This window comes from Amia ocellicauda, chromosome 10 (assembly GCF_036373705.1).
Source record: "Amia ocellicauda isolate fAmiCal2 chromosome 10, fAmiCal2.hap1, whole genome shotgun sequence".
In the NCBI taxonomy this organism is placed as follows: domain Eukaryota; kingdom Metazoa; phylum Chordata; class Actinopteri; order Amiiformes; family Amiidae; genus Amia; species Amia ocellicauda.
In genome coordinates, this window is record NC_089859.1 from 38015672 (window position 1) to 38087760 (window position 72089).

A 72089-nucleotide genomic window follows, 5' to 3' on the forward strand; every position below is an offset into this window, starting at 1 on the left:
GCCCAGGGAGCGAGTGTAGAGAGGAGGAGGGGACCCAGGATGGAGCCTTGGGGTACACCCGTAAGGAGAGGTTGGGGGGTGGCTGAGGAACCTCGCCATGTCACTTGATAGGTCTGGTCGTTGAGATAGGAGGAGAACCAGGTGAGAGCAGACCCAGAGATTCCAAGGTCAGCGAGGCAGGAGAGGAGGATGGAGCGATCGACAGTGTCAAATGCTGTGTAGAGATCAAGGAGGATGAGGACTGAGGAGAGGGAGGCCGCCCGAGCACAGTCAGTGACTGCCAGGAGAGCAGTCTCAGTGGAGTGAGCTGTGCGGAAGCCGGATTGCAGAGGATCCAGGAGTGAGTGATAGAAAAGAAATGCAGAGAGCTGACGGTGGACAGCACGCTCGAGGGTCTTTGAGAGGAAGGGGAGTAGGGGGACAGGGCAGTAGTTCTGCAGAGAGGTGGGGTGGGATGACAGCAGCTTGTTTAAATGCAGAGGGGAAACAGCTAGTGAGTAGTGAGGAGTTGAGGAGGGAGGAGATGAAGGGGAGTAGATCGGGAGCAGTTGTTTGGAGGAGACGAGTGGGGAGAGGGTCCAGGGCACCCGTAGTAGGTTTGTGACCTAGGAGGAGAGAGGACACTTCAGAGTATGAGAGAGGTTAGAATGAAGAAAAGTAAGCTTGGTCGGTGGGAGACTTGGGTGTGGTGGGAGAGGAGGGGGGACTGTTGAAGTGCGGAGAATGGAAGAGCTCCAAGGCTGAGGAGGGGAGGGACGGGCAGGACGAGATGTGAGAGGGCAGCGAGAATCAAGGGAGGAGGTGAGGGAGGAGAACAAAGAGGAGGTAGCACAGTTAACAGACAGATTTAAAAAACAGTTAATAGAAGGTAAGAGAGTGAGGGCAGTGGAGGCAAGGGTGGAGGGGGAGATGGAGCGGAGATTACGGTGACAGAGGGTGTGGGTGTGGTGGGGAGGGAGGGAGGGCTGAGAAAGGGAGAAGGAGATGAAGTGGTGGTCTGAGATGTTCAGGGGTGTTACAGAGAGTGATGAAGGCAAGCAGCCTCTAGAGAAAATGAGCGGGCGGCCTGCCCTGTGAGTGGGGGGAGATGGGGAGAAAGAGAAGTTAAAGGAGTGAAGGAGAAGAAGAAATCCATTGGAGGTGGAAGGTGAAGTCTCCCAGGAGGATGGTAGGTGAGGACAGCGAGGGGAGGGAGGAGAGAAGAAAGTTGAGTTCGTCCAGGAAGGAGGCGAGTGGACCGGGAGGACGGTAGAGAACTAGAAGGAAGAGGTGAGAGGGGGAGGTGAGTTCCACTGCGTGGAATTCAAAGCTGTTGGTCGTGATAGAGGAGAGAAAGGGGGGGACAGAGAAGAAGAGAGAAGGGGAGAGCAGGAGCCCTATTCCTCCTCCCTGCCTAGTAAGATGGGGGGAGTGGGACAGGACAAACAGAGAGGATAGGGCAGCAGGGGTGGTTGAGTTCTCAGCGGAGATCCATGTCTTGGTGAGAGCGAGGAAATCCAGAGAGTGGTGGGAGGCGAAGGCGGAGATGAAGTCGGCCTTGTTGGAAGCTGAGTGGCAGTTCCACAGGCCTCCTGAGAGTGGAGTAGAGTAGTGATGTGCAGTTCGCGAACGATTCGTTCTTTTTGAACTAATCATTTTGGTGAACAATGGGAATCGGATCAGTGTCCACATTGAATCGGTTCTTTTGATTCACCCTGTAAATGAGCAGCACGGCGCTCAGGAGTCAGTTACCAGCCTCGACAGAATTCAATGACTTACTGACTCAGTCTGGCTGATTCGTTCGTCCTAACAACTCGTTGAGGGTTATGAAGCTGAAGACCGTATGTGCCATGTTGGTTCCAAATACCCTCTTGCTTAGTGCATAAGAAATAACTCTGTATGAGCCAAAATGGCATCGAGACCGAGTATAGAGTGCCACTGATTATGCTGTCAGAAAATTAGATTAGACGTTTATGCAATATTATATACTGTACATAATGTGTGTGTGTGTGTGTGTATTACAGTTTGTATTCTTTGGGTACGTCTGCCAGACAAATACAAATTACAATAAATCACTATGAGGTCTGTTTTTGTAATGTTTTATACACATAAAACATTTGGCACAAATGATTATTAATACTTGCAAGTCATCTTGCAAGATCTTAAATCAACAAAATGACCAAAACATTTTATTATAATTAATAAGAACATAAGAAAGTTTACAAACGAGAGGAGGCCATTCGACCCATTGTGCTCATTTGGTGTCCATTAATAACTAAGTGATCCAAGGATCCTATCCAGTCTATTTTTGAATGTTCCCAAATTTTCAGCATCTACCACATTGCTGGGGAGTTCGTTCCAGATTGTGACTACTCTCTGTGTAAAGAAGCGTCTCCTGTTTTCTGTTTTGCCTTGTAGCCCAATTTCAATTTGTGTCCCCGGGTGTGTGTTTCCCTGCTGATCTGGAAAAGCTCCTCTGGTTTGATGTGGTCCATGCCCTTCATGATTTTGAAGACTTGGATCAAGTCCCCACGTAGTCTCCTCTGTTCCAGGGTGAAAAGGTTCAGTTCCCTCAGTCTCTCCTAGTAGGACATTCCCTTCAGTCCTGAAAGTCTGGTTGCTCTCCTCTGAACTGCTTCTAGAGCAGCAATATCCTTCTTGGAGTGTGGTGCCCAGAACTGTACACAGTATTCCAGATGTGGTCTAACTAGCGCATTGTACAGTCTTAACATTACTTCCCTTGTTTTAAATTCTACACTTTTGACAATATACCCTAGCATTCTGTTTGCCTTTTTGATTGCTTCCCCACACTGTTTGGATGGAGAAAGTGAGGAGTCAACATAGACTCCTAGGTTATTTAACGATATTATTAAAACAATATATTACATTTTATTAGATTAATTGTGTAGGCTAAATAATGTTAATGCTTCAAACTGTTGTTATCTACAGGACTTTAAATATATATTTGTCAGAACTGTATTGAATTTACACCCAAATTTAGACTTTTCCTAGCTTTTGTGGTGTGCAGTTTGTGAATGACTTGTTCTTTCAAGTCTATCTAGCCAATCCTGACTCTGCATTGGTTCGAGTCACTGAATCAGTGAACGAAATGAATTGATTCACCAAACTGAACTGAATCAAATGAATCGAGTCACTAAAAGAATTGAACTGCCCATCACTAGAGTAGAGGGGAGGGAAGAGGAGGGGAGAGGCAGGGAGATGAGATTAGAGGGATCAGGGAAGCAATGGCATGCAGGTGCACGCCGAGTGGAAGGAGAGAGCTGGACAAAATACTCATTATGTGCACGAAATGGACATTTCATGGGACAAAATGTGAATTATGTGCATAAAATGTGAATAAGATGCAAGAAATGTGCATGACACAAATGGCCCCCCATAGTTTTGAGAGACTTCTGCACATGTCCAGGCCAGATGAGGGGGAGTACAGTCTGTGTGACAAATGCGTTTCGTGGATGAGTTTTACTTGGAATACTTTTGTATGTCACCACATTGTTTTTCTGACCTGCTGCAGCGCCTACTGCCATAAGCTGCACACCAGTCAACCAACCACTCACCAATAAGCACAGCTGAGTGATTGGCCATGACTCTCAGAATCTCCCTGCTCAACCAATCAGCATTTGTTTGACGCACAGGAATGCAAATACGCGCACATACGCATAGATGAGATTTTGGAGTTGTGCGCATCGGCTCCTCTGCAAGCCTCAGCAAGCTACGTTTACCCAGAAACCATTGTTCTGTCACTACACAGAGACATTTACGTGTCAAATTCTGTTGGATATATTATTAGGATTGTTTTAATGGGCTGTGTTTTCTTACATGCTGCCTAGTCCTTGTAAATGTCTCATTGTTTTTCTTTAATATTATTTGAAGGAATCTCGTGTTCAGGATGCATTCCTCTGCTTGTTAAACAATTGAAAATAACATCAGCATAGCTGCATAATTGTCCTGTTTTTACACCAAAACACCAAGAGCTAGAAAAAAGATGCTTACTTATAATATTCTCTGAGTTTGGAAGTTTTGAAATTCAGTTAATACTTCATTAATACATAATATGAATTAGAAGGTGTGTAGTTGATCTTTTGTTTTTAAAGTGATATTGTTTATCCTTGTAATATTGTGTCTTTGTAAATATTGTCATTGATTTTAAAACCATTTAAGATACTTGGATTAAGGTGCCAGTTAAGTAATAATAATAATAAGAGTTCAGTATGTTAGTCTTCTAAAGCCTTGAGTGCTCTGAAAATCAAGAAGAAATCTTAACTCAGTCTTCCATGTTGAAACTGATAATCACTTGTGATAACTCGACAGGTAAACATATGTCTAAGGTCTGATTGGTTTTAATCTTGACCATGCAACACTATTATCCTTTTTTTTTTTTAATTTCACTCTGAAGACGAAGTTCTTAAGTTACATATAGTCTTGTGTTTATTAAGAGTCACAAATCTCTGATGTTTAGCATGTGAGCCATTCCAAAAAACGATGAACAAAAGAAAGACACAGATTGCCTCATCACATAGCATACAAACATTTTAGTGCATTTTAAATGTCTGTCTGCAGATAAATTTGGAAGCAATTACCAAAATGGTAGCTGTGGTTGCTTTGAATTAAGAGTTTCAATTGCGATCAAAAAGGAACAACATGGGCACATTCACTACATAGTTACTGACTGTAGAACTGAGTTGACCTGAAGATAAATATGATCCCAGGTATATTCTCTGTATGTGTTTGTGTAAGTGTTTTTGGTAAAAGGAAAAAAATGGTATGGAGTATGCTGTTTGTTAATAACTAAAGAAACAAACTGTTTGAAGGGAGCTGTGTAAAATATTGACTTGTTTTCAGACTAATTGGTTTGTTTGCTGTGTATTTGTATTAAGGAAAAAGTGCTGCATGCATTGTTAGAAAAAAGCTTAATGCTTTCTTTTGCTGACTTTCCTGAGCTTTTCTACAATTAAAACCCCTGATATTTGAATGAACAGAAACATGTTTCTCTTATGGATGAATAAATATAGATTATTTTAATTTAAAAATGTACACAGTGTTAAGGTTTTAACTTTGTAAAATGTGGGGTTGATGTTTAAATCCCACATTTTAGAATACCCTTTTAGAAATTCTAAAATAACTAAGTAAAACAAACTGATGACTATGTGTATACCGATCTGACCAACAACAATACTAACAGAAAATGCATCTGATTAAAATACTTACTTTACCTCAGGCTGCATTTATGACAAATTGATATTTCAATAGAATACACAGCTACATTTAAGATATTTACTGCACTGTTTTGCTGGTGTAGGTTATACTTATACATAATAATGTGAGCATTTTAAAGAACCATGTTAATTATGAAAAAGCAGTCAACGTCCTCCCCCCCTTCCCTCCTCTTGAAATAAAATACTTTTCTTGTTATACTTTTTCATTAAACAAACCTACTGAAAAATTCCAAACCCTTTGTTGTATTATTACATCCTGGATTTTATTTATTTCCATATGACAAAAATAGTAACCTAGACTAAGACATCCATTTCAATCAGTAGATGTGTCAAGCCAACAAGGTATACTAATAAAAAATATTGGATCTAGGTATCAATTCCCAGCTGGTTCGAGGTGGTCTTCCAGCCCTACATGGTATCACAGTATAAAAATAGTGTCTTTCTTTACCATGCAGAGAGGAACAGCCAATTCCTCGAATACAAAATGGGTTCAGTCTTGACTTTACCTTCAGCAACCATCCTATTTACAGTAACTTAATCACTTTTTTATTTTATTCTGGAGGAGAGGAGATTAACACTACATGGTACCAAGTAACTAACAAAAACAAACAAATAAAACACACACACAAGGAAAAAAATAAATTAAAAAACATTCAGCTGCTGAAATAGAGCAATATTAAGCCACCTTGATATTTTTTGTCCATTAAGTTATAAATCTCTCCAACACGTGGTGCCAAAAAGAAACAGAAATGTGTGTAAATACACCAGGATGACACATGGTAATTGCTGAAAACAATCTGTTTATAGTCCTTTACACCCAGTAAGAATATACAGCTGTAAAAGTCTTCAATCGTTTTGTTTTTATATATCTATATCTGCTTTTCATTTAATCATATGAAGGCTGAAGCAAGTCAGCCCCTTACAGTAAAATGGTGAGATATGCAAGAACAATCTTCCATACCAAATACATTTTCATGTCCCAGCCAGAGGGGGAAAAAAGTGTCTTTCTTGTTTTTTTCATTTTAAAGAGACAAGGAGCATTTAACTACTCTTTGATGTTGCACAATATCATGGTTCAGTTGTACAGTTTGTAACAAAGGAAGTTACCATGATCTTTAAATTCCACCATGCTTTCATGAAAAATAAAAATTAAAAATTAAAATTAAATGAGGTAGTACACAAAATATACACTGTTAGTTCAAGTTTAAAAAAACCTCACACCCCAACCTCACATCATAGCTTTGAGATAAAACTATCCATATTATTGTGATTATTTTAAAACAACCACCACACCTAATATGTTGTTTTTTATGATCAAAGAGCACTGTGCTTTACAGCAATACAAATAATAATATTAAAAAATAAAAAGCAGCAATGAGTAGGGAATGAAATCTTATATTCATAAATTGATTAACGGCAAATGTTTTTCTTTGCATTTCTGTCATAAACAACATCTATGTAAATAGAAAACATCCCTTTTTTTGTATGGAAAGCAAAGCTCCAGCATATCAACACTCTTCTCCTACATTGAACTAAAGGAACAAATTTACGAAAGACGTCAAATGTTAGTTTCTCTTTATTTTTGTTTTGTAGAGGACAGAAATGTCTCCCCAGGAGGTGTATAGCTGTCACATTCAGAGTGACATAAAAGTCTGCATCTGGAAGATTAATTTGATGGTGTGAAGCATGGATTTTGTTTCCAAAAGCACAAACTATGAAGCAATTTAAAACAAAATTGTGTAGTTCTCTCAAGGAATAACATAAATTACAGACAAACCTTTGTATTTTAAAAAGTGCAGACACATAACCATAACAGTTCCCCTCAAATTATAAAATCAACTTTATGTTTAAACTCTATATTTCATAAAAAATATGCATACATTTGTTTATTTAAGATTTGTCTGTAATTTTTTTCTTTTTCTTTCAGACAACAGTTTAATTTCTGAACAGGTTGTCTAGTAATAGCACAATTTTCAAAATAGCAGCTAAAGGAGTCTCAATTTCTACTATGTACCATAATGGCACAAAATCATCATGCTAGACTTTCAAATAAAACTAAACAATGTTTTTTTGTTTTGTTCAGATAAAATGACTTTTTTGTCTTTATTGAAAGAAACATTTATATTTGTAGTCTGTAGTTTAGAAAAAGGATCAATAAAACATTGGGGCTATTAAATATATTTTCTTTTACCCGCATTTTTTTTCCAATATTATAAATACTAAACACACTGGACATTAATATAAGACAATGTTGGGGCACTAAATGTACAGATTAAAATATTTCAAACATGTTCAAGTTTTTACTTCATGTGAAGAAAAAATATTAGGTGAGCACTAACTTTAATCTCATAAATTCAAGGCCCTTTTCACTTAGAGCATACAGTAACTGCAAAGTGACTAACACTAGATCAAGGCTAGTCTCTTTATACCCACACAAGGAGTAAACCAGTGTGTGTCAGTGTGACAGATCAAATCAGAGGCTTGCTCAACACTGTAAAATGTTATTTTTTCTTTATAATGTTTTGTTCCCCAAAAACAGTCAAATGTACTGATAGAAACCAAATGTACCATGCCAATTTTTGCAAGACTACTGTATCTCAATCAAGAAACAATGTATTCTTGGTATGAGTAAAGTAGCAATAAATCAAAAAGTAAGGTAAGATAGACCAATCTCTAACACTACAGTTGCCAGAAAAAAACAAAGAAAAAATGAATCTGTACATAATATAGTACATAAATGTTATAGTTCCAACTGATCAAACAGTTGCTTTTGCATCAAGAGCAGTCTTTCAGTTGATACCGATTTCTTTGTTGTCTTCAAGAAACCTAGAAAATGCACGATTTGCTCCGACATCTATGCTTGTCTTTTCTAAACCAGTCATGGGTGGGCTGTTTCCTGTGTGGGCCCTGTCCATTCCACTAGACAAGCTGTTTAAAGATGGGATACCACCCCCACCTAGACTGACAGGGAGCTGAGGGATTCCCCCATTTTGTATGACCGAGATCTCATTGTTCTTCATGGCCAGGCCATTGGTGATGGCTGCAGCATATTGGTTCCAGAAACTGGGGTCCACATTCATAGCTCGGGCAGCTAGGTCCTTCTGAAACATCTCGGTGAACTTCATGGCATCGCCCCCCAACAGTGCCATGGGGTTCTCTACTGAAAGACGTCGTCCCCGTCTGGCGGGCGCATTGTTCCACATGTGGGTGCCCATGTGAACCTAGGTAAAACAAAATATGAGAAGAAAGTGTGAGTTAAAAGCTTTCCAAGAGTCTTTATCCACACAGCATGCATTGCTTTTGAAACAAAATCAGAACTTCACAAATTCTGGGAGAAGTACATCCAAGGCTGTTACACCTAAACATTAATTAATTACTTGTTTATTTGGAGTTGTAAATGTGGTTGGGAAGACAGGAATGCTTGGGAGCTACTGTCTTTACTATCAATAAGACATTCAGTACCTTAGGCCTTAATAAAATGAAAACTTCAAACTACATGCCAATTTCTAATTTAAGATAGGTCAATTGGTGGTGTATTTTCTGTTTTGGCAGCAAATCTTGCGCCTACACAATGTAAATCTCCCATCCGGTACTAGGTAAGGATACTGCAGCTGCTGAGCATATTTAATCCAGACATGAATCTACACTGCAGAGAAACAAATAAAAATGACCAAAACCTAAATAAAATCAATCATTTATGTTAATGAAATAGATTAAAAACTAAAAATGTTTACAACAAAATCAAACTAAATATTGACACTAAACTATGTTGTTATAATTTATTTGGTATAATATGTTTATAATTGTATTATAACTTTAAAAAATATGGTTAATATCTAGTTTACTGCACAATTCTACACTACAGCACAACTGTCTAATGTTGTCATCAACTGATCAATGTCAGAGATTTCCCTCAAAAACGTTTACAGTAACTATTTGCAAGTGCTGGTATAATTCAGCTCTCATGACATAGATTACCTACTTAACCATTATGTACTGAACGGGTCAATTGCAACTAACTTGCAGAGTTAGTACGGAGCTCTGTACTAAGTTGCGTACTAGCTAGTACGGTACTATCTCAGGATCAGGATTGCAATTAAAAAAGAGGCGGAGCAAAGTTGGAGACTAGCTGATCCCCATCTTTACTACCGTACTAGGATTGGGTTTGTTGTTATGCTACTAAGCAGGAAATGAAGTCAGTGAAGAGGCCGGGCCTCGCCTCAAACCCGGGGGTAACGTGCTAATGCTGCTGCACTTTGGCAATGCAAATCGAGTTAAAATGCGAATGCCATATAACAGGATATAATGATACATTTATTTTAGTAGCATAATCAATAATACAATTTCTGGAGAAATGTTTTTTTATGTGATGTTACATATATATATATATATATATATATATATATATATATATAGTATTTATGGCACAAAAATATACAGCTAAAGCTAAATTGCATTTCCCATTGCACTGTATTTCCCCAAATGAGACCCCAAAACATTATCTAGACTAAATATTTAATACTTTGGTCTGAATTATTTTAACGAAAATAACAGGTGTAATGGAGAGGCGGAGGTTCGGAGCAGTACCTCCAACACCACCCCGCTATACAGAGCTGCAGCCCCCGAGCTTGAGCTCTCAGCTCTGCCTGGGCACGGTATACTACTATAGTATATTGGCATATACTAATATACGAAGTCGGCTATAGTACACAATTTTATTATAATTTATATAATTTATTAATATAATAGTGCATTGCAATTCTAGCTGGGTAATAATTCCTAGATAGCTTTCAATATATTCTCAGTTATTTCATAGTATTTAATAAAACCTAGACTGACACTTTATACACCGGTTCTTATTTTAATTATGATTTTTGTGACCTGTGGTGTAAATTTCACCAGTGTACACTAGAGCATTATTAATACATTACATTTTCTCAATGCCAAAAACAAAAAAGTAACTATTTGATATGTAAAACAAAACGATTTGTGTTTATGAATCGAGTTATGAATAGTTCAGTCAATACATTGTGATTTGGCACATTTTGGTCCCCTTAGTACGGTACTATCCATAGTTAGTCTGTAGCTGGAGTAGGACTAAGTTAGTCCCGTACTTAATCTCCTCTAGAGGGCAGCAGCATTTATTTTGGGGTTCGTTGCAATGGAGACCCTTTTTTAATCCGCAGCTGGGAACGAATTTCAGCCGCCGAGTTCGTTGCAATAGGTATTAAACTTGTGGACTAGTTTAGTACAGAGGTGTGCACTAACCACGGGATCATCTCCAGTTAGTACACTGCTAGTTAGACCCAATATGTCTTAAAAAACAACAACAATGGAACAGAATGTAATTTTGAAAACAGACAGTATGTGCAAAATAACCAAGGGAGAGGCAACAATTTTCTGAAGTGTCCATCAACTGCTGTGGCATTGTCTCCAGAAGTACAGTATGTGATTTTTCTCTTTAAATCACAATTGTAACAGTATTACATGATTTTTGAGCAGGAGCTCAATTCTGAATCAGCATGTGAAATGTTAAGATGCTAAAACTATACTTCTATAGTCTAGTGACTAACTAACTGAAACTATAATGGAATAATAATTTTAAATACAAATTAAATATAAATAAAACAATGTTTAAGGAAAAAAATCTAATCATGATAGAGCTGAAAAAGCACTAAAGAAAGGCCATAACAATGTAGCATGTTGCTTTTGAGTTAATTGTATACACATGACATGCTCATTACAGGATCATATTTTCTTTAATTCTAAATAACTAAAGGTGTTAATTGATTTATGACACTTAAATTAATACAAATTTAGTACCACAGATGCTTACTTTTATAATTGATGAATTGTGCTTAACAATAAAAAAAAAGAATAATTAGAACAGATTATTTACAAATGTCACATCTTATAATAAAAGCAGAACCTGATATTATGTCATTCAACATAATGTCTCAAGCACTTTTATTCCATTTGATGGTGTTACATAAAGAATACAGTGGTAGCAAATTTAATAGAATAGAATAAATGAGCGCAAATGAAAAGTTCCAAGTTCACAAATTACAAAGGGAACCAGAGAGCAATTTTAAATTTTCTGCAGGTTTCTAGAGAGCAATACATTACTTGTATACATTAAAGGAAATTAAAAAAGCTGTGTGTGTGTGTGGGGGGGGGGGTTAAAGGGAATATATATGTTGAAAAAGGATAGATAAAATAATTAAGTAAAAGGCATAATTATTATTTTATTATAATTTATTTATGTATTTGCCTTGAAACAGTACTAATAATGGTTTATAATAGCTGAATACAAAACCATTATTACTAATCAGCTAGAATAATTTCATAAAATTTGCTATGTCTGGTAAACTGCATTTGTGTTATCCTGTTATAAATGTCATTCGTTAGCACCTAACTGTATATAAAGGAAAGAATCCTGGTGATACACTCTGGCTGTTTCTTCTATAGTATACATGAAAAATATACCACTGATGAGAATGACAACGTAGCATGTACTAAATTATTAAGTCTTTTAATCTCATGCTAAACTGTAGAACCACACAAACTACTTTAAGAAAAGGAAACGCAGGTGCCTTAATCTGCATAGTTTAATGAAGGATTGTAATGCTGAAATAAAATAAAATAAAATAAAAAACATTAGAAATATACATTTTCCAAAAAGCATAGAAGTATACTGTGGAGTACAACAGTAAACTGCTTCAGCATATTAAGGTTAACTACAAAAACAATGCCATAATTCTGTAATAAATGAATAACATCAACAATAAAAACTACCTTGTATAGTTTGGAAAACACTCCTAGCCATGTATTAAAAAAGTAAAAAAGTAACGATAAGAAATGTACAAATATATGGGCTTTTCCATTTGTGTGTGTCTCTCTGTATACATATGATTTAAAGGGATCAAAGGGATCAAAACATTTATAAAACAATTATATTATTATTATCATACTTATTATAATTATAATAAAGTTATCATTTGTTTATTCTTAATGTTTTACATTCAACATTTTGATATTGGTTTCAACATTAAATAAAGGGGTATTACTTTTTTATTTTATTATTATTTTGTAAGACCAATATTCAGGAACACCAAAATATGTGTATTATCTTTCACATTTGATACAATATTTGGTATATTGATCTGATTAAAATAGAATAAATGCATATATATATTTTTTTTTTATAACAATTATAATTTATTTATGCTGTTGACATGTCTTTCTCTTTCTTTATCTGTATATGTTTTATTGTACAAATAGTCATGTTTTATAGAATATTTCATAACCGTACAAAGAACATTCGGCAACTTTGTCTAGGGAGTGCTAAGCTGATCTATACAGATACACACACACTTTCCTTAAGTATTTCAGAACTAATACACAATTTATAGCAGTCTTTTTTTATAGTATATATATATATATATATATATATATATATATATATATATATATATATATATATATATATATATATATAGACAGAATTATAAATATTTGAAAGATCAGCTTCATACCTTCAGATTCCCTTTAGTGGTAAAAGCTCTACCACAGATTGTGCAACCAAAAGGTTTTTCACCCGTGTGAGTGCGTTCATGGATCTGCAGAGCGCTTGCTGAGGAGAAGTTCTTTCCACAGGAGTGGCAGTTGTGTTGCTTGGGCGTCCGGCGAGGTGGTGGCGGTGCCAGCATGGGGGTAATACCTGGACTCATCGCCGTCTGGGGCACAGCAGGAACCTGGATACCAACCGGGAGGTGTGGACCATCGCTTATGGACATCGGCTTGCTGTGCCCGTTCACTTCAATTTTGATCATGCTGGGTGCTGTGCTGGTAACCAGGCTAGTAGTACTTTGGCTCGGACCTAGAGTAGAGTTGGGTTCAAATATCTCAGAAGGTAGCTCTTTCAATTTGTGTGTCAGTAAGTGCTGTTTTAAATTACCCACAGTGGAACAGACTGTGCAAATAAATGGATGCTCTTTAGTATGGCTACAGTAGTGAACTTCCAATGCACTCTTACAAGCAAAAGGTTTGCCACAGATATTACAAACAGTGGTTTTACACTTACCACGTTCTCGGCTGAGGAACAGCATGCTGAAAGGAGATTCCTCTTTGATGATGGGTCTGCCAGGATGGGTCTGGGTGGCTGTCAGATCAAGCGGGCCTCCATTTTCAAGTGCAGGGGATGGAGTTTCCGACTTTTCAGACTTTACTGTTGCTGCTGCATCTTGGGCCTCTTCTGGATTGTTGGCGCTGGGAGACTTGGAACGATGGCTCTCTGTGTTGCTGTGAGCAGGGGACAGGGCCTGCATGGAGTTGGATGATTCTGACATCGCTGGGCTTCCTGCGCTCTGGCTCTCTAGGTCCCCCACAGCTGAGGAAGAGTCATTTGTCAAGTGATCACTCTCCATGCACCCATTCTCAATTGACTTCAGTCCAAAAGAGTGCTGCATGCTGATTGTGGAGTCGATCATTTTCATTTGGTTTTCCAGGGCGGCAATGCTGGATATTACAGAAGGTGGTGAATTTGGGGACAAGCTGGAATAGGACATCAAGGGTTTGGAAGGGTCATTTTCACCTTCCTTGATCTCTGCTTCTTCTTCCATGGAATTTTCATCCATAAGGTCATCATCATAGTTGCTCATGGCATCAATACTCTTTTCATCGAAGGAGAGGTCAGTGTCCATGCTGTCCTGGAAGCCCTCTGGCAAAGGTGTGTTGGGAATCTGCCCTCCCATGTGCATACGAATGTGTTGCTGCAAGACAACAGCGTTAGTAAATTTCTTCTGGCAGATGGGACACGAGTGCTGAACCCGAAGAGGGGGCTTGGCTCTGTGGACTCCAAAGTGTGTCTTCAGATTGCCTTTTGTGGTAAATGCACGCCCACAGATTTTGCATTTGAAGGGCCTCTCCCCCGTATGAATACGATAGTGCATCTTTAGGGCACTCTGACAGCTAAGCACACGGTGACAAATGACGCACTGATTGGGGTCTGTCATTTTCTTGTCAATGTTCTCCACAAGCTGCTGCAGCTTTGAGGTCTCTGAAGTTTGCATAGAGTCTAGTAGGCCACCAAAGGGGAACTTTGCCTTAAATTGATCTGAAATCATTGGAAGTAAGGGGTTGGAGATGCTAGAGGGGGGAGTGCTGGGCTCTGTGACTAATGCCGTTGTAGCATTGATTAAAGCTGAGGGAATAGCTTGGCTCACTGGGATGCAACTGTCTCCAGGCCTTGTTGTGCAGTTTGGGGGCAGGTGAACTCCCTCCGGTTTCAAGACTGGTGGTGCCTCACTGCCAGTATTGGGCTGTGGGGATTCTGAAGCTGCTGGAATACTAATTTCTGTATTGTTAAAATTGGGAGATAAAGATGCACATTCACTGGAAGCAGGAGAAGGTCTTTGTGGTGACCTGCTTAAAGGAGTAATACTTGGAGAATCATTGTAGGTACCCATACTAGGAAGAGTAGGAGGAAGCTGGAGCCCCACAGAGGTGGAAACCGTAGGTAAAACAGGCTTACTGTCCAACCATGTTGTCACTGGCTTTTCAGGAGGCAAAGACATTCCATAGGGGATGCCTGAGCTAGTGGGCACATTGTCGAGGTATTCTGGTACTGGGTATGGGTTCATCTGGATGTGAGGATACTTCTCTTTATGCCTTTGAAAATGAACCTTCAGATTTCCCTTGGTGGAAAAGCGGTTTCCACAAATGTTACATTTGAAGGGCCTCTCTCCAGTATGAGAGCGCAGGTGAATCTGCAGAGCACTGTCGCTCCCAAACACCTTGGCGCAGAACCTACATTTATGCTTAAAAAAGGGGTCTTCTGAGCTGGGTTTAGTGTCAAAGACGGACACGTTGGGTGGCTTCCCTTTACGGTGCTTCATCAGCGCAGACAGTGGATCCAGTGCGTTTGCAGTGGCAGCAATGCTAACTAAGGGGTTGGGGAAGATGACACTACTTGAGGAACTCTGAGGTAGTAGTGGCAAGTTGGAAGATGGGCTGAGGAGACTTCCGTGTCCAATTGATGGAGGGGTTGAAGCATTCCGTGGCTGGGTACAGCTATTGTTCGTGTTTGTGATAGGGCAGGGAGGCAGTAAAGATGTGACCACATTGCAACTGGAAGGGGGAAGGTTGCACTCAGCTGAGACAGAAGTGCTGCTGGGTAGTCCTGGATTGGCTGGCACACAGACAGGTTGGGATATATGTTGCTGAGATCCCTCCAGGGTGGACGGCAGTGCGCCAGAGGCCTGCCCATTTACAGCAGAGGGCACTGTAGCTGGTAGCTGATGAACTGGTGGTACAATGAAGCCCTGGAGCTGCAGCTGGTTGGAGGCTGTAACTGAAGATGGACCTTGGGAAGCAGCAGCAGGGTTGAGTGTTGGTTGCATCGGTTGGCGGTTCATCATTGCCACCTGGCTTCGGATCTGTTCGATTAGCTGCAACTGATGAATCTGCTGCTGCTGTAGGGCCATCAGCTGATCGAGAATCATGGGAATGGCCATGGTGGTCACCCCTGTATTTGCACCTGAGCGGGGGCTCTGTGAGAACTGTGCCACCGCTACCCTTGTGCTATGCAAAGTCTCCAAAGTCACATTAGTGTTTGGCATATTATAGTTCGTCATGGAAGATGGGTTAGGAATCTGAGGTAGAGAAAGAGCTGGTTCTGATGGAACTGGCTCAGGATCAGCTGCTTTTTCAGGAGACTGTTCCATCTCCATGGGTTCGTCCTCCTTCTCTGTGCTAGTTACTACCTCTGAGCTCTCATTTCCATCTGTTGGTGTGCAGCTCTCTTCCGCGTCCTCACTGTCAGCTGGGTCACTGGGGCAGCTTGGTGCTGGGGAAGGCTCAGAAGGATATTCTTGGGAATCAGGTGCTGCTTCGTCCTCATTCACAATCAGCACCATGGGGTTCTTGGTACAGTTTTTCTGGTGTTCCAAGAAGTCTGTCCACTTGAAGAACTCGGCGCAGCACTTTTCACACACATGAGTTTCTTCGCTTCCACTGCGACTCTCATTTCCACTGTCTGCATCATCCACTCCTTCTCCTGGGGTTGCTAGAAAAAACAAAAAACATTTATCAGACAATTAATTCCATACAATGTCCCCACCAAGTTTTAAGTTATTTTGATTTTTTATACATACCTGAAATCAATATATTTCCTTTTACTCTGTACAAATTGCCCTACTTCAACAATTCTCAGGACTCACTTTGTGTTTTCCATTCCCCTTCTACCAAGCTAATAATTTTCTTTGCACAATCCATCAAATTATGAGGCTCTATCAATTGTGGATACTGCATCTTAATGAAATTCCATAGAAGATATTGATTTCCAATATTTTCATACAATTCACAGCTGCCTTGTCAATTGGGTACAAATCAAGTCTTTGATGCACTCATTAGGATTCCCCTTTACTATCAAGCTTCCTCATTTCCACCAGAATTTGAAATGCCTTTGCCAGTTCACTTAACATTGCTAAACTATATGTAACCTTATTTGATTTAAACCACTGCCTGATTAACTGGACCCTTAGTCACTTAATTCAGTTCTTGTTAGAAAATGTGTATGCTGGGTTCATATAATAAAGCTCTGCTTTAAAACAAAATTATTTAGCAAACAAATAAGTCTGACAGTAAAAGTAGAATACAGTCTCTGATCATATTGTGGTTGCCTGAAATTGACTATAAAGATATATCATCTTAGGTCAGTGTCCTAAAAAAAATAGTAAGGCTATTTTAAAACCGTAAAAGAAATGTGCATTTTTTTAAAGGATAATTTCACATTATATATCATTTTTAGTGTCACAACAAAAGTGACAATTTCTATAAATGTATTTCCTTTGCCCTCAACAACATTCATTAGATCTCTTTTTAAAACCAGTAGTATTCAGTTACACTTATTTTGTACCTACTTTCTTCTGTTTTTTCTTTCAAAAAAGGACTCAACAAATTACATGTTAGTACCATAGCAGAAAACCCACTAATTGGTTACACATGTTTAATGACTGTTGCCACTTCCTCTGACTAGTGTTACCATCATGTGCCAAATAGCAAGCATGTTTAACGAACAGAATTCTAATTCACACCTGATCAAATATGTAGCAGCGCACGAATGAGAAAACCAGCGATAGTAACATTTAATTTTGATAAAGTGCTATAAATGTGTGGCTGGAGGGAATGGGACCTAATTATTCTAAGTTTCATGTTGTTCATGTCTGGTCTTTTTAATATTGTTAGCTACATCAGTGTTTTATTTCAATAGCTACTTAACACAAAACTCAGATGACATCAGTGTATGCATTCAGAACAAAATAAGTTAACTTTTGCTGATCCAATTAATGTCTGTACTGTATTAGATACATATACCAGTAGGCTCAGCAAGTGATCAAATTATGAGTAAGATTCATTTAAATAATATAATAGCAGGCAAAATCTTATATCATACATATGCCATATATTTAGAAGGATGTGGGCACTTGGAAAAGCTATGTTTGTGCTGTTTTTTTATGTTCTTTATCATCAATTAAAAAGGAATGGTTCTTTTAGGTAGTTGTATAAAACGGTTTCTATAAATTTAAATAATTAATCATGGACAGTGGACAATTTATTGGTAATGCTAAACAAATTGTCTGTATCGGATGGCAGTATTAACTGTTCTTCCAAACTGCTAGTGTTTAGTGTTCTTTAATAATTAGAAAAACACACGATTTTATAAAAATATATATTTTACAAATGTATATTTTTTCACAATTCATTTAAGCAGTGGAAATGTCAAATTTCCTTGTAGTAGTTTTCTTTCTATGATAAATTATACAGTTTAACTATTTTTGAAAGATCTTATCAAATCTTAAAAGCAGTATCTGAAGGATACATCTTGTTCTGACACTGTATTTATGAGAAACAATCGCCTCAGCCTAGCTACCCATTTCTGTATCTCAGCCTTTAGTCCAGAAACGCAAATGTCGTCACCTGACAAAGTTTTTATAGAGTGTGTCAGCTTTGTAATCCTTCTATATTAAAGACTGACATCGTGCTCAAAGGAAAGTTTGGCTTGTTCCTTCTCCTCTATCGTCATTTGTAGATGAGGCCGGAAGACACATTTCATTGCCTTTGCTGCGGCTTGGTCTTTTTAATTGATTCATTAGCATTGGAATTTATCATCCCTGTTGTAATTTCTTGCCAAAGGGTCGTGTCTACCATCAGGGTTTAGTTTCTTTCACATAATTCCTAATCAACAAGAGACCTAATTCTAATAGCTCCACCTTTTACACCCACAGACATATTAATGCTAATATGTACAATATTAATCTGTAATGCTCCATGATCATAATCAGAGACATAAAAAATGCTTATATATAGATAGATAGACAGATGGGTAGATGTATAAATGTTACAATCAGGTTGCTAAAAGATTAAATAGAAAAACATGTTGTTTCATAAATTACGCCCAATTGTACTACAGCTTTGCTTGTTTATTAATCCCACGACACTGTATTTATATTTCTAGGACCTTAACTGCAAACAGGGCAAAACAGCACACTGCAAATAAGCAAAACAAATGCACATAAACACAAATCTACTTAAATGATCAACTGACAGAACTACACATTTGCATAATTGAGGGTTGAAAGGTCAGTGTAAATTAGTAGGAATGGTTAGGGGTAGATTAATTATTAATTTGCACATTTCTTTCTTGAATATATTTGTGTGTGTGTGTGTGTGTATCTGTCAAAACAGTTGAAAGCATGCCGAGATACTTGCAATTCTGTTCTGTCATTGTGTTGCATAATAATACTTATTGTAAAACATTTATTTTGGGAAGGGTGGTACATGGTAAATACATTAATCTATACTTGTTTTATTAATATTAATAATTGTGTTATTGTTTTGTGTTATGCATATTATTATAAATCTCACATTTATAATACACAGTTTACTTTTGTAATTTATCACAATACTAACTTGTTTTAGCAGTAGTATGTTCACATTACATTTTTGTATTTAATGAGATTTGTTTTTCTTCTATTCAACAGTATAGTTCACTAACTGACTGAAGGGTATATAAGAAAATGCATTTGTTTCTGTCTAGAAAAGAAAGTGCAAAATTACAATTTATTTTATACACTATCCTATCAACATGAAACCAGCATCATTTTTTGACAGACAGAAAATGTAAAATACATATTTAGTAGAGTATATGGAAAGATAAAGTCTCTCTCTCTCTATATATATATATATATATATATATATATATATATATATATATTTTTTTTTTAATAATATCTTAATGATAGCACAAAATCCACTCAATCAAATATTTATTTATTTATTATAATCTTTTCTGCTCTTTGTAATCTAATTCTCAGTTTGTAAAAACTAATTTTGTCACAGAATAGTCTGGAAGTAGTCTAGTCAATCAGTGTTTTTGTTTGTATAAACCAGAAATATTTATATTTTGCATCCAAATGACTCGACACATATATGTATTTGCAGTATAAAATGTTACATTTTTTTATAAGAACGCTTGAAAAAGTATTATTAATTTAAACAATATTAAACAGAGCTATCACAATATCCTATAAATTGTCTTATTAGAAAATTGCTGGAGTTCAATACTGTTTCTGACCAGCACCGGGACCTTTACGGGTTGAGTGGTCTATCCATATCGTCTCTAAACGACACTGCATGAAATGCCACGCTCATGCAGTTTAATCAGCAACTTTTCCCCTATTGGATTTCTTAATTTTACATCTTATTTATTCAATTTACAGTTTCAATTAAAAAATAAACCATAAACTGTTAGTGCAGCTTTATATTTCTCAGTTTATGAATCCATAATAATGTATAATATAAATGAAATGCTCTCCACAAACAAAGACATTTTTTTTACTCTAATTCATTATTTTAGATTCTCAAGAGATTATTGTGGGTGTGACATATAAAGAATGGGTTAACTGGGTTACCAAAGGCACTGCTACAGAGATTTGCAAGGCTAGTTGGAGCATTCTTTCCCCATTATGACAATGTTGCTGTGGTGGTTTCTAAAGCAGTATGTGCCAGAAAAGACTGGCCTAAGGGAACTGAATGATGACAAAAAGGTCACTAATGTATTACAAATTATATATTTTCTATATATTGTTATATTTGTTTGTTCCTGGTTTTGTTTATCACCTGTATGAACTATTTTTTTTGCAGCTGTTTTTGCAATTGTTCAGATGTTTTGTGGCGTCCTGTTTACAGAAAACCCAGCACGGAGGGAATCTTTATATTAATCTCATCAAAATGTTACTTTAATAAAGCACTGACCACTGTATAAGTATTTTAGTGAATAATGCATATCTTAAACTAAATAAAATACAAGTCTGTATTTTTCATCTTTTTTTAAACATTGTTGATTGTGGTCATAATACAGGTCTTTAGAATTATTATTATTATTATTATTATTATTATTATTATTATTATTTTATTTATTTATTTATTTATTTATTTATTTATTTATTTTTGTCTTCAAGACATGTTTTTCCACAATCTTTAAATGATGTCTCTAGCATACAAATTTAAACCACTAATACGACATGTTGTAGCAGATATTGATTAAAAACAAGCTATCAAATCCATGGAAAATGTAACCAAAAAATAACAATTCTTAAACCGTATTCTTAACAATTTATTCAAAACACACACTTGTCACACAAAAGCTAAGAGTTTTAAAAGTATATAATTTTATATAAGAGACAACTTTTTTTAAATTCCTAAAGAAAATAAAAAAAAGGTGTTTTTCATCCTTTAAAATCTGCTGTGGATCATTCCAATTTTTACAAGGTAAGACATTCTTAAAAAAAAAGAACAAAATTATTTTCATTACTCTTTTCCAATGCCTTTTTATAAAAGTAAAAATTACAATAACATAAAAAGACAGTTAAATGTCTACTCTACAGCTTTTGCTGACATAAATCTAATCTAATTTATACGCAGCTGTTTATTTTATACATGCAGTCTCCAATGGCATCACACATTCATGTATTTCCTAGGTTACATACCACAAGATAACAGGCTAGCCAGCAGCTTAACAGAAGTTCTATAAATTAAGGAAGGTGACTGGCAACACCCCATTTATTTTAATAATTTTAAGTATTTAAGAAAACTCTGAATCCTTCAAATAAAAAGTTGAATCGCCAGAGACTAAGCACAAGCTGTGAGACAGAAGGAGGGGAATAAGGATGCCTGCTGTGTTTAACAATGTAGAGAAATTCCTGTATGAATGACACTTTTTTTCCATTGCTCCGCTGTTTTGCAAAGACTGCCAGTTAAGAGGATGAACAGTGGAGGGCACTCTTGATATACAGACAATATCCTTGTCTCCAGCACACTTATTATGATGTATGTGCTGGTCCAAATCTCTGCATTTGTCTCATAACTAACACCTGTGGTACAGTCATCCAAGAGTTCTTGCTTTCATGGCCACTGCCTTTTTAATGAGTACAGTAACTCTATTTGCTCTCAAACAGTGGAGCCTTTGTGTGTGTATGTAGATACTGAGCTGCTAAAACATTAACGATTTGTTTGTATATGCTTATGATACAGTACACAATAATGAAACTTTTGTTTTGGGATCCACATGACATCATAGATTAGTGCTCTCGATTGGGCATCATATTTGTGAGTCTTAAGAATTGAACTGTAATTAAAAGAGACATCTTTGTGTGCTAAGAGGCAGCTCCTTCCAAGCTTTTTGTCACATGGGTGGTCCTAAGATCTCCACCAAAATTAAAAAAAAAAAAAAGCCAAACAAAGCTACACAAAGGAAGTAATCAGCAGCCATGTTGTCACTGCTCTTTCTAGAAGTTACTGAGTTTTTTTAAACCTTATAAAAAACAGGCTGTCTACTGAACTGAGTTTAATTATGCACAACTGTATGCCACACTTATATGATTATTATTTTTTAGTTTTACCGAATTAACCAGACACAGAAGACCAAAAGAGCTAAACAGATTTCATTCAAATTACTACTTTAAAAGAGGTAGAAAACACTTGCAGTTATATAGCACTCAATTAACATCAGTGTACCCTGAAATATCCAAAAAGGCCAAGTCTTTGGTCTGTAATAACATATTGTCACAGTCTAAACTTATACAGAAAAACAAAACAAGGCTCCCCTAATGCCCTGTTTGTAAAATAAGACTATATATATATATTACTGTGAGTGCAGAAATTCAATGGTAAAGGTGTCTGCCGTGTAGCACACTCCCAAGAATCTCAAGTTAACACTCAAAAATCTGTGTTAACACTTTCACGAACACGGGTAAGCTGTGCTGCCAAGGTCAACGGCACAGATGTACTAATTGTATTATGAGCTTGACATCTAGCGGCCACCCCTGGCAGGGCATGGCAGGCAAAGGTTAAGTCAGCAGGCTCTATCAAAGCACTTCTAACTACCCACCCTGAGGGGGAGGCCATCAGAAGCTTGTTGGCACTCCATGCAATCCCACCTTTTCAGGGACATCACACAAAAGGACCCTAATGTGCTACATTTGACAACAATGCAGGCCTAACACAAAAGCAACGCACAAAAAGGTCAAATCAACTCTAGGGTTTAAATAATGAATAAATCCTAATTAAACACTGGTTGTGGAGTGAAAAGAACAGCTGTAGGCTCCTGTTTAATTCTACCCGACAAAAAAAGTCTCTCTACTTCCCCCCAACCCCTCAAACTATAACTTCACCTCTTAGCCTGTACCAAGAATGATTTTCTTTTCTTTTTGTTTTTCTGGGAAATGAACAAAATACTGCTCAGGTTGTGCAACATATGAAGTGGGTTTGACAGAGCAAACACAAGTGCTGAGGGGACAGAGATTTTGGGAGCGACTGTGTGCAGAACAGATTTGTAAAATTTGAATAAAATTGATACAATCTTACAAACTGCTCCAGGTTCATTTATTGCGTTAAAACATTAAATCTGCCATGTGATGTGATTAGCTGTGCAGACATTAGTAGAATCTTGTTATATTTGTCAAACAAAAGCACACAAAAAAAAATGAGATTCCTCGTTTTATATATATAATGAGAAAATATTTAGTCACAAAATACAACAGGGAATATGCTAGACTTCCAAGTGATATAAAAATGTAAATACCAGGTTTCAAATAAATCCAGATTTCACAATGTTGCTCCTCTTAGCACATCAAAATTTTTGTATTACTTTAATAACACAGTGTGGTTGGTCTTATATCTTATTTTAAAAGTGGCAGCAAGTGGAAGATTCCACTGTCATTGAAACCTGGAATACTGTGGTAAAGACACCTAATATCTCTTTATTTTCTCTTTAGAAAAAAAAATATTATATATAAAAATACACACATATGTATAGCCTCTATTTATGTACAGCCCTTATATTTGGGTGTATGAGTGTGAGTACATATTATGTATGCATAAGTACAATTATCTATCTCCCTTTCTTTCTATGAATTCATGCTTTATTATTATTTTAAAGTGAGTAGTTAGTGAAAATAGAATAACAAAGATCTCAAATTCCAAGATTTTGATGCAGAGCATTTTTCTTTTTAAAGGCAATACAATACAATAGGAACCTGAACTGCTTCAGACTTTCAGTCCCACTCACACAGACAACACATAATCAAACTGATTTAGCTATGTGAAATGCATAATTCGTATGATGTCTCTTTTCCAAATTACACAATCAAAAAGGACTAAAACTTATTGCAGTCTCACTATTTTGATTAATTACAGTTTGAGTTTAGGTCTACAGACATTCGATTAGCCCTACTTTAGTAGTCTTGGACTACTTTACCTTAAATAACATTGTGTAGTCCAAGACAATCTGCGCTCTGCATCTATGAAAAGAGCCCCATATGTTATATTCTAAGAATCTAATGAATTTTTCAAGCAGTTACTTCCTTAAACTGTTTGACATTTCTGTTTGATGAACAATTAACATCACCCCTTGTTGGTCTAATTAAAGGGTTCTTCCTTTTCTGTAGTATCTTCTATTGCTTCTCCTGGGTTAATATAGTTAACTCCACATTATTTACAATGCTTTTCACAGTAAAATAACAATGTGATGTAAATGTGAAACAACACTTAAGATATGATTCTTGAACAGTTATTTATTATTATTAATAATTATATTTTAAATGTATAGTTTCTAACAATACAACTTAATAGATAATTAAATTATCCACATAATTCATGTCAGTTTTTATCATGTATTTGTTTTGTATGAAGGCTCCAGTTAACCATATAGCAGGCCTTACTACTGAAATATTAATGAATAAATTTGTTTTTTATAATAATTTAAATATATATATATATATATATATATATATATATATATATATTTCAGAAGGAGGCGACACAATATTAGGTGAAACAATAAGCCAATAATTGGAGCAAAATCCTTGTTTCTGAACTTTCATTCAGCAGGATTGCTTATGATCAAAGATAAAAACACAAAAAAAAAAAAAACTTGTAAATGGGCCTCAATAATATTGACAAGAACATGAACATAACTTGAACATAATACTTATGTGTAATAAGTAGAGAATAATAATAATATTATACACCTTCAAAAGACAGAAAATGAAACTGCTGAGATTTGTTACGAACACCAAAACAGCTCTTAATGTCATCAATTTGAAATGCTGACTTCAATGATACCCTTTCTGTAAACTATCATAAAAAAGGGTATTGGTGTTTAACTCAGCTGTCAGCACATTACAGTGTAAACTGCAAGAAACCCAATCTAAAACTGATTTGCCATTTTCTCTGCACTGATACAACATACCACGGAGGGGAAGTTTTTCCCATTTGGTATAACAAAAATTACTTAAATGTAATACTAAGTGTCATATTTTGCTTTCCATAATACACAGAGGGAACAAATATCACATTCTTACAAGCAAATATGTCCTAATTTAATAAATAAGACATTACATTAAATCGAAATATATCTTACAATGTATTCATAAAGACAATAAGAATGTCTCATTCCATGTCTTTCTAGGCATGAAGAAAGTCCATAATTTTGGTTAGTGTAAACATCTGAATAGCAGCACTCTGATACAATATGTTCTTGTGTAAATTAAAACTACATATGAAGTATATGTCTCATTTTAAAAAGTAAAACATGTTTTCTACATGCTTGATACAACTCATTCTTAGACACAAAGATGCATATGATGAAGTTATATCATGATTGGTAAAAATAATTTGGCATTTATATAATATTACAGTATATATTTACATAAAGACATGGCACCTTCATATTAACATAGAAACATTATATAACAACTTGTATATGTATTAAAAGTAAACAGACTTTGATGATGAAATTAAAATTCAAAGACTACACCCTACACTCACAACTCAATGCTATTTGTTTCCCTTGTTTTTAAATATTGTGTTTAGTTTCTGTATCTGTGTATAGAGAGAGGGGTTAAGTTATTCACATACTTTAATAATAACGTTTAAAATATTCTACACTGAGATGCAGTGAGGTTCTTTAACAGAAAGACTCCCTCTTTCATTCGGCAAAAATGAATCCATTCAAATGATCATGTAGTCATTGAGGGCAATACAAAACAAACCAAGTGTGAGAAATTCTACGTGATGAAGTAAACAAAAAACATTTCCATGACAAAAAGATACTTTGCACTTAATCTACCCCAGCAAATGCAAGTGATTCCTTTAACCTCAACTCCAAATCAACTGTGAAAAAGATGTAAAAGATAAAAAGATCCACTAGAAAGTTTCCTGTTGTCTTTTCTCTTTTCCTTGTAATAATCTGTTAATTCACGTGAAGTTAATATTACCAAAAGCATTATCTACCTTTAACAATAATAACAACATACAGCCTATCCATATAATTTGATGTATTTTATAGAATTAAACAGGTTCCATGTAATTATGATACACAATTTTGATCAAATAAGAACAATATACCATTTATTATGGTATAATTTAACTTATTATATTAAATTCTGTCCAACCTTTATTGAAAATCAACTGAATAATGCAGATATATACATATGGTGGCATCTAATGCCTTAAATCTCATGTTAGATATAGTGAAACACATATACTATAAGAATGTATATATAATGTATACATTAGTAATAATCATAATCATCATAATAGATAGTACAAGGTATATATAATAATAAATGCATACATAGAGCCTGGTAGAGATTTGGAAACCACTCTGAAAATAACACGTTTCTGGGAATAATTTTTTGACTTGTTAATTTTCGTATATATAAAAGCAATTTAAATAATACTAATAATACTAATAATAGACATCTTTTAACAATTAACCTTTAAAGTTTCTTCTAAACTAAACTAGGTATTAGTCTTTCTGATACACCGATAACGCTTACACAGAGCTTTAACTTTTATTTCTTCTTTATCTTTATTTTATCCCATTGAATTATTATATATTTTACTTGAATTATTTTACTATTACGTGTTTAAAATGTTAATATCTGTCTGTCCGTCCATATCAATATTTATTAATTTACATGTTTGAGACTAAATAACACACCTTATAGACTTATATGAGACAACACACACACATGGAACCATTGCAGTTAATTTTCTTACCCAGTCCTTTGATTCATTATCTCCTGCGCTATTCAAGAACGCATCCCTCAACTTTGATGAACTACATTTTAAAACCTAAACTAAAAATACATTTTGAATAAAAAAGACATAAAAATGATAGTCTCTGAATTCCTCGTGTATATTGATGCCACAAAAATGTCGACTTAACAACACTAACGATCACTTACAACACAACAAAAATAAAGCAACAATAAAACGCACAACTTGAGTTGGCAACTGACAGTCCTATAAGGTAAAAAACTCAAAGCATGTTTCGGGAAAGCGTGTACTATCCATCTATCTAGTATCTATCTTATATTATTGATAGCTAGACAGGCAGATATACATATAAAGAGAGATAGATAGATAATGAACACAAACTGTTTAAAAAGTAACAACACTCGTTCAGGGCTATAATCTTAACTACCGAAGACACATACAATTTGAAAAAAAGTATGTTTTTAACAAATATTTGAAAGAGAGGTTTACCTCTTCTCCCCAAAAAATCCACACAAGCCATGACTACCAAGTCAAATTAGATCACTACTAAGTCCATATCTAATCTGTAAAATTACAGCGGATGTCAAAGGCTACGTTTGCATAGAGCGATCTTGATCTAGAAAAAAGTGGCTGCACGTTTTGAGAAATTGTGCAACTTCTGTTGACCTGTTTATTCGTAAAAAAAAACCTCCCACCACCTCTTTTCCGACCCACTACAAGACCTAAAGACAAGACACTTACCATTTTCAGAAACTACCTCAGCTAGTGTTGGCTCCTCGTCCGACTTGAGATGCTGTGGCTTTGCTTGCTTGCGGCGCGACATGCTGCTGGTAAGCTGCGAGTTGTTTCTGCTTTTTGCAGATACATCAGCAGCGAGCAAATAAAAAAAAAATGTTCACAAATAGTCGAGTTGCAAAATTACGGAAATTAGCTGGTGTTGCTGTTGTGTGGATTGCGCATGTCGGTATATAATTATGATAGTGAATAATGCATTGCGATTAATGGTGGTGTGAGAGGGGGATTGGCTGAGGTCCAGCGGACACACACTGGATATGGAAATGAGGGATGGACTCAGCAATTAGCTGTTTCACTCTCCAACTATCTGTCTCTGCTCACTATCCACCTCCTCCAACAACACTGCAAATACCGCTTATTACACCCTGCACTTAGGGGTCTTCACTTATGGAAGGTCAGGTTCTTTCCTTTTTTCTGTGGGGCTTCGCCTTCTAAGTTCTAAAAATTCATCTCAGCTGTTCTCGCTTCCCATCCTTCATTTTTCTTCCCCATTGCCTTTTAATACTTTAAAAGAAAAAAAAAAACTTCAGTTCATATTTTTTCATCTTTTTCTTCTTTGTTTTTGTCCCATGAATGTTATTTTCCTCTCTCTCTCTCTCTCTCTCTCTCTCTCGCTCTCTCTCTCCTTTTTCAAGTGCTTGAAAACTCCCCTTTCGGCTTAATTCTTCTAAATTGCCTCTTGTCTGGTGTGTATTTCTTTTTTACAGTTTCCTTCATTAAAAAAGGTCCTGGCCGATGGTTTGTTATTCCCCCACGACCACCGGTAGACACAGAAAACAAAAGTTTGTAAACATTGTTGCAAATATTTAGTTGTTGTTGTGATATCGAGGATTAGACAACTGTTGGGAGTTCTTGTGTTTTGGCAGCTTAATGTACAGCTGGTTTCGTTAAGTCCGTCGGTAAAATGAACTCCTGGTTATTGTTATCTTAAGTTTGTTTAATCAGTATCGGAGCTTTAGCTTTAGTCTTTCATTCGCGTTGGTTGCATGCATTTTTGCGATAGAAAAAGTTCTCCCGTTCTTCCCTTAAAAAATAAAGTTTTTTTTTTTTTTTTTTTTTTTTTTTAAGAAGTACACCGTAAGGTTAAAAGCGGTGTAGGTCAGGTTCTCTCTCCTCCTTTCCGCGGCTACACAGTCGGCTGCGCTGTACCCTCGCGTCGCTGTCCAAAGTCTCTGGTCCGCCTGCTCACATGAAGATGTTATTTAGGTTAGCGTGTTTTCTTCTTCTTCTTCAGTTGTTCGGATTCCATGTTCAGATGAGACGGTCATAAAAGTTTGACGAGGATTTCTGATGGATCTTTACAAGATGACCGCTCTGTTAAAACCAGGTTTGATGTTAGTGTTGTTGTCCTTGCCTATGCGCCCTGTGTGTAGACAGAGCAGTGTGTTGCGTGTGAGAACGAGTCTTAAGCTGTAAGTTTTAGTTCAGCCTCTATATTGCGTTGTGCGACCGCTAGGATGTACCACACAGTTACTGTTTGAACAGTTTCACATCCCCTATCCCAACAATCTCATGCATTTTCACCATTTCAGACACGTTTATATCATACAGTATTTTTTGTTTGTTTTTTGCAACCGTTATTAATGGTATTTTGTTTGAAATTATTAGTTTTTAAAACTCTTTCATTTAATAATATTGTCTTAGCCAGTAACACATGATCACTTCCACTCCATGTGATATATCATAATAGCACGTTGTTTATACAAATAAAGATTTGATGTATGTTCCAGCTTTAGTCAGCCACATTAAACTGATTACCTTAAAGTTATGATATGATAGTGAATAAAGAGACATTTAATTACGCATTATCTATCTATCCATCTATGTATCTATACAGGCTACAGAAAGACTAACAGAAAAATAGATACAAATGTTAATTTACGTAATTTTTACATGTTATCAGAAATAAACGATATGAGCACCGATTGCCTACTGCTTTTCAAAACCAATGTGCACATAAAGTTATTTTCATAATATTTAAACTTGAATATGTCCTTTACCAAATTAAGGAATGAACTAAAAAATGTATTCTTTACTTACATGTTTTTTTGTGTGTGTGTGTGTGTGTGTGTGTGTATGTGTGTGTGTATGCATTTAATTATACAATTTCTGCAGTTTCATTAAGAAAATAATGAAAACGGAAAGGAAAATTAACAAGTAGTAATGACATTTAATCTGAAACGCGTAAACGAATGCCTTTGGTTCCTATCCATTAACTAATCCGACTTAAGACTGATAACCGCAGACATAATTACTTTGAACATCTTGTCTTTGTGTAGAATGGAAAACATGAACAACAAAGGTGTTCGTGTGTGTGTGTATATATATATATATATATATATATATATATATATATATATATGTGTGTGTGTGTGTGTGTGTGTGTGTGTGTGTGTGTGTGTGATTCTTCTGTATGATTCAGATAGTTCTTCAAATTAAACGAATATTCGAACCTTTACAAATGCATTACTGACCAACGTCAGACATTTTTTTTTGTAAATATTCTGGTTAATTAGCGTTTTAATATATACATTTTTTATGTCTAATGTGATGAGGTACTTGGTGTATGTTTGTGTGTAGTGGGAGGTACTGAAGGTGTAGGGAGGATGTACTGTTGATGTTTTCTTATTTGTAATTAACTACAAAATCATACATTTTAAAATAAAGGCTCTACGAAAATATATTGGACACTGTTAGCAAGCAGTTTTTACTTTTCCTCTGAAACGTCTCGAAAGAATAGTGCTTTGGTCAGTATTTGCTAGGATGAGCAAATCATATGCTGAACGGTTTTTAACTGATTTATATGAAAAATAATCAATTTTGAAAATAAGGGGTAGGGATCGAATTGTATGGTCAGCACAACATGGATCTAGTTGCCTGCCCTGTAAAGTTTGCAGGCTTTATTGAATACTACAGATGGATGCATTTCCCAGTAACCCTTACCCACAATGTATGTTAATTGTCACACACCTTGCTAGAAATTATTTGAGAGGACATTTTGTAGATTTAACCCACATCGTTTGCCTTCTGCCATAAATTTCAAACACATTATTATAATTTAAATATGAACTCTGTGAAGATTATAGAAGACTTTTTGAGTTACACATTCACTATAGTTTGATTAAGATAATCAAAATATTTCACTGTAAGACTGCTTTTTTGTCCTAAATAGACCTTTATCATGTGATTAACTTACTGTATGTAATTTGTATTAATCTTTGTAGCTTGCCTAAGCTACAGCATAGTGTGTGTGTGTGTGTGTGTGTGTGTGTGTGTGTGTGTGTGTGTGTGTGTGTATATATATACTTATATGTGTTATATACATATATGCATGTGTTTATGTGTATAAAGGAAAACGTACATAAGCTATTATCAGTCGCGGATTTTCATACCGTGTTTTTTTTGTATGTGTACCTTTTTTGTATAAATGTATCATTTCAAACCAAGTCTTTCTTTTCATTACATAAATGTTTATTCTTTTTTTTTATAGGAATTAAAATAGCAAATATTTGCAATTATGTATGTTATAATGATGTCAGTGTTTTGAGGACAGTGCTGATCCCATCACAATTCATATTTAGTGTATATATTTTGTAGGACATCCAGGGTACTGTATATCAATTATTTATTTGTAATTGAAATATTGTATATGTCTTAAGCTATACTGTGCCATGCGAGACAGTTTCCGTGACAGGAAGGTCGTCCTGTGAACAAACTTTTTTTCCATCCCTTCGGGTTGTGGTTATGTCCAAAAGGCTGTTATTAGCTAGTATTAATAGATGCAGCCCAGGGAAGACAAAATCAGCTATTGATAATTGCAAGAAGTATACAGCAGCTACTGTATCGATCGGCTTGTCCCTTATTCCCCTGGTATATAGAGATAAGAAGACACACTCTTTAGTGCAATATAATTTCTTTTGACCTATCTGCTTGCTACAGACTTATGATGAATAGCCAGAGTGGCTAAAGTCCTTTATCACGAAACTTACCCCTTGATATAATATTGATTCTTTATAACTAGCTCGGCACACAAAAATCAAACTGTCCACTTGGCCATCATCATCATCAATATCATCACAAAGGCGCTGAAATAAAGATCTGCTGCAGCTCCAGAGTGCTTTTTTTTTACAATCTTCTGGCTAATCTTTATTTTGCTGATGATTAAAAGAAAAGCCCTATTATTTAAACCAATATATACAGTATATTTATCAAAATACTCTATTCGGCTGCTCAAGGCAAAATAAAACGGTTATCAAAATGTTGATCACTTCCCAAATCTATTTAGGAACGAGAACAGGATGCAGAATGCAACGAATTGTCTTATTTCCACAGTATTATCGCTGTTGCCAATAACTGTCACATAGGTTAGCATACTCCTTAAAAATAAATAAGTAAATAAATAAAAACTATATGATTTTTCGGTTTATATTTTGGGGGTGAATTATTATTATTATTATTATTATTATTATTATTATTATTATTATTATTATTAGTAGTAGTAGTAGTAGTAGTAGTATTTATTATTGACTTATTTTAAGTGATTTTTCCAAATTATCGCATTTTCTATCTTTTTTATATTCAGAGTGACACACACAGAAAGAAAGAGACAGGGTACATGAAGGTGTACATCCCTAATTCTTTTTTATGTATGTCTTTACTTATCTTCATGGATTATTACAAATATTGTCCAGCAATATACACATTTACTATCGAATAATCCGTATTATGATCAGAACAATTATAAACAGTTGTATATCTGAAAGGTGACAGAGAGAAAACGAATCCCTTTGGAGCAATCTTTGAATGTGGAAAGGTTTACTTCCAATGCGCACGCTATGTTGATCATATTTAATGGCTAGTTAACTTCACAATAATCTGTGAGGTAATTTAAAGCAACGGTTTCAGTGCATTCCATATTAACGGGATTCTCTGAGAGGCGAAAGGGAGAAAGCAAGGGTAGATAAATAAAAAGAAACAAAAGTCATCAGCCCCTTAGCAGTAGTTTTATTGTAGTTATTTTTTTAAACAGGGCAAGCTCTGTGACATGCAGAGACGACATTCATGGAATGTAGCACAAAAAGGTACTTTTAAAACTTCTCTTTCTTTCTTTTGCCAGCAGCGTTTACAAGCATTTACTGAGAGGATTCGTTGGAGGCAATGCAGAAAATCCCTGGACTGTGACGGGACGCTAAGGTAGAGTGATGCTTATAACCGTATGACCGTGGATGAAATCTTTTGGTATTTTAGTCGGATACTACAATGGGATATCACCGCATATTCAGTCTTAACAAACTGCAAAGGTCATTTTACTCATGTACACATGAAAAAAATATAATTAAAATCCGAATTAGTTATTATTTCAAAATGAATGGTCTATATAAAGATGCAATTACATACAACTAAAACATGGATTACATTTAAACTTCTACTAACAATATGCATGTATGTATTTATAGAACATGACAATAGTTTAAGACGTTGATTAAGAGGTTGTTTATGTTCCAGCAATTGCAATGTAAATTTCAAACCACACACCACTGGTTATGTAAAGGTGTTAAATAAAATAAATTGTATAACTGTGCATAATTTCTTCGTTTGTAGTGCGATATGCCACAAGGGTATTTGATATATATACAGAAGCTGTACAGCTGCTGGTGGCTGTGTTTAAGTAGGACATAACTGCACCGTGACATAATGCATTATTTCCATTGGAATCAGGAAGTGTCTGCATCTTTTCATCTGCTGTGTAGATGTGAAGATAACTACATTTGCAAACGACTGTCATTTACAAGTTATATATGGGACTGGCAGACAATGCAATAGGACTAACCCCTTACAGTATAATATTTCTGAGGAAAATTATCACTTTGCTCACTTTGTTGTTATAATGTCGTCCTCGGTATTAGAACAATCACCCCCACATCAAACCACAACAATGTTCTTATTGAAACAATGAAATCACCATGTAAACATCTTAATATCTGGTATTGAATGCACAAGGAAGATTGCTTAAACACATTTAGGTATTGAAACAACATTTATTTAATTACATCCTTGCCAGAATTTGCCTTCAATTACTTTTCTTAAGGGTTGGTCATCTTAATGCAACTGAAAGGTGATAATCATAGATATACACCACACTGTTCCCGTATGTGTTCTATAGGGGCTGTGTCTGGGCCCAAGGGTACCTTTGGAAAACAGTTAATTTGAGGTAGTTGGTTTTCCAGGTTGCAGGTGATGCAGTCCCTTTGCAATCTGTTCATAAAATGAATGTCTTTATGAAATACAGCTCTGCAAAAAATTAAGAGACCACTGCAAAATAAACAGTTTTTCGGGTTTTACTGTTTATAGGTATGTGTTTGGGTAAAATTAACATTTCTCCCAAATTCCAAATAAAATTATGAATGGAATGGAATGGCTGCCATACATGTAGAGATGCTGATTTAAGAAACATTTGCAATGGTCTCTTAATTTGTTCCAGAGCTTATATATATATATATATAATGTCTACTGTATACTAATTAAGTTGCACATTGATAAAATTCAGGACAGTTTTATATTTTAAAGATGTATTTTTCTTCTTTCAGCTTAACCCCCAAGATTAATAATAGTTAGAACTCAAAAGGTGCATGAAGTGAATAATTGTTTTTTATTTAAACTGAAAGGATATTGCCATGTGAAATTGTAGTTATTTGACCCTCTGGCCTTGTAATTTATAGAGCACATTTCATGGCAAACACTGTTTAATCAGAAAAAGGCACTTGAAAGCAAGTAGTTGTCAATACTGACTAAAATCTATGGTTAAAAAGTGAGTTTTAAAAACAGTCCCAAATTCAAATCAAGAGCAGAATCTGATACTTGTCGTAAGAAAAAATTAGTAAGCCAAAAGGTAACGATATAAACCAATATACTTTTTATATTTATATATCCTAATGAACAAACTTTATAACTTCATATACATCAGCTGTAGACAAATAGGTCTGGTAATTTAGACCATTTTTAGTAACAGGATTTTCACCACAGAAGGATAAAGAGATGTACTTTTATGTTTTGAATTTACGTCTGTTAAGAAAACATTTGAAAGTGTCATCTTGAAACACAGCATACAGAAAGGATATTGTATGATCGTGTTTCTACCAGATGTATTTTTGTGTGTTTTTCAGAACAGCAATAACCCCACTTCATCTGCTAGACAGACCCGCTTAACACCATAACGAGTAGGAAGAAGAAAAGATGTAGGAGTATGTGCTGTAAGTCAACAGACACCTACATATTGAAAATAGCACATTTATTTTGACACCATACATAGCACTGCTAAAAAACAAGTGGGCTTGATAATCTGTTGAACTACCCTTCATTTTATACATGACAGCAATACCTTCAACATATTGTGCTAAATACATTTCAAGGTTTTATAGAGATATATGTTCAATTATATTCTCCATGAGTCACTGTGTTACACTCCCAGCATTTTGACATTGCACTATTATGTTGGCAGATGTAGATGCCTTCACCATAAAACTCCAGCAATACCAGCAATATACCGTTGTCAAACATATCACAATACATACTGATGCGCATGTTGCCCTTCACATTAAACAGCCCCTTAATAGAACATGACATCTGGTACAACCATTACTAGCAGGTGGTTTTGGTAATACAATGTAAAACGTTTCATTAGAGATTAAAGAATCTCTGTCCACCAACCCTTCTTCTATGGACATAATCATAACTGCTGTGAGGCAGATCTGATTTGTATGAACTGAGGAAAAGCCCACAAGCATGAATCACCCAACCTAGACGAGCTAGAGAAGGTCTCCTTGGAAGAAAGTTTGAATATCCCTCCTAAGAAGTTGATGAAGCTATTAGAAGGCAAAAGTAGAACTCACAAAAATAGGGATCATTTGCATTTTGTTTTTAGAAATGTGCACACAATATTCTCATTCATACAATTCTTTATCCTTTTAATACATGTAATAAATATTGCATTTTCTTGCCAAATCAATTTGTAACACTTTATCAAAGAGTATGAATACATTTGAAGGCCACTATATATAACTTGCATGCTCTGATGCCAACTAAACATCACAGTGTTGTTGTCTCTTTGGTCTCTGGTATCTCCTTATGTCATGGATTGAACAATCATTTAAAACCACCTTATACAATCATTTACAGAATTAGCATAATTAGCAAAATTATGTGACGTTAATTGTGCTGTAGGCACTGGCATTCACAGGCAATTTCCAATTGGTTTACTTTCAGAAACAATCTTCATTATTTATACATGCTGTGCTTGATTGTGCCATTGACAACAGATGTGAGCTCAACACACTCACAACACAGACAGGCATCTAGGTAGGTTGTGTGTTACAATTCAGCCGTTAAAAAAGTCAAATCTCAGCATGTGTAGCACTGTTTCCACAGAGATTCCTCCCTTTCCTCATTACTGCACTTCAACAGTTGGTTTGAATCTGGCTCAGTTCACAGGTGGAATAAGACAGGTGGTCATGCCTATGTAGACTTCAACAAAAATAGCTTTTCACAAGTACTGAATGCCCAGACATACTGTGGAGGAGCTTGTTGTGTCAACTGCTGATTTAATCACTGACTAGAAATAAAGAAAATACCACGCAATGTATACAGACTCAAAAGAACACAGCATTATAACTCCATCCCAGAAGCAGCTCTCAGTTTCATTAATCATAAGACAATTTACAAATGAGAGGAGGTAATTCGGCTCATCTTGCTCAATAGCATTCTTATAACTTTTTGATCTGAAACTCTCTTGAAGGATCCTAAGGAACACTCACAACCCATTTGTAAAGAACTGCATCCCATTCCCTTGTCTTAAATGTAATTCATTTTCATTTCTGCCTATTTTAATGGATCTTTGTTTCCTTGTTTGTCCTCTGGGTGGACTGTTCATGTACTGTTTGGGTCCAAGCCATTCATGTACATAGAGATGTACTGTATTCTAGAAACAATGCAAACACATCCTGAATACAATTAATAGTTATACTACTGCAAATTGAAATTGGAAATTAAGAGAGATTAGAAACCTCCAGTCTGTCACTGTTCTGTCCTCTTGCCCAGGTGCAAGTACAGGGATTTGTCCTTCCTTCTAAGTGTTGCTTTACAACACTCTTAGTCCAGTAAACATCATACAAATGTAGGAAACTGTGTTACAGTACTTGTATATAAACATAATGTATAACAAATGTGATATTGAAAGGGTGAATTGCAATTACAATATTATACTGTTCAGTATGTGTGTGTGCAGGGGATAAGCAATTACCTGTCATCATAATGGCCAGGTTGTCAGTTAAACATTGCCTGTAATATCTCAGCATACCTGCCGATAATTCACTGACAGTCTCTAAATTAATGGAATTCTGTGTTTATCTATTTATTTTGTAATATTTCAATACATTGGATTCTTCATTGTAGTAGAAAAAACATGATTCTTCCTCAAAATGCAATCTTTGTAACTTACCCACATTGCAATAGTTTACTTAAAAAAAACCTTTTACTTTTATGTCTGATTGTTTTATTAATCTATCAGAATCTGAGGAAAAAATAAGGTTGTTATTCATATTGAAATATGTACATTGCAGTTCTGCAATGCTTTGGTTAAATCATTCACAATAATAACTTGTGTTCAAGTGCAGAGAAGGTGTATTGATCTAATCTTCTATTAATCTGTGTAAGGACAGATTCTGAATAAAACATAATTACTTTAATATAACAAATGTATCATGTTCATGCTGCCCAGTGCCTTTGTGTAACCAGCTATATGATATTGATGCTACTACTACAATACCTGGCAATTCAGCAGTTAAATATAGCCCAGAAATGTAAGGATAACATATTTTCCATTACATCAGCAGGGAATTAGAATGGTTTTATATACACAATGGTATGTATAGTATATGTCCAGTTATAGGTGAATCAACTTAAAGTTAAAGACAAACTAAAGCAAGACATTTTTGCCTTGCTTTATTTAATATGATTAATTAATAGGTTATACAACTTTGAGTAAAGAAAATCAAAATTGTTAAAACTGTGAGCTTTACTTCAACATTTACAGATTGCAGAAGATAAAACTTACTCTATAAAGATAACCTTTTTTTTTTGCATAATTGATAACAATTGTGGAGTTTACAAGTTGTAGTCCTAGGTATATTTACAGTAATTTTAAAAAACAGGTTGGCAATTTGGTTGAAAAGGAAAAAAAACTAATGTACTGTCCATTTTTCCCATATTAGTATCTCTTTAAAAACAACAAAAAACAACATGCTTTCAGGAAAATTCTTTGGGAGATCCGATTGAATATAAAATAATGCTGTGAGGCCCACTGGCAGGAAATTAGGAACGACATGTTCAAGATAAAGGGGGTGCAGTCACTGAAGCAGTGTCTGCTCAAGATTTAGAGTGATAGCTGAGCCACATGGATTGTTTATACACACTGCCACACAAGTACAGCGAGCCAAGATGGGTGAAATAATTTATTTGAAAAAACACAGTTTAGTACAGTGAGAAAGAGTAGCGTGCTACAGCCCTGACAGCTAGGCAAGATAGGTATGAATAAAAGAATCAGATCTGTTTTGTGGTTCAGACAAAACCACAAAGAAATAGTTATACAGTACATGCTGTGACTGCAGAGCAGAGCAATGAAGCTCTGAATGAAGAAACTGAAAGTACAGTCAGTTTTGTAAATGGATTACTTGTGTAGATGTCACAGTTTTTTGATGGCCTGAACCCTCAAACTAAAATCACAACAATAATAGTTATAAAGCTTTATGTTCTTTATTTTCTTTCCTTTGTAATGTTTTTATTAATTATTGTAGACAATATTTTTTTTCAGGAGGAATTAGGATTCCAAGGATTAGATTCTTACATTAAAAAAAAAAAAAAATAAACATGGGAAAATGTATCACAGTATGACAATTAATTTTACAAAAAGTAAAATACATAAAGCTAAAATAAAAAGAAATGTAACACATTTAGGATTTAATGTGTGTTTATAATAATTTCAGAAAAAAATTAAGACATTTCTAAATCTGTTTTGAATTGCTCAAGATATGCTAAAGGAAACCATTGGGTTCCCTTACACCATCAGCTTCTTTCAAATACACCCATAACATTTCAGCTGGATTCAGACCCATTTTACAATAGCCAGCAAGAACTTTGATCACTTTAGCATTTAGATCACCACTCTGAGGTCTAATTTCATCTTATGTATGTTTTGGAACTTGTACTACATTTCTTTCTATCATGTGAAGGCAGCTCCAGTACCTACAGAGATAAAGCAGTCATACATACTGATGTAATCACCACAATGCATGGAAGTAGGTACTAATATCTTTTCATATTATCTTTCATACCTTAATGTTGCCCATTGGGGTCATTGTCAGGTGGCCAATCAGTGCTATAAGAACACTGAATGCTGGTAATCATAACCATGTGAAAATAGGTGAGTTTACCTGTGCTTTATATGATTCTAACTCCTATATGGCCACAGACCTGCTTTGATCAACCTTTATCTTAAATATACATGCACATCATCACTTTACAGTTAAATAACCACATAGGAAATTCCACTACTGAATACAGAACAGAAAGGCAGGGAGGAAAAATCGGATCTGAAGGTGGAAATATTGCCTGCAGAGCAAAAAGAGTCTGGTCTCTTTTGGTTATGTGACAACCATACATACTGTTATTTTCATGCACTGCTAGGAGAATTCATTATACTCTCTAACTTGAATTACACCTGTACTCCATGTCTCACTGCAAATCTTAAAGAAATGGAAAACCCTTGGTTAAAGCTCTGAATCCTCTATAATATATAAATCTTATTAATAATAATCTTTCAAAGCACATAAGGTAAAACTGTTAAAAAACACCAATTGAAAAATATATATACTTCTGTAAAGCTAGAAGAAGAAAAATGTAGAATGTTTTTTTTATTTTACATGTATTGCTTTTAAATAACAGTTTTTTGTTGAATTGCACTTAAGTGATATACCTACTTGTAAACATATTTACTATATTGATATTTCAGACAGCTTCTTTTGAAATTCTATTTTGTTTTCCACTAGTGCTTAGTGCTCTCTTGTTTTTGTTTCTAATAATAGGGTCTAATAATGGGTTCTTAATAGAGTTTATTGACATATAGTAGGAAACAGGTGTTGGACTACAAATGATTTAACTTTTGACACATGGGATGTGGTATTTAATTTTATTTAGGAAATGAAAGAGAACACTGAACTACTTAAACTCTGTCCAAAGTCACAAGTTCTATGTACACATTTTTTTGTTGTTATTTTTATAACTATCATAACTAGAAAAACAGCAACAATGTACAGAGCCCAGAGACCTTACTGTCTGAAGAAGACTATTCCAACTATTAAACAGACTGGTAACTTGGGGATGTTGTTTGGCATACATTAATTATGTACATCATTTTTTTATATTGATCCAGTGTTGAGTATGAAAGGATTGTGAGATTACAGAAGACTGAATGGTGCCTTGACAAAAATGTTGCATAAGAAAAAAACAACAATGGAGAACTACACTTTATAAAAATGTGAGAGAACACCAGAGTGGCAGGATATATAGAGGGAAGTTTCAGAATGTAGCTGGAAGTAGATTAAGTACTGAGGTTTAGCCAATGAGCTTGGTCAGTGCAGTAATACTATTTCACCACTTCAGAACAATGAGTAGAAAGGACTAAAACCCCAGTGATGAGACTTAATCTCATTAGAATTCCTTGTCAGGGCTGACCTTGGAAAGATTGTAACAACAACAAGTGACATTGTGCATTGGAACCGCAGCGCACAGGGACCTATTCTGTCAGTGTGACAGCAATACCAAACCAAAGCAGGCACAATGCTCTGTGCCTTCTTAGACGTATTTAATAACAGTAGTAGTCGCCATAATAATACAAGGGATGACAGCAACAATAATACCAGTAGTAGTAGTAGTAGGGAATTGTAGTTCACACCATTGATTTTATACAGTTACATTTAGTGATTTATTGTGTTAAATAAACTATAATTTATTAATTATACATTTGATATATATAAAGCGCTGGAATAAATTAAGAGACCACTTGATTTCTGAACTTGGAGTGGTCTCTTAATTTTTTCCAGAGCTGTATATATATATATATATATATATATATATATATATATATATAATCATATCAGAGTTTGTTGGACACTAATTCAGCTTCGTGAAAACCATACAGTTTCTAGTTGAGGTAGGACGAGGGGTGTGGTAACTCCAATAATAACAACAACAACAACAACAATAATAATAATAATAATAATAATAATAATAATAATAATAATAATAATAATATAATAATAGGTTATACTAAAGACTGTAGAACATCCTTGCCTTATTGATGAGCCTGTGCTTAAACAGCAGTGACCAGAATGAATGAAAATCATAAACTGTAGTTAAAGTGGATATGTTAAATAAAATCAAAGAGTTTAGACAGAGGGCCAGTGCTTTTGTATGCCTTGTGAGAACTGCTAGACCCTGGTGTTCCCTTGAAGCCACTGAATTTTTAAACAGCATCAGTTACTTCAAACTGTCATTGTTGTGGTACATTTTGCTTTTCTTAATTCTAGTAAGTGCATTTCAGAATACATTAAATTCCCAGAGTCATTCAGATAGCTTTACAGAACAGTCTGCACTAGCAATATACAAATTAAAATATACCTCATTAAATATTTCTTTTAGGGAAGGAACCAGAATGACTCATTTGGCACATAGCAACTTGTGAATATGCTCTTTAACTTTCAACCACAACAGTTTAAGTGTCAAAGGATCACCTTTTCCACTGTGCATAATGAATAAGGTTTGCTGATTTAATTTGCTAAGGTGGAAAATTGATGTTATAATCCCACTGTCACTAATTGTGTTTGTTTAATTGAATCCAATCACACTTTAATCATATTACTCATTATTGTAGTATCTTAAAATGGGTTGTTTTAATGTAAACAAATGGCCACTTTTAATACTGTCTAATATGAGAATTGATAAAATGCTACTTCCAAATTATAACTTGGAAACAGCAGAGAGCAGTGAACAAATTATATATGGCATACTTCACTCTGTGTGGTTTAGGAAAGTATGTAGTTAGGGAGCAAATCTATAGATTAAAAAATACAGGCAACAGCTCTTTAAACAATCTTACACAAAGAAGCTAACTTTATAACCAATGGATGAACAATACACATAAACCATTTACACACTGAACTATTGTAAAATCTGAACTGTACTAAAATCATTCAGCCTATTGTTTTGCATTTAATAGGGCACCCCCCCCCCCCCATAATAAGATACTTTAGATATATTCAAGATATTAATGTGAAAATGTATTACATCTAATCTAAAAGTGCTTGATTAATTTCTTTATGTATTTATCACCATCCCTACAGTGAAGCGTGGTGGTGGTAGCATGATGTTTATGGGGATATTTCTCACCAGCAGGGACTGGGGCGCTTGATAGAAGGGATAATCAAGTCCAGAAAAGTATTTGAGAAAAAGCTGCTGCTCTCTGCAAGTAAATTGAAACTGGAACCAAAGCTCTCCTTTCAGCATGACAGCAACCCAAAGCACACAGCCAAAACTAATCTGGAGTGGCTAAGGAACAAAAAGGTGGTGCAGTTGTAACGGGGCAACATGTTACAAGTGACGTAACCCCTCAGTAAAGTCAGTACAGTGTTAAACCTCCCGCGTTGGGAGACCTGGTCTTTTGGCGTAGCGGGAGTGGCAGTGGAGCCACTGCAGTGCGGAGCGCTCGGAGAAGCGCCAGTAGTGCGCGGTTCAAATCACGAGCGGGGAGCTCCAACTGCACCAGCTTCAGTTAGAGCCCCAACCTAAATCCAATCAAAAATTTGTTAGAATGATTTGAAGATTGCTGTCCATCAACGCTACCCAGGGAACTTGAAAGAGGTTAAAGTTTTGTAAAGAAAATTGGTCAAATATTGGGAAATCTAGGTGTGCAAATTTGGTAGAGACTTATCCTAACAGACTCACAGCTGTAATTGCTGTCAAAGTATTGACTCAGGGGTGTGGAGACTTACCCAATAATGATATTTCAGTTTTGTATTTTTGATATATATATATATATATATATAGATTTCACAATAAAAATGTTTTCCCCTTAACAATGTGGAGAATAGTGTGTAGATAAGTGGACCAAATCTTCATTTCAGTGCATGAAGGCACCAACACATCAATATGTGAAAAAAGTTCAAGGGGGTGTAGACTTTCTATATATACAGTGACACCATGTGGGGTTGGACATGGCGCCTGGGCTCTAAAAACGAAGCTCTCTGGAACTCTACTGCAGGGATGGAATATCATTGTTCCAAAAGATATTCCCTCATTTGTTATTTTGATGAGCGCTGTCTAACACGTCGGTCCAAAATCTCCCATAGCTGTTCAACTAGATTGAGATCTGGTGACTGTGAAGGCCATAGCCTATGATTCACATCATTTTCATACTCTTCAAACCATTCAGTGAGCCCTCGTGCCCTGTGGATGGGGGCATTGTCATCCTGGAAGAGACCACTCCCATCAGGATAGAAATGTTTCACCATAGGATAAAGGTGATCACTCAGAATAACTTTGTAATGATTTGCAGTGACCCTTCCCTCTAGGGGGACAAGTGGACCCGAACCATGCCAGGAAAATGCCCCCACATTTAAAAGTTTGTATTATTATTATTATTATTATTATTATTATTATTATTATTATTATTATTATTATTATTATTATTATTTCTAAATGGCTGTTGCTGATATTTAAATAAATAAATACAAATACAATCTCACATCAAATGTTGATATAACTTTATTGTTAGCTTATTGTAGGGTCATCACTGGTCAGGACAGGGGGCTGTATTTAACAAAAACAAATTGCTATTAAGTACGGGTTTGTAATTTCGTCAACATTGCTGAATGATGTATTCATTTTGATTGTGTGAACGTTCACCATTTCAGAGATCAGTGCTATATTGAAAATGAGCACGATGCTGATTGGCTAAAATGGATATATTGCCTCAGGAATGTCAAATGTTGCATTTTGGAAAAAAAAAAGTGTTTAGCATTGTGATTACAAGACATATAACTTGTTTTAGATTAAACTATGTATACTGTGTGAAAAAGGTTCCTTCTAGGAGTATATCTATAGCAATAACTTGCTGAGCCAATCAGAGGACAGGCAGTGAGTTATATCACCTGCGATTCTTGAATTGTGTATCAAAACGAGAGCATATACATAAACAAGAAAAATAATACAATTATTTTTGCACAATAAATTCTCTAAACTGGTTTATAAATTGGTATGCACATATCTTTGCAGACATATACAATTATAAAACATAAAGAACCAGTTATACATATAGCATAAAACTGAAACATAGCCAGCAACGTGAAAGCACTTTGAAATGGCTTGGCTTTACAGATGTATACATATACATACATATATGAAAACGAGCTTTTCAACACTACAGTGCCCTATAGTAGAAAATAATTTGCATCAAATAGAACAAGACATTGATGCAGAGGCCTGGGTTCGCAAAGTGGTTGACTGAATTCCAAAGGAAAGCTGATCAGAGGATAGACAGATGAGAACTATATATGATCTGTAGAAAATCACTTTTCAGCAATCAACACGATTATAACTCTTTCACAATGATTAATGTTATTACAAAGCCCAGATTGTCGGCAATATTATATTCAATACAGCCTATCGCATAAACTGCAGGTCCAGCAGCTGGAGAAGAAAACAGCTGAAATGCAGTATAGGTATTTAATTAAAATATTTAATAACATAAGAACGGATAAGCGGGAGAAATGCACATATGCAGAGATATTTACTGTCTGCTGTCATTTTGTTTTTGCTGATAATTGAATAAATTTTGGTTTGGTGAAGCCAAATAAATAAATAAATTGCAACCCCATCTTTAAATTCGATGGTCGAAATCAAAAGCTTGTTTTGATTTGGATTAAAAAATGTACACCCCTAATCACTAATACTCATGGCTTGCTAGCCAGCTAGTTAACTTACCTTAGCTACTGCACTGCTGCTGGACTGGATGACTGACTTCAAATCTTTGATTAATTGACTGACCAACCATAACCATCACGACACACAATTTGATTGGCCTGTTGAGTGTTGTGGGCGGAATGCTTGAAATTTGAATGTATTGTTCCTTCATTTATTGGTCTATTTGTCTGTCTGTAACCCACTTTTTTTTCCCATGACAGCCTACAAAATGTGTACTCTGTAACAAATGCCTTCATAAAAGTAGTGAAGTGCAATACTTAACTCAAAACATACTTAAGTAAAAGTAAAATTACCAAATTTGAAAAATACTCAAAAAAGTACAAAACAAGTTACTCAATTACCGGAATGAGAGTAGTTGTAATTCATTACTTTCCACCCCTGGGTTTGGGTATGATGAAAAAGTGGTGAATGTATTATCTTACACCAGGGGTGTCAAACTCATTTAGGTTGCGGGCCGCATTTAACTATTTGGCATTGACCCAAATAGCACTGCATGCGGACCATACATTTTTTATAGCCGAATAAAATTACAGCACAGTGTCCACTTTGGTTTGCTTCTGTCTCAATATCATAATCAAAGTAGCAACTCTCAGCTACTGTCAGGTTGTTTTTTTTGTGATCGAGATGGTTCTTGTCTGATTTAACAGCCCTCACATCAGACTATGTGCATCTAGTGGATAGTATAGGAATTACACAAACTGCCATGCATTTTTTTAGACCTTTTTTAACTTTTTTTATGGGCCAAATGTTTGACACCCCTGTCTTACACAGTGTGTGGGTGCTCAAATAAACAGACAGACCCAAAACAAAACCCTAGCTCCTCTCAAGCCTAAACTACACATATAAACAGATCACATACTGTACTATGTATACTATATATGTAACTAATAGTAAAGATGAATACAACAAATTCAACCAATACCAGTCCATAACGCGGAATTCAAATTTGCTCTTATCACTCACACCCTCAGGCTCTCCTCCCTGCCTCTCCACATCAGGAAGCCTGGATGTGTACTGTATGTATATACACTCACCTAAAGGATTATTAGGAACACCTGTTCAATTTCTCATTAATGCAATTATCTAACCAACCAATCACATGGCAGTTGCTTCAATGCATTTAGGGGTGTGGTCCTGGTCAAGACAATCTCCTGAACTCCAAACTGAATGTCTGAATGGGAAAGAAAGGTGATTTAAGCAATTTTGAGCGTGGCATGGTTGTTGGTGCCAGACGGGCCGGTCTGAGTATTTCACAATCTGCTCAGTTACTGGGATTTTCACGCACAACCATTTCTAGGGTTTACAAAGAATGGTGTGAAAAGGGAAAAACATCCAGTATGCGGCAGTCCTGTGGGCGAAAATGCCTTGTTGATGCTAGAGGTCAGAGGAGAATGGGCCGACTGATTCAAGCTGATAGAAGAGCAACTTTGACTGAAATAACCACTCGTTACAACCGAGGTATGCAGCAAAGCATTTGTGAAGCCATAACACGTACAACCTTGAGGCGGATGGGCTACAACAGCAGAAGACCCCACCGGGTACCACTCATCTCCACTACAAATAGGAAAAAGAGGCTACAATTTGCACAAGCTCACCAAAATTGGACAGTTGAAGACTGGAAAAATGTTGCCTGGTCTGATGAGTTTCGATTTCTGTTGAGACATTCAGATGGTAGAGTCAGAATTTGGCGTAAACAGAATGAGAACATGGATCCATCATGCCTTGTTACCACTGTGCAGGCTGGTGGTGGTGGTGTAATGGTGTGGGGGATGTTTTCTTGGCACACTTTAGGCCCCTTAGTGCCAATTGGGCATCGTTTAAATGCCACGGCCTACCTGAGCATTGTTTCTGACCATGTCCATCCCTTTATGACCACCATGTACCCATCCTCTGATGGCTACTTCCAGCAGGATAATGCACCATGTCACAAAGGTCGAATCATTTCAAATTGGTTTCTTGAACATGACAATGAGTTCACTGTACTAAACTGGCCCCCACAGTCACCAGATCTCAACCCAATAGAGCATCTTTGGGATGTGGTGGAACGGGAGCTTCGTTCCCTGGATGTGCATCCCACAAATCTCCATCAACTGCAAGATGCTATCCTATCAATATGGGCCAACATTTCTAAAGAATGCTTTCAGCACCTTGTTGAATCAATGCCACGTAGAATTAAGGCAGTTCTGAAGGTGAAAGGGGGTCAAACACAGTATTAGTATGGTGTTCCTTAATAATCCTTTAGGTGAGTGTATATATATATATATATATATATATATATATGTATGTACATATATGTGTGTGTGTATATATATATATATATATATATATATATATATATATGTGTGTGTGTGTGTGTGTGTGGCCTCAGGCCTCATTCTGTTAGCTTTCTCTGTTTTTGGAGTGATGCCTCACAGAATTAACACCAATTTCGGTGAAAGGTAATTGTTACATAGTACTTTCTGATTGCCAGGATCTTTCAATGAGAAACGCCCCAACCCCTGTACAACAGACAGACTGATTACAAATCATGTTATTGATGTGATGAATGTAAGATGTTTGCTAATAACTGCTCTCATACCATCTGTTAATCTTTGTTGTGATTAAGGAGGTAATCCTAATACCTATTATTCCTAATGACATGGCCAGGATCTTTTGCTTATACAAGCTTAACGCATTAGCCTTCAGAGACTGCTGAGACGAAGCGGTGGAAGATATCAGCAATCTTGGCTACAATTGAGAAATTGGCCCGTCCTCAACACAACAAAAGTGATACAAAAGAATTACACCCTCACTAAAGTCTATTTCCTCGTATAATCACACAAAATGATTTTTCTTAAATATGATAATAAATCACAGAAAAAATCAATGTGGCAGAGCCCAACTGCTATGGCCTGATAACGCATCAATCAATATTTAGTATTTAGATTTTAATTAATACGTAGCAGAGTGGGAGCCCTTTAAGAGAGAAATATTATCTCAGATAAAAAATCCTGCACCGTTTGCATGCAAAAGTTGTTTCTCATATCTGTCATTGATCAGTCAGCCGTCGCTGTGATTAAAAACCTAAGGAAATTTCAGAGGAGAGCAGAAGCAGCTTGAGTCAATGTGTGTGTCTCTGTGTGTGTATGTCTCCAGCATTTCTGTCTGCTTTTTCCCTGTGCACTTGACTTGTAAAACAAGAAACCAGAGGAGAACTTTAGTGTCTGCATGCAAATGTCCATATGACTGTCTCATGATTTATCTGTCATTTGAAACACTAAAATGACAGGCCTGTTTTATTTTTTTAGATAGAAGTAAAACATGCATTCGATATGTGTTTTTTATACCATTTATTTTTATCACAATAACTTATACTAATATTTTTGTGTAATCTTCAGAAAAAAACTATAATACTATGCTTCGTTTGACATTCCATGGCATGGTTAACAGATTGTGTAGTTTATGTTAAATGCTTAAATAGTTTAATGTGATGTAAAGTTGAAGGGTTAAATAAGGTAGCTTCTATACTTAACTAACAGAATCACTGTTAAGATTAAGGGTTTCTTAGCAATGCATTTAGTTATTACAACCAAAGTATGCTGTGCATACTATTTACAGTAGGTGCATAATCGTTTCTTAAGGTTTTAACAGTTAAATCACTACTTAAACATGGGACAACCAACTGTTATGCAGTTGGATTGCCAAGAGTGACATTTGCTATTGCAATCCTTTTGCTTAATAAAGAGATTAAAAACAATATATATATAGAATGGCATGTTGTGGTGCTAAATAGGAGTGGAAAATGCATTAGGTTAACTGTCTGTTGTGTATGGATACAATTTGTTAGAAGAGATCTCCCTTGGTGCTAGTTTAGACTTTGTTTCTGGAATAATTTATTATACAAGCAAAACATAGATTTTCAAACTGTTATTGAAAAAATACTGTTTTATCCACATTGCACTGAGCCAAAACAAACACAAAATAAGCAGGTAATTAAGATATAATTTAAATTCTGAAAAGCAGAAGTTAATGAATATATGTTTACCCTCTTCAGTTCTGTCAGCTTTTCTAGAATAAACTAATTATAAACATATTAAACTGATTGACATTAACAAAAGAGAACTGGGGGCCCAATTAAATAAAAAATGATAGTGCTGTGAATCACTTGCAGAAGCATTAGCGGCATATCTGCGAATGGAATCATGATGCTAAACTTTCATGATATTAATTCTAACCTGATTTGTCTAAAGCCTCTCACAGTTATGGCAAATTGTAAAGAAAGCCCATTCCGCACAGGTTTGTATAGGTTGTGATCCAAGGATTTATTCACATGCCTCCGCGGCTTTTTGTGTACAGGGGAAATAATTGCTAATTGCTTACAGCAACCGCAATAAAGGTGTACACTGCGCGTAACAAATTAGATGATGAGCCCAACTTCAATACATATATATTTGTTTTGCAAATATTGAAACAACAATAACAATGAAAAATCACATACATCCCAAAAATAATACATATTAAATGTTGCCTATTGTTCATGCATAGAAAGAAAATATGTTGATATTGAATATAATTGTATATTATGCAAAGTGTCAATGTTTGTTTGGGTTATATTTTTTATGTATTTGTTTATTAGCTTAATTATTTGTTTAAGTCGCACGTTAATTTATTCTGCTTTTGTGTGTTGTTCTCAAAACACTTTTGTGTGTTTCAAATAGTTTCCTTCTTATAACAGATCTATGGAGAAAATATTAAACCTCACTCGTACTGACTACAATGTGATGTATATTCAGCCATGATACATTTGTCATTAGTTTATAAAGTTTTACATGAAACAGAAAAGGTGCGATGTGTTGAATTAAATTGTAACAGGAGAAAATGCACTCACCAGTGAACAGACAGCATACAGGGTATATCCAATAGAAGGGCAAATGTAACTCAGGCCAGTATCAGTTTATATAGGTTAGCATACATATTCTTGTTAAAATAGATCTGCATAACAGCAGTTCTTGAGTTAAACATTAACTGTTGTCACATCCAGATACTGCCTAGAAATCCATGTAAGCCTACATTCTTACAGTGTATGTACCGTAGAACCACATAAAGTAAATGCACTTGCCACTGACTTATTGTGTATTCTAATTTATGTATTTTGTAATCTAAGTTTAATTTTGGAAATTGAATTTCGGGAGTAGACAACTTCAATAAGTTATAAATACCCCGTCCTTTTCACACGCCCCCAGCGTTCATTGTTTTGCATCACTCAAGTGCTCCGCTGCACAACTGCCATCTCATCACTCTGCTTCCATGTGTTGCATCCTCTGCTCTCTGCCTTTTGTCCAGACGATTGCTTACTGCAGTGGATTTTTCACTGTGGAACCCCCCTTTCTCCACCAGGAACCTGTTGTTCCTCCATTGCCTTCTCACTATGCTGTGGCCCTCAATCCCAAACTTATCGATGTTGTTCCTCGGCTCCCCTGCTTTCCTGCGTGTCTCAGCCTCTGGATCCATTGGCACTGCAAGCCCTAGTCCTATTTCTCTCCTCCGCCATCCAGCACCAGTCCCGGCTCCTTTCTCCTGTCCTCAGACCTCTGCTGTTTCCACTTCATTGGCTCCTGATGTCAGAGACTGAACCATTGCTCGCCTGCCCCAGGTTTTGCGGTTACGCATTCTCGCCATCTTGCCCATCCTGGTGCAAAGAGGGCCTGCATCCCACCGCGGAAGAAGTTTGTACGTATTGCCTCTTACAGTAGATGGCATCGAGTGATATTAAAATTATGTTTTTTTAATGATATACACATCGCTGTTCCATTTCAAACGATAATTTAAAAAAAGGTGTTTATATCACAATACCCCATCCATGATTGGGATTAAATTCAAAGTTCGACATGCAATAGAGAATTACAGAATTGTACACAGTTGCAGCTAATTAGTTGCTAGTTTCTTCTTATCATAAATGTAACCGTATGATTTACAGTTTTGTAGCCTGTATGTCACAGTTTGTATTTAATCTGCACTGCTACACATAAATGGACACTGACTAAAAGATTTACATTGATCTGTTGATCACATATGAGCAAACACATCAGCATTGATCCATATATAACAGATAATGCCTAGATAAAGGCATCTGGCAATACATAAATCATAATAATAATCATAATAATAATAACTAAAAAGCTGTCATCGATGGCTACTTTGGTTTTAATTGTATTTTTTTTTCTTCTACTCATATTTGTAACAGGCTTGTAGTACAGGCTTGTAGTTTTCTATCAGCGGGTTTTCTCTTCAATAACAAACACTGTGATTGGCTTGCAGTGCCTCTTGTGCTGCCTGCCCATTTTGGAAACCACTCCAGTAACACGAGTCTCCTCCCCTTTCGCAGGTTCTCATATTTTACATTTAATTCTGTGAAAAGCTGAGCGTTTGCATCTTATGAACATTTTTTATTTAATCGGGCACTGTGTTTGGATTGCTTTACTAAAGAGAAGCTGAGATAACAATTCTTGCCAACTCTACCAAGGGCAGGATTAAATCAAAAATGCAATGTGCGAGCATGAAAAATTGTGGAAGAGTTGCAGTAGGGAATCTTGCAGCTCAGCTCCTAGCTGAATTAAATCTAAAATATGATTCCCTGCGCACGGGGAGGAGACGTGTTTTGCTGTGTGGCTTCCGGGATGGGTGGGCAGTGCAAGAGGCACCGCGAGCCAATCACAGTGTCTGAAACTGAAGAGAAAACAGCAGGACGGTCCTGTGAGAGACAGCGGTCAATAAAGCAGAGAAACACTTTATTGTGGCGCTCCGTGCTGTGAATCCACAGCATTAATCTCCCCGCTGACACAGAGATAGCAAACAAGCAGGAAGAGATGCGAGAAGGGATGAGAGTGTCAGAAGAGGGAAAAGACAGGAAGCGTAGAAGTGGTAGGAGAAACCATGGGATGCGATGAGGGGGCCCAGGGAGCGAGTGTAGAGAGAGAACAGGAGCGGGCCCAGGATGGAGCCTTGGGGTACGCCTGTGAGGAGAGGTTGGGGGGTGGATGAGGAACCTCGACATGTCACTTGGTAGGACCGGTCACTGAGGTAGGAGGAGAACCAGGTGAGAGCAGTCCCAGAGATTCCAAGGTCAGCGAGGCAGGAGAGGAGGATGGAGTGATCGACAGTGTCAAATGCTGCAGAGAGATCAAGGAGGATGAGGACTGAGGAGAGGGAGGCACCCGAGCACAGCTGAGGGAGTCAGTGAGGGAGTCAGTGAGGGAGTCAGTCAGGAGAGCCGTCTCAGTGGAGTGAGCTGTTGTAGGTTTGTGACGTAGGAGGAGAGCGGAAACTTCAGCATCTGAGAGAGGTGAGAATGAAGAAAAGGAAGCTTGGGACAAACAGTCAATGGAAGGTAAGAGTGAGGGCAGTGGAGGCAAGGGTGGAGGGGGAGACAACAGAGATTACGGTGGAAGGTGACAGAGGGAGTGGGTGGAGTGGGGAGGGAGGGGAGGGAAAGGGAGAAGGAGATGAAGTGGTGGTCCGAGATGTCCATGGGTGTCATGGATATTTATTTATTTAAATATTTAAATATTTATTTATTTAATCCACCCAATGTGCAGTGCACAGACCTCATACACTGGATGTGGCTTGCAAGTTACGCAACCATATAGGCCTGTACATATTCCATAAATATCATCCAGCCGTCTGTCACATCCACATGACTTTCCCTTGCTACAGTCCCCTCTGTCGCCACTATATGTCAACCTTGCTCACTTTCTCCAGTATTTTCACTTATTGAATCATTGCTTCTCCCTACCTGCACTAATCACCGCACCTGACCCTTGTTTTCCTGCACTACATCCACTCTATATAATCCCTTCACGCCCTTTACTTCTCGCAAAGTATTGTTTACACTCCAGTATCAATTCCAAGCCTTTTGTCTCCTTATTGCCTTTGTTTTACCGATCTTTGCTACTCCTTCATGAATCTCGATTTCTGGATTTCCTTCTCTGCACTGTTTGCCTAATCTCAGACCTCAGTCTCTTTGACCAAGCCTCTCAGATTCTCTTTTGTTTACTGGCCATTTGACCTCAGATCTGTCCTCGGATTCCTCTCGCTCTGCATCTGGGTCCCCTTCCTACAGTAGCCTCCCCATTACAGAATACTTCGCCATGGCTTCGGACCCAGTGGAGCAGACTGAACTCAAGGCTACAGTTGCTGCCCAGAGTCGCATGTTGAGGAAATACGACCAGATGTTTCAACAAGTAGAGTCAACCCTGGTTTGCCTTCTGAAGCGTCTTGACTCGGCAACACCTGCTCCTCCAGTTTCCTCTACAGCGGCTGCCCCGGCACCTTCACCTGCAACTAACCATTCATCTTGCCAACAAAATCTCCCATCAGCCGACAGCCTTTCCCAGCGACTCCGCTAAGATCGCCTTTATAATTATGCTCTTAACCAGTAAAGCACTCCAATGGGCCCCTGCATTCTGGACGCAGCAAGGAAGCATAACACGCTCCCTTAATGCATTCCTGGGACACTTCAAAGATGTCTTTAATCACCCAGCGGAAGGACGGGACGCCGGCAGACAGCTCCTCATGCTAGAACAAGGCACTTCCTCGGCAGCCGACTATGCTCTTAATTTTTGTACATTGGCTGCTAGCAGCGGATGGAATGAGCCTGCTTTGTTAACAGTCTTTCGAAAGGATTTAATCCCGAACTGCGTTCCGATGAGGATCTTGCTTTGGAGGATCTTATTCAAGTCGCTGTATGCCTGGATCATCTTCTCTGAGTCTGAAGATCAACATCCGAAGCATTCCGCCTCCCTGCCAGGTTTTTTCCAGCTCCCCAACCTGTATCCATGCCCGAACACATGCAGTTGGGTCGTATATGGCTGACAGCGGAAGAGAGACAGAGATGGATTCGACTGTTCCTGTGTCTCTACTGTGGTCAGGAGGGACATTACCATGACACCTGACCTGTTCGCCCTGGCACCTCCAGAGACCCCGAAGTGAGAAGCACCCAATGCCCGCTAGTTACCCATGAACAGTCTCATCAAATCGAAAATCTCTTGGGGTCCTAATGCTTTTTGTTTCTGCGCTACTAGACTCGGGGTCGGCTGGCAACTTCATACAGGGAGCAACAGCGACTTGACTAGGCATTCCTCTCCTTGCGTGCGTGCCTCCTCTCCAGATAACGGTTATTGATAACCAACCTATCGGCACTGGTCGTATCTGTCACCGAACAGTCCCTCTCCGGCTTCAAATAGGCATTCTCCATATGGAAGAAATCTCCCTTCTGGTTATGGATTCCCCTGGTGCGGATCTCATTTTGGGACTTCCTTCCTTCCTCGCACGTCACAATCCTACCATTACCTGCAAAACTGGTGAAATTCTCGCCTGGGGGTTGCACTGTTTTTCAGGCTTTCGTTAACGAGGTACTGAGACCCTATTTAAATCGCTTTGTCATCGCCTATATTGATGATATTCTAATCTATTCCCCTACGTTTTCTGAGCATATTTCCCATGTCCAACAGGTACTCCAATGTCTGTTGCAGAATGACCTGTATGTAAAAGCTGAAAATTTCAGCATTACATTTCTGGGTTACATTATAGATGCTGATGGTGCCCATATGGATCCAGAAAAAGTGAAAGCTGTCACGGACTGGCCGCAGCCCTAGACAATCAAGGAACTACAACGCTTCCTCGGCTTTGCCAACTTTTACAGGTGCTTTATCCATAATTTCAGCTCGATTGCCTCCCCTCTCTCATCTTTGCTGAAAGGTTCTGCCCGATCCCTAACCTGGTCCGAGACAGCTACTGATGCCTTTAACAAACTCAAGAGGTTGTTTTCTTTGGCTCCTATTTTAAAGCACTCCGATCCTTCCCTTCCATTCATAGTAGAGCTGGATGCTTCCGAATCCAGAGTGGGCGCTGTGCTATCTCAATGCCACGGCCAGCCATCCAAACTGTACCCGTGTGCCTTCTTTTCCAAGAAACTCTCTCCCACAAAGTGAAATTATGACATTGGAAACCGTGAACTTCTGGCCATCAAACTAGCATTGGAGGAGTGGAGACACTGGTTAGAAGGTGCAAAACATCAATTTCTTGTACTTACCGACCACCGTAATCTAGAGTACATACAGTCCGCAAAATGACTCGATCCCCGAAAAGCCCGCTGGGCTTAATTTTTTACTCGATTCTAGTTCATTCTCACATCCAGTATCCAGCTCCAAGAATACAAAAGCAGACGCATTATCATGACAATTTCACAATCAGACTGTCTCGCTATCTACAGAACCCATCCTTTCTTCCACCTGCACTGTTGCTCCCATCCACTGGGATATAATGGATCAGATTCAACAAGCACTCACTACTGACCCAGCTCCATCTAATTGTCCACCTAACTGCACATATGTCCCTGCCTCTGTACGTTCCCAGTTGCTTCATGGGCTCACTCAACCCTTGCCTCCGGTCATACCGGGATTAATCGTACAGTCACTCTGGTCAGAAAAAAGTTCTGGTGGCCCACCTTGCTTACTGACGTCACCCGCTTCAATGCTGCCTGTCAACCCTGCGCTCAATCTAAATCCTCCCATCAACGCCCTGTCGGTCTCCTTGAAACTCTTCCTATACCTCATTGGCCCTGGTCTCATATCGCTATTGATTTCATTACTGATCTGCCAAACTCCCTGGGCTATACCACCATACTTGTGGTAGTCGGTCGATTTTCTAAGTCTTGCAAGCTTGTTCCCCTTAAAGGTCTTCCTACTGCACTGGACACTGCCGAAGCCCTGTTCCATCCCATCTTCAGAGTCTACGGTTTGACGGAGGACATCGTGTACGATCAGGGATCTCAATTCAACTCCCGGGTATGGACTGCCTTCTTTAAAGCTCTGCATGTTAACATACACCAATCAGCCATAACATTATGACCACCTGCCTAATATTGTGTAGGTCCCCCTTTTGCCGTCAAAACAGCCCTGACCCGTCAAGGCATGGACTCCACTAGACCTCTGAAGGTGTGCTGTGGTATCTGGCACCAAGACGTTAGCAGCAGATCCTTTAAGTCCTGTAAGTTGCAAGGTGGGGCCTCCATGGATCGGACTTGTTTGTCCAGCACATCCCACAGACGCTCGATTGAATTGAGATCTGGGGAATTTGGAGGCCAAGTCAACACCTTGAACTCGTGATTCATCAGACCAGGCCACCTTCTTCCATTGCTCCGTGGTCCAGTTCTGATGCACACGTGCCCATTGTAGGCGCTTTCGGCAGTGGACAGGGGTCAGCATGGGCACCCTGACTGGTCTGTGGCTACGCAGCCCCATACGCAACAAACTGCGATGCATTGTGTGTCCTGACACCTTTCTATCAGAACCAGCATTAACTTTTTCAGCAATTTGAGCTACAGTAGCTCGTCTGTTGGATCGGACCACACGGGCCAGCCTTCTCTCCCCATGTGCATCAGTGAGCCTTGGCCGCCTATGATCCTGTCGCCAGTTCAGCGCTTTTCCTTCCTTGGACCACTTTTGATAGGTACTGACCACTGCAGATGCTCTGACCCAGTCATCTAGCCATCACAATTTGGCCCTTGTCAGATTCGCTCAGATCCTTACGCTTGCCCATTTTTCCTGCTCTTGCTGCCTAATATATCCCACAAACTGACAGGTGCCATGATAATGAGATTATCAGTGTTATTCACCTGTCAGTGGTCATAATGTTATGGCTGATCGGTGTATGTGATATAGGCTGAATATACATAATGCTGTAGTGAGTATGACTGAGGATTAATATTTACTCAATAGTAGGCACTAATCTCAGAAAAGATGTGTTAAGAAGGAAACCATTTTTAAGACATCAAATAGTTTTCAGAACAATGAACAAAGCAACAGCAGAATAAACGAATGAGTGAATTAAACATATAAGTCATGAAAAAATACATAAAAAACATAATCAAAACCCTGACACATTGCTGAACAAAGTATAATATAAAATGACATTCAATAACAACACATTTATTTTCTCTCTGCACGAACAATAGGCAATAGGCATTTTGTTTGTGTGGATGTTGTGCCCTCTATTGTAGTTACTGTAGCAATGAGCAGTTATTTCCACTGAACACAGAGCCGCGGAGGCTGTGAATAAACCCGGAGCAGCGCCTGCGCAATCCTGTGCCGGACGGGCTTTCTTTCCACTTTGCCTTAACCGCAAGAGGCTTTAGACTTAACCCCCGAAGTTGTCTAAAACTAGAGGACCTGCGAGAGCATTTTCAGGTTGTTTTCTTGCAGATAACCACTCCCACTGTATTGTTCGGCAGGATTAACTTTAACCAGCCACTAATAGCAAACTACACAACTGTACATCATGGGATTTACATTAAAAATTAGAAGAGAGCAGCATCTAACTAAACATGAAAGCGCGACTATGTACAGTTTTGTAGTTTTCTAGTAGCGGCTGTATAAATTCCTGCCCTGAGTACAGTTCTGTAGTTTTCTATTAGCGTGTGGGTCAAAGTTTTGATTTAATCAGACCCTTAATACCAGGGTAGTTTAGCAGCGTGAGATCCATTCGCAGATATGCCGCTACGGCTCGCAGCATGAACATTTTTTATTTAATCCTGCCCCAAGTAAATAAAGTAAACACTTGACCTGTTCTCTGTATTATGATTGGCAGATGCATGTTTAAAATGGCATTGTAATATTTTCTACTTTTTTCCTAAAATATCCTAATTATAATTGATTGCCTTATAGTAAAAAAAAAGAAAAAGGACTTTCAACCTGATGGTTTCAGATATCTCTTCTGACCTGTAATATTATGTAGATATAGATATAAACATAGATACAGATATAGATATTGATTTAGATAGGTTGATTTCTGTACATTTTATATCATTTCTGTACCATCTTACAAACTTATTGGCGTGACAGTTGAATACAAAATTCATTTTAATAACAAACTTAATTTGTTGCAGTTTTGAAATTATTTCCCCCTTCCTTCCATGTTAAAGTATAAGGTTTTAGAATATGAATTGCAAGGCAAGATGTTGAGAAGAGATAAAAACACAGAAAGAACCATTTAACTAAATTAAACAAAAATATACTTTGCCTGCCAATGGTATAGGATATGCCACTTGCATCTAACTAAGCTGTCATCATTGTACAGAAGACAATTGATTTGCAATTAGAATTATTATAGATCACATATACAATACCATCCCTGGGAATTCTTGTGCGATCAATGCAAACCATTTAAGGCAAAAATATGAAGTGATTTTTTTAGACTCATCTTTATCACTGTACAGTGTGCTAGACTGTGAGCATGGGTGAAAAATCAATTGTTGGTTTTGTGTATTAGTAACATAGTAGCACCACAGCTATCATCATCCTAAAAGAAAACTGAAGCTAAGCTGTTTAGCAGTATGATAACAGGGCACTCTGGGTTACTTGGGTTTTAAGCCTCTGGAGATTGTCTAGCACCTGACCTTTTATAGGTCAACTGGTTATTAGGTCATGGCTGCCTCAAACTGCATTCACACTTCCCCCGAACACCAACATATCTTATTTCATGTGACTTTGAACAGCTATACAGTAGGCTCCTCAAATATTTTAAATCAATTAATCTGAATTGTATAAATATTTAGTTGAAGTAGAAGTTTTCATGAAAGTATATTATGTGACACTGAGTCAAAGCTTGGGCTTAAATGATGGATTAAAAAATCAGGCCTCAAGTAAGGTGGGTGATGCAGCACTCCAGTGATATAAGTTTAACCACAAGGACTATATAGCAATCATTCAAGTAACATGGTCTAGATATAGTATAGTATACATATAGTAAGTGAAAGGTAATAATATTAAGTCAAATCAGTGTGAGTATTGTTTTCACAGAGTGAAATTTAATTGCAGTAGTGCAGAAGTAAAATATTGCTGTGGTGTAAAATTAAAATTTAAAATAAGATATATTTTATTAATCCGGGAGACATTTGTATATTTCATTCTGGAAAAAAATAATGCCCTCAATTATTATTAACTTAAGACATTTAAATAATTAATATAATATAATATACAATGTTAATAATTAACTATTATAAAGCATTGAAACCATTTTCATTAAGAAATGTCATTGGTTTTTGGCAAGAAGCCTATTTGTTCACAATGTTATATATTAATTATTTCAAATATTATCTGGTGGTTAGGCTATAGCCTATATGTTATTAATACATGCAATATTAAACTTGTGTCTGCCAACAGAATGTAACCTAATTTTAATTGGTATCACCAACAGTTATTATGACTTATGGTACTGTGCAATAGTTTTAGGCAGGTGTGAAAAACTGCTGTAAATTAAGAATGCTTTCAAAAATAGACATGTTAATAGATTATATTTATCAATTAACTAAATGCAAAGTGAGTGAACAGAAATAAAATCTAAATCAAAGCCATATTTGGTGTGACCACCCTTTGCCTTCAAAACAGCATCAATTCTTCTAGATACAGTTGCATAGACAGGAATTTTGTAGGCATATAGTCAGGTGTATGATTAAACAATTATACCAAACAGGTGCTAATGATCATCAATTCAATATGTAGGTTGAAACACAATCATGAACTGAAACAGAAACAGCTGTGTAGGAGGAATAAAACTGGGTGAGAAACTCAGCTAACAAGGTGCAGTGGAGGTTCTATGCCCTTTGAACTGGGGGGGCATGGCTGGGGCCAGTTGTAATATTAGGGGGGGGCCATCAGTTTACCCGGGGGGGTTGTGCTGATGGTGTTTTGTCCACTATGTTAGGGGGGCAGGGGGAGTGCGTGTTTGTTTGGTCCGTGATGTTAGCGTGGGGGTGCTGACGGTGTTTTGTCCGCGATGTTAGTGGGGGTGGGTGTTAACAGTGTTTTGTCCGTGGTTCTAATTAGGGGGGCCACAGGGGGGGCCAGGCTTGCTGTTACGGACTGGCCCACTGTCAGAACTGCCACTGACAAGGTGAGGAAGACAGATTACTGTCAAAAGTCATACACCATGTCAAGACTGAGCACAGCAACAAGACACAAGGTAGTTATACTGCATCAGCAAGGTCCCTCCCAGGCAGAAATTTCAAAGCAGACAGGGGTTTCCAGATATGCTATCCAAGCTCTTTTGAAGAAGCACAAAGAAACAGGCAACGTTGAGGACCATAGACGCAGTGGTCAGCCAAGGAAATTTACTGCAGCAGATGAAAGTCACATCATGCTTACTTCCCTTTGCAATCCTGTGAAGATGTCCAGCAGTGCCATCAGCTCAGAATTGGCAGAAAACAGTGGGACCCTGGTACACCCATCTACTGTCTGGAGAAGTCTGGTCAGAAGTGGCCTTCATGGAAAACTTGCGGCCAAAAAGCCATACCTCCGACGTGGCAACAAGGCCAATTGACTCAACTATGCACTAACACAGGAACTGGGGTGCAGAAAAATGGCAGGTGCTCTGGACTGATTTGAATGCTCATTGCTGAGAAGTACAGGCAGATACTTATCCATCATGCAGTACCATCAGGGAGGCATCTGATTGGTTCCAAATTTATTCTGCAGCATGACAACGACCCCAAACATACAGCGACAGTCATTAAGAACTATCTTACTATGGCCCCCACAGAGCCCTGATCTCAACATCATCGAGTTTGTCTGGGATTACATGAAGAGAGAGAAGCAACTGAGGCTGCCTAAATCCACAAAAGAACTGTGGTTAGTTCTCCAAGATGTTTGGGCCAACCTACCTGCCGAGTTCCTTCAAAAACTGTGTGTAAGTCTACCTAGAAGAATTGATGCTGTTTTAAAGGCAAAGTCTGAGATTTGATTAATGCATTCAAAATTGTAAAAGAGACTGAGAGCATGAACCCAATTGTTGAGGCTGTAAATCCTGTAAAAAAATATATTTGTAAGTCACCCATTGATAATATCTATGCCTTCTGAAGTTCTAATACACCAAGATAATGCTATGTGTTTTACATCTTATGCTAACAGGGCAAGGTTAGCAAGAAACCAAACTTACCTTCTCAATTGGTCTTCCCACTGATTTAAATACATCTAAGGAAGTATCTAAGGAAGTACCGTTGCCATTACCGTATTGCCATGCACATGAGGAACATAACAGGAGTAGCTGGGAATCTTACAAAGAATTACATAAAAATTGGTGGACATACATGCATTGTGTTGTACCAGCAGTTACTAAAGCAATTTGGCCAAGTGCATCCAGATATGTAGTATCATGTGATATTACAATCTGCATTGGAGATATTCAATCTGTACTTGCTAGATTGAAAAAATGCAGTATGAAGCTAGAAGCCTATACTGAAACGAGGGTCCCTAGAGCTTGGAGACTGTTTGTTCAAATCCAGACTATGCTTCTACATAACAGCACCCTGGTCCTGTCATGAACCTGTGATTTTGGTTTGCAGTGTGCAATTTTATATTATTATTAGTTAAATTTGGCTTGACAACACATATTTCACAGGATGTATTGTTGTCATGTATCCAGGATTGTTGTAACTATGACAGGCTAAGGAGTAAGTGTCTTTTTCCAAATTCAAGGGTATATAAGAGAAATAATAATAAAAAAAATAAAAATAAAAGCTGGGTTCCCACTTGACTCAACTAGGAAAATCTCCACTCAGACTGCACGTTGAGTTGTGTAGTGCAGACAATAGTTGGTTTGAATGTATAGTGTGTCATAACCGAGTATGACTGTGACCACAGAGTGGTGCGCAATAGGTGTTGCTGGGGTTGGGAAGGGTGGAAGTTCTCTTGACTTTAGTATCAACAATAACTTCGTTGGCGTACTATTGTCAAAGAGAGCTGCATTAGTACTCCCTACTGTGCTACTGTCTGCAGTTTTCCCTGTGGACAATTAGTAGGAAAATATGCGTGTAACTGTTGATTAACAATTGACAGAGTATGAAAGGAAACATAATTGGCAATTCCAAATTTTTAAAATAAAGAGTTCTGTAAATATATCAACAAAAGGGCTTAGTTACCTGAACCCTGTCTTGTACCACCTAATCTCATCTCACTTCAAAATTATTTTGGTTACCTCCCCTCTCCCTCTTTATTTTGTCATTGAAATGCTAACAGTAGTAACTTGTTGATTGCTGCTACTCTGTCCCTTGTGTGATGTACTATTAGCACCTCTTCAGGGGTTCCAGTGGCAGAGTGAGAGAGAAACCAAATGTGTGCATGTGCCTCCTAAATTAATAGGGGGGAAGGAGAGTCATTAAAAACATCAAGGAAATGGCTACACTTGAAAAACAAAGGCAACCCTTCATCCTTGTAATTCATGGTGACTAGTGGTAAATATTTAAGTGGTCACAGTTTCACTTTAGATGTGGAGAAATGTTCTTCAGGATCAGCTGTGACATATAAATTTTAAGGATTAACAACAAACAAAAAAATACTAAACAAAATTCCACCCAAGCCTCAGAGAAAATGTAGCAGACAACCACTATTGCTGTTTTAAGAGTAAACACAGGGTAGGAAGTTTAGCATAGCTTCATGGAAAATAAATACATAAATCAAATCTTCAGGCTGTCCCCTCTGGAAATTGTAGTCAATATTATAGTGGAATAAATATGTTTATATATAAGTGCATGCTGGCATAGCTGTTTATGTTGATGCTATACTAAAAAAAGGTGTATCAATACGTCTGTCGATTTACATTCATAAATATATATCTTTATCTATCCATCAGTATCTTCAATTAAGTAGCCATTAAAATGAAAATAAAGTGCAGACACTGTTTCAAATAAGAAAATACAAAATCTACAAAAAGAAAGAAAGATAGAAAGTGTTGCAGCATGACAGGCAGTCTGCAGACAGGGTTGTTAGTTTATGTAGGCTGTAGGCTGAGTCGACTGGAAAATTTTGATCACTTTAATTTACTATATCCAGCGTGCCTGCTCTACTCGTCCAGCGCTTTTATCAAGCTCTGTGAGGTGGTATTGATTTTTTTATTTTCTATGTAGGATAAGAAGACAGAGAGTTAGGAGCAAGAGTGAATGAAGAACTTTCCTCAGATTACTGCTATTCTCTAGCTTATTGCATCCTGTCGTTTGTGGTTTCAGATGATGTCCAGTATGTCAGGGCTGCTTCAGGCAATAAACAGGGTGAATAACAATGGAAAAGGCCTGGAATAAAAAGTGTGTGTGTGTGTGTGTGTGAGAGAGAGAGAGCGAGAGAGAGAGAGAGAGAGAGAGAGAGAGAGAGAGAACAGTAAAAAAAGTGTTTAAAGTACATAAAATACAGCAGCACAGAGTTTCCTACATTTTTGTGTTTTTTTATATATCTAATAAAATTAATATGATCTGGAATACATATGGTCTATATATATATATATATATATATATATATATATATATATGCATATATTTACAAACATTTTCAGTACAGTTCAGTTTATAAATTAATATGAAAGCCAATGGTGTTTTTCTCCACTGGGGAAGTACTGGGTAAAGAACTTGCACCTAAAGACAGCAGACAGACCACATGTCAGCTTCTTTGTTCCTCTTTCTAATTAGTTACATCAGCTGATCAGAAATTAAAATAAATGTCTGAGGCCTCAAAAATCAATGCACTACTAATACCCTCCAATCAAATCAAAGTTCGTAGCAACCTTATAAAACCTGTATCAGATTCTCAATGTGGAATTAGATTTTCATTGATTAATAGGTTGTTTATATATATATATATATATATAATTTCTTCTGATGATGTGTTGTAGTCCCACATGCCTCTAATCTAGGCAAGGTGGGCAAAGTGGGAATAGTAGTTGATGTAATGGTGCCTTTTTTGATGTTTTAGGAATGATTGTGTTTCTACATTGTCTTTTATATACTAATTTTTCCCAAAGAAGATGTTATTATTATTACTATTGTTGTTGTTTATATACATGAACCATTAGTGTTTTTAGAAACTGTACACAGTATTATCAACTTTGGTATATGCAATATAAAATGATGCCAGCATTAATATTACTTAGAAAAAAGGGTTGTATCTATCCATGCAAATGCCATTTGAGAAATACCCTGAAATGCTACATTTGTGGTGCAAATTAGGATCCATTTTATTTCTCTTTAAACAAATACATAACTAAACAGAAATAGAGGAATAATAGAGGAAGTAACACATTTCCTCAAGAAACATTAGAGCCCTGTTTACTGGAACATATTTTCCAATTATAGAGAAGCTCCTTAATTAAGTAATGGTCTAGCATATTGTTAAACAAAACTATTGGTGCCATTATTTAAAATGTTTATGATGTTACAAATATTATATATATATTTGTATGCTGTAGCACTTCCAATTAAATGTAAGGGTGAAAATGCAATGAAATGCAAAATAATAAAAACAAGGAATATTAGGGAAAATAAAAATAGTGAAATTAAAAAATGGGTTATAATATCAAAGATTGTGTTCTTCTTTTTTATATGTTTTACTGTTGAAGATATTTTATTTATTTTCTTATACACTTGACATAGATAATTGTTCATCAATTGTTATCATTTGAATTCAGCTACATGTAATCATATATATATATATATATATATATATTTTTTTTTTTAGAAACTTTAACATTGCCATTTCAATTGCTCTTAGAACATGTTTTAACATGTCTAATTATAATAGAGACAAAATAAAACAAAAAAACAGCTTTCTGCATTACCAGTAACATGAACTATACCATTGCTAACCATGAAACATCCAAAAGCAACATACGTTATCTTGAAAGCCAGAATAAACTGACCAGTTATCTTGCACTTTTTTAATGCAGTCATTTAAGGATATACGATTATCTCCATAGTATTTGCACGTGAAATACAGGTTTACATGTGGAAATGGCCAGGGTTTTCCCTTTTTCGTCTTCACATCATTTAGTCTAGTATTTGTGATTGACCCTGTCCTTCTCTGTATTTGTGTTTGGCCGCAAACCTGATTCTCCCGAGTTTTAGGGCCAAACATATACACGCATCATCATTTCATGAGTTAATAACACTGCATGTAAACTCCCCCGTTGATAACCAAGTTAAAATAAGCTATTCATTGAATAACACTGTTTCAAATTAAGGTGTATACATTCAACTACAACTATATATATATACACAAACACACATATATATATATATATATATATATATATATATAAAATACATATTTCGATCAGTTTATGACATTTTGGAACCTGCCACATGTAAGCTATAATAATCAAGACTGGGATTTTAACTATTATCATTCCACACTATTAGAGTATATTGTTATTTTAGCATCAGAAAAGTACAACTTGAACAGTACTGTAGTAAATGTTGGACTTCATTTTAATTTAAAAATGTATTTCACTTTATTACACTATAAACCTTATTCAGTATTTTTGATTGTTGATATACTTTCTGTGTTGAATTTGAAGGATCTGGATTGCATTTTACATACAGTGGGGGTAATTCCATTTTATCCTAAAAGCTTAAATAGATTTTGCTGGTCCCTGTGTTTAAAAAAAGGTTACAACTTACAATTGCAGATCTACTGATTTGTAGTGTACTGAGCAACAGCATTTATCTTTCAATGTCAGTTTTTCTAATCTTTCAGAGATTATGCCTATAACATTATATATACGTTTTGTATCTTCCTCCCATGTTTAAATTTATAATCAATCAGGTTTTGACCAGGCAGACAAATTGAACATATTTCCATTAAAATATCTTCTTTGTTTCAGAGCAAAGCAACAATGAGCTGTAACAAGCTTTGAACTGCAAGGAAAAACGAGAGTGGATTCCTAGTTGTGAGGAGAGGTTAGTGACAGTCTGATAAAAGATGTCTTGAAATCTCTAATTAAAACTGAAGACCACTACAAATTCATTGCAACATGCAATCTTAAAGTAATTCATTTAGCTAACTGTCTCAAACAGGTAAGTTTTTTTTTTTATTTCTTCTCTTACATTTTTTTCCTTTAAATGATGATTTGTTTATTTTTATTTTAACTTTTGGGTTTCAAGTAGAAGGGTCTCTTGAATGTTTATAAATATCAGGAATTATGTTTTGTTTTCCCCTTGCTGTCAGCTGCAGGAAAAAAAAAAGAAAAACAGTTCTATTTCTAGTGCAGATACAACATTTTTGGTAATTAAACGCAAATGAAAACACTGTGTAATGTAAAGGTTCATTCTTGAATGGAGGCTGGATGCTGTTCTGGAAAAATAAATACAAGTTTATTAAATAAAATTATGTATATACAAGTTTTTGGAACGTGAAAGTATGGTATAGTATAGTGTAAAATAAAAAGTTTCAAATAATTTGTTAAACATGAACTTTCTTGCCTGTCTGGTCTGTTATAATTATTTATGTTTAATGAAAATAATGTTAGTAAATTATATGTATCCAAGCAGATTAGGAGCAGAAAGTCAAAATGCTACATTAATTAAAAAGACTGAAACAATACATGTATTATTTAGATTATTAATATATTAATATTATTAAAAATAAATATGCAATATGATATTAGGATGATTATCATAAAAATAAATACAATAATAATACAGTCCTCAACTTATTAAACATACAATGTTAGGTTATAGGGATACTTCTTGCAGTAAAATATGGATACTTTATATTTTATCATATAAAATGATTATAAAGTGAAAAAACAGCTGGGTGTTTCATATGGTCTTTGTAAATAAAAAACAACATGACCACCCTTTTCCAGTACTATAAAGTAAATCTGTAGATGAAAACCTGTGCCAATGCAGAATTGTATAACATTGTACTGTTTTGCATGTTGTGCTATATTTTCAATAAAGTTGTTATTTGAAGTTATATCATCAAACAATATATATTTAGTTAGGTCCATAAATATTTGGACAGTGACACAATTGTTAACATTTTGTCTCTGTACGCTACCACAATGGATGTGAAAGGAAACAATGTGCTTGAGTGTAGCATAGAGTCTAAAGTGTAGACTTTCATCTTTAATTGGAGGGTAGTTACAGCCAAATTGGGTGAACGGTATAGCAATTACACCCATTTTTATAGGTGGTCCCCTCAATTTCAGGGGCTCAAAAGTATTTGGAAAAACTAACATGATCATTAATTAAATTGTGAGTATCAATACTTGGTTGCAAATCCTTTGCAGTCAATGACTGCCTGAAGTCTGGAACCCATAGACATCACCAGATGCTGGGTTTCTTACCTGGTGATGCTCTACCAGGCCTGTACTGCAGCTGTCTTTAGTTCCTGCTTGTTCTTGAGGTGTCTTGCCTTAGAAATTAAAACAAACTAATCAGAGAGATACCATAAACATTAGGTGTGGCCAAATCAACTATTTGGTAAATTTGTATACAGAAAGAACACCCTAGTGAGCTATGAACACCAAAAGGCCCGGAAGACCATGGAAAACAACTGTGGTGGATGACAGAATAATTATTTCCCTGGTGAAGAAAAACCAGTTGGCCAGATCAAGAACACCCTCCAGGAGGTAGGCATATCTGTGTCAAAGTCAACAATCAAGAGAAGACTTCACCAGAGTAAAACCAGTGGTTTACATCTTGTGGTAAACCCTCTGTAAAGTCCCAAAAACAGGAAGACCAGATTAGAGTTTGCCAAAAAACAACTAAAGAACCATGTGCAGTTCTGGAACAACATCCTATGGACAGATGAGACAATGATCAACTTGTACCAGAATGATGGGAAGAGAAGAGTATGGAGAAGGGAAGGAACTGCTCATGATTCAAAACATACCACCTCATCTGTGAAGCATGATGCAGGTAGTGTTATGGCATGGGCATGTATGGCTGTATTTTTGATGGTGTGACTGCTGAAAAAAAATTTACTGCTTCAATTGTGTTTTTAATTGAAAATTTGAAAAGTTAATGATCTTATAGTTGCAAAAACATTTGTAAGACAACTGAGAACAAAATTGCTTCAGACCAATTTTACACGTTTCAAAATTAACATTTAGTCATTTTTGTGTTACCACGTTAATAAACATTTAAGTTATAAATGCAACTTTACTTGTTTCACATTTTGTAGTTCCATAGAATTATTGATCATATTTCACATGTAATACATCTAAAACAAAATGTATAAATTAAACCAATACACATACAAAATTAATGAATGACAACCACAATGAATGATGTCAATCACAATCACAATTGTACTGTATCTATATATTCATATTTTTTTAATGCAACTGTCTAATAACTTAAAGCTAATCACGTAAGATCTAATTACATATTGATGTCATTATCATTCAGGTCTGTACATACAGTGAGGGAAAAAAGTATTTGATCCCCTGCTGATTTTGTACGTTTGCCCACTGACAAAGAAATGATCAGTCTATAATTTTAATGGTAGGTGTATTTTAACAGTGAGAGACAGAATAACAACAAAAAAATCCAGAAAAACGCATTTCAAAAAAGTTATAAATTGATTTGCATGTTAATGAGGGAAATAAGTATTTGATCCCCTATCAATCAGCAAGATTTCTGGCTCCCAAGTGTCTTTTATACAGGTAACGAGCTGAGATTAGGGGCACTCTCTTAAAGGGAGTGCTCCTAATCTCAGCTCGTTACCTGTATAAAAGACACCTGTCCACAGAAGCAATCAATCAATCAGATTCCAAACTCTCCACCATGGCCAAGACCAAAGAGCTGTCCAAGGATGTCAGGGACAAGATTGTAGACCTACACAAGGCTGGAATGGGCTACAAGACCATCGCCAAGCAGCTTGGTGAGAAGGTGACAACAGTTGGTGCAATTATTTGCAAATGGAAGAAACACAAAATAACTGTCAGTCTCCCTCGGTCTGGGGCTCCATGCAAGATCTCACCTCATGGAGTTTCAATGATCATGAGAACGGTGAGGAATCAGCCCAGAACTACACAGGAGGATCTTGTTAATGATCTCAAGGCAGCTGCGACCATAGTCAACAAGAAAACAATTGGTAAGACACTACGACGTGAAGGACTGAAATCCTGCAGCGCCTGCAAGGTCCCCCTGCTCAAGAAAGCACATATACAGGCCCGTCTGAAGTTTGTCAACATCTGAATGATTCAGAGGAGAACTGGGTGAAAGTGTTGTGGTCAGATGAGACCAAAATCGAGCTCTTTGGTATCAACTCAACTCGCCGTGTTTGGAGGAGGAGGAATGACCCCAAGAACACCATCCCCACCGTCAAACATGGAGGTGGAAACATTATGCTTTGGGGGTGTTTTTCTGCTAAGGGGACAGGACAACTGCACCGCATCAAAGGGACGATGGACAGGGCCATGTACCGTCAAATCTTGGGTGAGAACCTCCTTCCCTCAGCCAGGGCATTGAAAATGGGTCATGGATGGGTATTCCAGCATGACAATGACCCAAAACACACAGCCAAGGCAACAAAGGAGTGGCTCAAGAAGAAGCACATTAAGGTCCTGGAGTGGCCTAGCCAGTCTCCAGACCTTAATCCCATAGAAAATCTGTGGAGGGAGCTGAAGGTTCGAGTTGCCAAACATCAGCCTCAAAACCTTAATGACTTGGAGAGGATCTGCAAAGAGGAGTGGGACAAAATCCCTCCTGAGATGTGTGCAAACCTGGTGGCCAACTACAAGAAACGTCTGACCTCTGTGATTGCCAACAAGGGTTTTGCCACCAAGTACTAAGTCGAAGGGGTCAAATACTTATTTCCCTCATTAACATGCAAATCAATTTATAACTTTTTTGAAATGCGTTTTTCTGGATTTTGTTGTTGTTATTCTGTCTCTCACTGTTAAAACACACCTACCATTAAAATTATAGACTGATCATTTATTTGTCAGTGGGCAAACGTACAAAATCAGCAGGGGATCAAATACTTTTTTCCCTCACTGTATGTAATGATTAATCATAGATAATTCCATCAGAGACAAACCAATATAGGTTAAATACATAAATATTCATAATGTAAAAAGGGAAGAAGGTAGCAATGTAAAATAATATTAAACTGTAAAAGAGAGATAGAGAACTTAGTTCTTATTATGAAACAATACTGATTTTGCTATTTAAATATTTTTTACCCCCTTCACTGAAATTAAATTGTGGAAAATAAATAGACTCATTCCCCTTCCCTTTAGAGCCCAAGGAACGGCAGCAAAGGTAATAGTCAGAAACAATGCTAACAATAGTTTACATCCTCTTTTAGGAGGGTTAGATGGCAACAAATTAAAGTATGTTTCATCACCAACCACTTTTCTTTCCTGCCTGTCAGCTGTCTGGCACTTTATGCAGTCCAAGCAGCCTTACCTGATCTCAATTTACAGGTATTTGAAGTGAACTGTAAATGAGTTGTATTTGTTTATCCACAAATAATCACTAGTCAGCCTTAGTAGCACCTTATTATTTGGGTACATTACTGTGCATTAGCCAATTCATACAACCTATGGGATTGCTTAATTGCAATCTCCCTCAAGATTCATCTCCTCTGTTGTCAGAGGTAAAAAATAATAATACCATTATATCAGTTTTCCCCACAGCCGTTAACACACCAATACCTGTATATGGAAACCATATTTACTATCAAGGAGTAAGACCATAAAACACTAACACTGGGATGACTTTATAATAGTTGCCATTAGGAAGACAAATCTTGTGATTTGTTGTTTTTCTGCTATCAAGAAAGTTTGTATCTGGATTAACCGAGAGATTTTAAATGCTGAAGATTGACACCCACCATTATTTGGTAAGTTTTACATTTTTAAGAAATATACATTTTATGGTAGCCTTTGGAATTAGCTTTCTAAATGCAAGTGTATAGAGAGGAAATCACTGTCAAAAAGATGAATATGCTTAATTATATATTAGTGAGTTGCCACTCACATATTTGTGAGTACCACCCGCATAAACGTGTCTGTCATTTGCCAAATTTGCGTTGGTTTCACAGGCAGCTGCACGTCTCTGGGCTGAGGAACATGTGCTCTGAGTGCCTTGTGTTTACATTGTCATCCAGAAAACTGCCTATAGTAGCATTACCATATTACCAGTAATGAGGGTTTACCAATATAATTAAAATGTTTGCTTCTTCATGTGATTGATAACATAAAACTATTTCTATTTTAAAGGTTTTAAGAGTTTTAAGTGAGTCTAAGCCAAGGAAAGCAAAAAACCCAGACATTTGAATGATCTTGAGAGAGAATTGTCGGGACATTGGGACATTTAATTAAAATCTGGGACTGTCCTGGTAAAATTAAAAAGCATTAGTATCAGCATTTCACATGAACATTCACAACAGTCACAGCACTGGCATGAACGCATGCGCTGTTAAATCCTCATCGATTGTTCCACAATCTCAGCCTGTGACCTTTGTGATGTATTTTTGACAGCGATTTAACGCTGTATTCAACTCACAAATATATGCAATTTGTAACTCACATATATGTAGTTTGTGATTTGTACCAGCATTTACAAGTACAAATTGTTTTTATGCATATTCATCTTTTTCACAGTGATCTCCATACAAATGTTGCATGTTCAATTAGTGGTCTCTTCAAACACTTCTCAAATATGAATTACACATAACTGTTTAAAATCCATTGCATGATTTAATGCTGATATCACACATCTTGTAATCAAAAATACTTATCACCACTGATTCTATAACTTCATACAGGATAGCCATATGGACATCCTAATGAATATTATTTACATGTACAATGTTTATTTATTACATTATTTTTAATATGTACCTATGTAGACCTCTTTTGTGTAAATTATTTTAAAACATAAATAACTTGGGTTTCTTAAGCACACTTGTGTAGATACCACCTGTTCCAGACAATATGCTGCCCTGGGACTCTTGTATTGACTGTGCTCAGTTCACCCTATGCAGTATTATTCTATATGGATAATCGTGCTTATTCCCAGAATGATTTTTTTTTTCTTTTTTGTTTGGTGGTCATAGTACAATCCATTACCTGCTTCAATGAACCGTTGTGTTGCTAATGTGCAGAGCTCTCAGCCCTAGGTGATGGAAATACCTGCCCACTTCCCAGTTTTCCATTAATTATGGTTATCATTAATATGTATAATTCATGAGTAAATTTGTTTGTCAAGCATTCCAGATGGGTCACTTAAATCCTAGATCAATTGATAATGTTCACACCAGCATGGTCTAGAATAAATATGGACTTGGTACACATTGATGTTTGTGCTATTGTGCCGGAATTAAGCCATTAAAAAGGTGTTGTGAAGGTAGTTTCTCTTGGGACAAGTTGAAAGCTACAGTTTCTTTTTAAAAATGATAATTTTAGAATGTTAGTTACTAATGTTAAAATAATCCATATGATTGACTGTTTTGTCTAGAGACCTATTTTTCATAAGAATTCAAAAAAGACTAGATAGATTTTTTCAGCAATTTTATTTTCACTTATTTAATAAAAAATAAGGTAAATTAAACTAAG

General features: G+C 36.6%; 1 protein-coding gene across 1 annotated transcript; it reads right to left on the bottom strand.

The window, feature by feature from the left end:
• Window positions 1-5450: 5450 nt before the first annotated feature.
• Window positions 5451-29371, bottom strand: LOC136760584 (sal-like protein 3). Its single transcript, XM_066716059.1, has 4 exons — window positions 27579-29371; window positions 13297-16278; window positions 12749-13092; window positions 5451-8434 (listed from the first exon to the last, which is right to left on the bottom strand). Exons 1-4 carry the CDS (start codon window positions 27658-27660, stop codon window positions 8003-8005), a joined length of 3840 nt encoding a protein of 1279 aa, XP_066572156.1. The 5' UTR covers window positions 27661-29371; the 3' UTR covers window positions 5451-8002.
• Window positions 29372-72089: the final 42718 nt, after the last annotated feature.

Coding starts and splice junctions, on each gene's coding strand:
- LOC136760584 (XM_066716059.1), bottom strand. CDS start 27,660: ATGTCGCGCCGCAAGCAAGCAAAGCCACAGCATCTCAAGTCGGACGAG. Junction 13,093..13,296: donor GTTCCTCAGCCGAGAACGTG/GTAAGTGTAAAA, acceptor ACTCTACTCTAG/GTCCGAGCCAAAGTACTACT. Junction 8,435..12,748: donor CCACTAAAGGGAATCTGAAG/GTATGAAGCTGA, acceptor TGTTTTACCTAG/GTTCACATGGGCACCCACAT.